Source organism: Nicotiana attenuata, unplaced genomic scaffold (assembly GCF_001879085.1).
Source record: "Nicotiana attenuata strain UT unplaced genomic scaffold, NIATTr2, whole genome shotgun sequence".
NCBI lineage: Eukaryota > Viridiplantae > Streptophyta > Magnoliopsida > Solanales > Solanaceae > Nicotiana > Nicotiana attenuata.
In genome coordinates this window covers 121,266-182,520 of record NW_017672380.1, presented here as the reverse complement: position 1 = coordinate 182,520, position 61,255 = coordinate 121,266, and the positions used below count along the sequence as shown (strand labels likewise).

Below are 61,255 nucleotides of genomic sequence, written 5' to 3'. Positions count from 1 at the left end.
AGAATCAAGACTAGGAGTCTCGGCCCCAACATCTCTCACAAACGCCAAATACGATAGACAACCCTTCCCAACCATCCGCTGGGCCTTTAGGAAAGAGATCACCCTGCTGGGAACATAGTCAGTCATACCACGCCACTCAATCCTCGGAACACCCGGTATAGCCAATGTAACTGTCTTAGCATGACAGTCCAGAATAGCATGGCACAGAGATAACCAATCCATGCCCAGAATAACGTCGAAATCAACCATGCTAACAGCAACAGATCAACTCGGGTCTCCAAACCCCCAATAGTCACTAGGCAAGACCGATACACATGGTCCACAATAATAGTATCACCCACCGGGGTAGATACATGCACAGGTAAAGCAAGACACCCACGGGTCGTACCCAGGTGATGAGCAAAATATGAAGACACATAGGAATAGGTAGAACCGGGATCAAATAAGACAGAGGCATCCCTGTGGCAGACTGAGATAATACCTGTGATAACAGCATCTGATGCAATAGCGTCTCTCCTATCTAGGAGAGCATAGAATCGTGCCTGGCCACCGCCCGATCGGCCTCCCTCTCTGGGGCGGCCCCCAGCTGCCTGACTCTCATCCCTAGCTAGCAGGGCGGGTGCTGAAGAAGATGGGCCAGAAGACGAGGGCTGACCCCTCTGCTGAGACTGACTACCACGGCGCCGAGGACACTGCCTCCACATGTGCCCAACCTCCCCGCACTCATAACAGCTCCCGGGTGCTGGAGAATGGGACTGAAGGGAATCCCGCGCATCAGTGACTGGCTGACGCACTCGGTCTGGAGGAACCCTGAACAGATGGAGCTCGTGATGAACCCTGAGCTGGAAGAGCGCTGAGAGATGGCTGGCTCTGCTGATAACCCTGATGACCTCGGCCGGAAGATGACCCACGATACTCAGAGCGAGCTGACTGAGGAGGCCTAAATGAACGACTCTGCTCTGCTGGAACTGACCCCTAGACGGAGCACCACTGAAGCTACCAGAACCTCGAGGCCTCTTGGCCTCCCTCTCCTCTCTGTCCTGACGGCGAGCCATCTCAATATCACGAGCAATATCAACTGCATCCTCAAAGGAAATACCCAAAACTCTCTCTCGAGTCATCAGAACACGCAGGTGATAGTTAAGTCCATCTACAAACCTCTTGATCCTCTCTCTGTCGGTCGGAACTATCCACGAGGCATGACGGGCCAACGTAGAAAATCTCGCCTCATACTTGGTCACAGTCATGTCTCCCTGTCGAAGCCACTCGAACTGTCTACGCAGCTCCTCCCTCTAAGACTGTGGTACCCACTTCTCCAAAAAGATAGTGGAGAACTCCTGCCATGACAAAGGCGCTGCACCTGCCGGCCTACGCCGCTCATATGACTCCCACCATGTGAAGGCAGCCCCAGTGAACTGAAATGCGGTGAATGCTACCCCGCTGGTCTCTAAAATCCCTGTTGTCCGAAGCATACGCTGACACTTGTCCAGAAATCCCTGGGCATCCTCGCCCTGAGCACCACTGAAAAATGGAGGCTGGAGCCTACTGAACCTCTCAAGACGACGCTGCTCATCATCTGGCATAACTGGGACCACAAAGTCCTGAACTGGTGCGATTGGTGCAACTGGTGCTGCTGGTGCAACTGGCGCAACTGGCTGAGCTGGGACTGCTCCCGGTGTCTGTAAACCCTGCATAACCTGCTCCGGTGTGTGAGCGGTGGGGGTTTGACTTCCTCCCCCGGCCTGAGAGGTAGCCGCTGTAGCAGTGGCTGAAACTACCTGGGCTAGGCCAGTGCAAACTGATAGTATCTGAGCCAAGGTCTCCTGGAGACCCGGAATCACAATGGGCACTGCCGGTGCCTGTACAGGTGCTGCTGGAATGTCTGCAGCTGGGGCCTGATCCTGAGCCGGAGCAACTGGTGGAGCAACACGTGCTACCCTCGCGGCTCTGCCCCTACCACGACCACGACCGCGCCCACGGCCTCTGGTGCCCTCAGTGAGTAATAAAATTAAATAACAACTGAGAACATAAAATCCCACAAGGACACAAATAATGCTATCTCAAGCAGCAACATCAGATAAACAGCAGAAACCAGTGAAATATAGGAAGAAAATCTCTTTGAAAACAATTAATAAAACAAGTATGCTCAAGTATGGTCAGCCATTGTTACCTGACCGGTCAGCCATTGTTACCTGACCAAACGCGTATTACAGTGCCATTGTTACCACTGGTCAGTCATTGTTACCTGACTGGTCAGTCATTGTTACCTGACCAAACGCGTATAACAGTGTCATTGTTACCACTGTTCAATATTTAATCACTCTAGATGGGTACCCGCGCTCACTGTGGGTGTGCAGACTCCGGAGGGGCTCCTACAGCCCAAGCGCTACCAACAAGGCCTGAAAGCCTGAACAATATCAATACGAGGCCTAAAAGCCTGCTCACAATACACTCGAGGCCTGAAAGCCTCCTCACAATGCACTCGAGGCCTGAAAGCCTCTTCACACATATCCTCACATATGGCCCTCGGCCTCAATCAGTCCAAAAATAATCATAAGCCCCTCGGGCAATAGTAAAGAAACAATAATGCTCAGCTCAACAGTAGTTCAAAAATCAGTTAGAACTCAAGATTTGAGTAAAAATATAGCTGAGTTCATGAAACGGTGTAAATCACATGGACTGAGTTCAAATAATATCTCAAACAGTGAGGAAAACAGTGATGATAGTTCATAAAGAGTTCAAACAGTCGGCACTAAGCCCCAAATATGGCAATAAGTCCAAATCATAGTGAAAACAACAAGTCATTGCTAATACGCGGTAAAATATCATTCGAACTGGACCAAGTCACAGTCCCCAATAGTAAATGACCCCGCGCTCGTCGTGGAATGCGTGTCTCATCTCAACATAGCACCAAGTTGTGCAAGTCCGGGGTTTTCAAACCCTCAGAACGCCATTTAAAATCATTACTCACCTCTAGCCGGCCAAAAGTCTAGCTCGCTATGCCTTTTCCCCTCGAATCGACCTCCTTGCGCGTCGAATCTGATCAAAACCACAAGGAATATATCACAATAGGCAAATGGGTCATAACCCAATCGAAAAGACTCGAAAAATATCAAAAATCACGAAGTTGGCAAAACCCGAGCCCCGGGCCCACTTCTCGAAAAACTTCGAAATTTGCATCACCGGTCCTCGTCTCGCCACGAGTCCATACATATCAAATTCAACAAAATCGGAGTTCAAATGCCTCTTCAAGTTCCCATTTTACATTCCAAAAACCAAGCCCTAGTTCTTCCAATTTTTACCCAAGTTTCTTAGAATTAAAGGTAGATTCTTCAATAAAATGATGTTTCTAGACCACAGGACTTACCTCCAATTGATTCCCAGTCAAAACCCTCTCAAAATCGCGTCAATAGCTCCCAAGCTCGCTCAACAATGGAGGAAAAATGGTGGAGCTCGCGGATGAAATAAACCCTTTAAACCTTTCTGCCAACAGCGTTTTTCGCTTATGCGGTCCCGCTTCCGCTTATGCGGGACCGCTTCAGCGGCCAAAAATCCACTTATGCGGTCTTCACTTAAAAAACCAGGCTTCGCTTATGCGACCCGAACTTCGCTTCTGCGGTCCTCTCAAAACCGCTTCTGCGGTACAATGTCCGCTTAGGCGGACCCGCTGAAGCGTCCAACATTCCGCTTATGCGGAACTATCCTAACCCACACCTGGCCGCTTCTGCGATCGCTCACCCGCTTCTGCGGAACCGCTTCTGCGGTCCATTTCCGCAGAAGCGGAAATACCAGATACCAGCAATATCAGACCTGAAGCAACCTTCAAAAACTTTCTTTTAACCACAAATTCACCCCGAGGCCTCCGGGACCTCAACCAAAACACCAACACAACCTAAAAACCTCATACGAACTTGTTCCAATCATCAAAACACGTCAAACAACACAAAAATCATCAATTCACCACGGATTCAAGCCTAAGTTTATCAAATTCTTCCGAAACTCACATTCGATCAAAAACCCAACCAAACGACGTCCAAATGACCTAAAATTTTACCCGCACATCCAGAATCACCTAACGAAGCTACTGCAACTCTCGGAATTCCATTCCGACCCCGGATCAAAATCTCACCTACCAACCGGAATTCGCCAAAATTCAACCTTCGCCAGTTCAAGCCTAATTCTACACCGGACCTCCAAATTCAATTCCGATCGCACTCCTAAGTCACAAATCATCTCCCGAAGCTAACCGAATCACCGGAATTCACATCCGAGCCCTCTAACTATATAGTCAACTTCTGGTTGACTTTTCCAAAATAAGTTTTCCTTAAAGAGACTAAATGTCTCATTTCCTACCAAAACCAAACCAATCCAACTCGATTACCCCAAATACCAATAATGAAGCATAGAGGATCATAATATGGGGAAGACGGGGTGGTAACTCACGTGACGACGGGCCGGGTCGTCACATTAATCTAAGAGATATTCACATTAAATAGATCATTAGTTATGTATTTAGAATAATTAAATTCAAAAACAGCACATTACTCATATAACCATGCTCATTGAACAATTAAATTCGTTATCGAAACTTAACTATTCACCCAAAATATATGAGCGATGTAAGATATTAACCCCATAAATTTAAACAGGACCAACTCAGATGGAGAGTAAACTGTTAATTTAAGATAGGTAAATATCACTTTTACAAACTCTAGTTTCATTGAATCAACATGTAACTCAGTTGGAGAGTTAATACAAGTAATCAAATAACTAGAGGCAAAACTACAGTAATCATCTATAATGAATTTATCCGATGCGGAAGAAGACCTATGTCAACATATAAATTCATTATATTACTGTAAAACATGATTGGAAACAATGGGAATTGAACCCTACCATCATGATTTCTTTTAAAAAAAAATTCTTTTATTAAATTTTTTTCCAGAAAATAGAAAAAAAGACAAAAACCCATCTAAACGACCCCGAATGCCCAAAAAACGAGGTACATCATGAGCAGAGCTGATGAGTATTGCTCACTGGGCCATTTTCGATGAACCTACTAAATTTGAGGTCAATCGGAGTTCGACAGAATTTCAGAATTCTAAAATCATGACCTATTTGTAGAATTCTGTTTTTGGCATTTTTAAGGGTTTTTATTATTTTGACTTGTTCAAATCACATAATATACTTATGTATGTTAAAACATGATTTCAGAACTCAAATAATATTTTTAGTATTATTTAATAAAAACGTGTTGAAACAGGATTGTAAAAAACAGTATGTTTTTCACCGTTCAAAAACGCCACTATTCATAATTCCGTATATTAATCCAAAATTTTAGAACTAATATCATACAAAACAGACAAGTTTTTGTTAATATAACACTGTGATTATGGACAAAACGCAACTTATACAGATTAATAGAATTAATTCACTGTTTATGCATATATATATATATATATATATATATATATATATATATATATATATATATATATATATATATATATATATTAACCCATAATTACAGAATTAATAGTATTAAAAAAACTGTCACGTTTTTAAAAACAAATTGCTATTCATCAAAAAACGTAATTAAACAGACTGTCATATAATATAACGCATTGTTTATGCATGTGTATATTAATTCATAATTACAGAATTAAAATACTAATAAATACAATCACATTTTTGACATAGAATAATAACATGTTTTAATAGTACTCTTTTCATGTTGTATTACATTATCTATTTAGATGTAAGACGGCGTCTAATACCAATTGTTAGAACATGCGCAACGGAAGCAAGCATACAAACCAGACATCAAATACATGTAAACTAGATAATGCTATAATCACTAGATTAGAAGCACTAATCTCCTGAAAATGTTGCACGAATCTTATACACAGCAAGAATCCAGGGCTGCAGTTTCTGCTATATGCCTAGTAAAACCTTGGACGAGTTTGCTTTTGGGTGGGCAAGAACAATACAACTCTAAAAAGTGAGTTATTGGGTGAAATTACTCTTCCTTTAATAGACTGATTTTTGGCCGAAATTATGCTCCAAAAACGTGTAGGATTCTGCTTTCACAAGTAGAATCCTACTCAAGCTCTACTAGATGACTTTTCTCCCAAGTCACTTTTTACCCAAGTCTTGTCCAGGTTTTTACTAGGTATAGCAGGGACCATATGAATAATAAGAGGCTACCAATTATAGCATCAATTCGAAATTAGCATGAATTAATTCTTACTATAATTAATTGTAATTTATTCCGCTAAAAAAATCGCAATTGAACTCCTCAATATGAATTTTGAAAATTCAATAACACTTATTTTAACTCCCCATGTTAAGATCTCAAATACCAGTTAATTAAATTAAATCACTAAAAATTTAATTTAATCAACTAATTAAATCCTTTACAATTTCGCTTAAACTATTTCATGTGACGGATACAAAATCCACCGGCCGGGTTTTCACATGAAAAATTATAAGCTTACATAAAGGGTATCATCAAACTCAAAACCGAGTCATAGATTCTATCAACTAATTATTATTTCACAAATGTTATTCGTTATTGTCCAATCTATTAGGCATACACTAATGTGATGACCTTTTAGGTCATCACTTGCTTTAAATTAAAATCTGTGTTTCTAAGGCCTTGAAAATCTCGTTTAGAGTCACCTCAATTTGCGTGCGCGTAGCCGGAAAGCTTAAATATGAAAATCTATGAAAAATGATAAAATTTGGCTATAAAATGAGTTAATTTGACTTCGGTCAATATTTTGGGTAAACGGACCCGGACTCGTGATTTGACGGTCCCGGAGGGTCCGTAGGAAAATATGGGACTTGGGCGTATGCCCGGAATCGAATTCCGAGGTCCCGAGCCCGAGAAATGAATTTTTAAAGGAAATTGATTTCTGAAATTATTTAAGGAAATTTGAAATAAAATTTGATTAGAACATGATGGTATCGGGCCCGTATTTTGGTTCCGGTGCCCGGTACAGGTCTTATATATGATTTAAGATGTTTCTGTGAAATTTGATGAAAAACGGATATCATTTGACGTGATTCGGGCCTTAAGTGCAAATTTGATGTTTAAAGAAGTTTTGAGAAATTTCATTGATCTTGAGGTTTAATTCGATATTCATGATGTTATTTTGGTGATTTGAGTACACGAATAAGTCCGTAGGATGTTTTTGAGGTTGTGTGTATATTTGGTTTGGAGCCCCTTCTTCTCCAAATCAATTGTAAGTCATTTTTCACTAACTTTCTTCAATTCTTAGCATCTTTTAACATGATTTCAACTTAAAATCAAAGATTTTCATGGGGGAAATTAGGTGTTTTGGGTAGAACCTAGGTTTTTCAAAAATTGGGAATTTGGACCTCGATTTGAGGTCCGATTTCAAAACAAATTATATATTTGGGTTCGTGGGGGAATTGGTAATCGGGTTTTGGTTTGAACCTCGGGTTTTGACCATGTGGGCCCGGGGGCGATTTTTGACTTTTTGGGTAAAATTTTGAAAAATTCATTTTCATGCATTCAAATTGATTCATTTAGCGTTTATTGATGTAATTAAGTAACTTGTGACTAGATACGAGCGAATTGGTGGTGGAATCAAGGGGTAAAGCTATAATTGAATCGTGAATTATGTTCGAGGCATCGAGGTAAGTGTTTGGTCTAACCTTAGCTTGAGGGATTAGGAGCTGAGTCTTATTTGCTATGTGGTAATTGTTGAGTACGACGTATATGCATGGTGACGAGTATCTATACGTTGGTGTCTAGCATGCCCGTGAGTCTTTATATTGTGATTATCATGACTTCGTTGTATCTTTCATGCCTTGGTGATGGTTTCTAATTGTTGTATAAAGTTTGTGGAAAGAATTGTGACCTATGAACATTGAGGAGCGTTGGCTCAAGTTGTATAACAAATTGTGAAAGTATAAGTGACAATTGAACTTTTAGAGCATTGGCTCGAGTTGTGAAATGAGTTGTGAAGGTAAAAGTGATAATTGAACCTCTAGAGCATTGGCTCGAGTTGTGAAGTGAAATGTGAAGTAAAAGTGAGATAGAGAAGAGATCATTATGTTGCCCCTTGTTGGGCTATTGTTGAGTTGTGGTTCCCTTGTATTGTGTTCTTAATTGATATTACAGATACTTAGGTTGATGATTCTTTGTGTTAGGTAAGGATTATGGGTATAGCTGAGGTAGTTAGGTGTTGTAACCAGTTTGGGTATAGCTGAGTAGTTAGGTGATGTAACCAGTTTGGGTATAACTAAGGTAGTTAGGTGTTGTAACAAGTTTGGGTATAGCTGAGGTAGTTAGGTGTTGTAACAAGTTTGGTTATAGCTGTTTTTCCCTTGCCGGGATAGGGTAGACCTTTTGATCCCTTGTCGGGACTCTCGTTATAATTGTAAATATTATATATGGATCAGGTTGCACGCCGCAACAATATTATATATGGATCGGGTTGCACGCCGCAACAATATTATGTATGGATCGGGTTGCACGCCGCAACAATATTATATATGGATCGGGCTGCACGCCGCAACAATATTATGTATGGATCGGGTTGCACGCCGCAATAATATTATATATGGATCGGGTTGCACGCCGTAACAATATTATATATGGATCGGGTTGCAAACTGCAACAATATTATATATGGATCGGGTTGCACGCCGCAACAATATTATATATGGATCGGGTTGCACGCCGCAATAATATTATATGGGAGCGGGTTGTACGCCTACTACGAGATATAATGAAATGGGAGCGGGTGGTACGCCTACCACGAGATATAATGAAATGGGAGCGGGTGGTACGCCTACCACGAGGTATAATAAAATGGGAGCGGGTGGTACGCCTACCACAAGATACAGAAAATGGGATCGAGTTGCACGCTTGCAACAAAATGTGAAAAGAAGGTGAACTCTGCCTTCGTTTTCCTTATTCTTGTTAGTGGTTGGGTTTTGATTCCTTTATAGTTCTCTTGATATTCTGTTTCTACCTGTCATTCCCCGAAGCATGTTTCCCCTCCCATCCTTACTTGTTTATTTCTGCTTTACTTTCCGCTGTATATTATATAATTGCACAAGTTTATTTGGTGGTTTGGTCCTAGCCTCGTCACTACTTCGCCGAGGTTAGGCTAGGCACTTACCAGCACATGGGGTCGGTTGTGCTGATACTACACTCTACACTCTTTTGTGTAGACCCCAGTGGTGTAGACTTCGGACCGCGGTGAGATTGCTGATTCTAGCTCATCAGGCGACCCGAGGTAGTCCTGCAAGCGTCCGCAGGCCTTGGCGTCTTCTTCTACCTACTATTCCTGTTTCTTTCATGCATTTCCAGAGACAGTGTTGTATTTATTTCTTTCAGACCTTTATTTTTAGTATTCTTAGACCGTCTGTGAAACTGTGACACCAGTTCTGGGTAGTCGAGACTCAAACAATTGTATTAGATATTCATGTTCACATAGCTTATTGTTTTTCTTCCGTTTACGTTAATTCCGCTGTTTAAATGTTATTTCTTCCTAACTGTTAAAGGATATAAAATGGGTAAAAGGGTAAATTGTTCAAATAATTAGCTTGCCTAGCTCACATTAGTAGGCGCCATCACGACTCCCGAGGGTGGGAAATCCGGGTCGTGACGACTAACTCTGAATAGAGTCCTACCTTTTGATAAATCAAAATAATAAACAAATTACATTGATCATAATAATTATGTCAAGATTAGGAGTATAAGCTCATTTAATGAATTAGAGAAAATGTTTAATATATATATTCAATACAAAAACATCTTTCTCTACTTGGTCTGTTCAATATACACTAAGTATACTAGCACAAGAAGTCAGAGTAAAACCACTCCCATAATCAAGACAAATTATACTATAATCTTGTGCTACATTCATCAAGATATTTTGTCCAATAATATCTTTGATTGTGAACATAGTTTATTATTAATGAGAACCGATAATTTAATCTCCTATGCATGAGTTAAGACTTCATACACTAAATTGTCTACTACATAACTAAAAGGACACACATGTAACAAATGATCTATTTAAAATAGCACTTTATTGAATTGAATAAATCAAATAAACAATTGTTCCATAAAGAATAAAACAAAATACTATGTCTATACCGCATGATTAATAATATATCCCAACATCAACAACATTATAAACTTTTCCTATGTATATAAAGGGACAAAAAACTCACATTCTAATCAATTCAAGATTGAATATGCGTAGTGAAAAATCACCAGAACCAAAAATAGAATTATCAATATTTGAAAGATCGAATGTTCAATGTACTACAAATAAATTGAGGATTTACCTATTGTAATTTAGACACAATGGCAAAATAATACGGTGTACCATGTACTCCAATATTTCTTTAGATCTTAACCTTTTTTTTCTTCTTTTAAAAGTGCAAAAATTACAATTAAAACTTGTAGATAAATTTTAGGTTAAATTTAAGGTGACTCTATAAGTAGTAGATTATATAATTTCTAAGAAAGAACTTAAAACCTCAGTAGCAAACAAGAAATTTACACCCTAGATATTTGACTTTCGTTTTATAAATGCCATGGAAGAAGCCCCATAAAGGATTCAAGATACACTGAATTAATGGCCTAAATAAGTAAAAGAAGTTGCATCAATCATTGTTAAATAATTTCAAATCACCATTCAAACATCAAAAGAAATAGCATAAGCAAACCAATATGTAGCATAATTATTATAGTCAAACATGGAAACAAAGTTCAGTAAAGAAAAGGACGTGTTGTCAATTGAAGCACATTTATAGAAATTATGTGTATCACGAACATGTAAATAAGCCATACCTATTAGTCTTGGAAAAATTGCTTTATGTCATAGCTAGTTCCTACCTCCAAATTATAATTTCTTCAAAAAGTGTCTTTTTTCCACACGAAAGATAGACTAATCAAAACCTTACTTTGTCCTTATGGCTAGCAGCCTAGCATTAGTTTGACCATTTTATAAACTAAATAGGATTCACAATATTAATCCGTTATTTTAAAATGGAGAAGATATAGATTTTAAAGCCACATGAAAATACCAAGTGAATTATTTCGCTCGTTGGGAAAAATTGGCTGACTAGTTTGAGATTGAGGGAGGATAAGAGTAATTAAATAGAGCCTAAGTAAATAGATAGTTTATGTTAAAATTAATCGAAGAACCAACCTTAGCAATACTTTTAATATTTGCAATCTCCTTTGCACTAAAATTAATTGAAATTTTTTTATATATAATCAATTTCCTTTTTCCGTTCACATGACAGTTAAATTGATTTGAAGTTTTGAAATGAAGTGAAGGCTATTGGATTCCAAGTTTGTTGACTTTGTATACTTCAGAAGAGACTGAAGAATCCAATGTCGCATGAGTTTTGAGTACACTGTCAATAATTAGCTATGTGTTAGATTCTTAATTAGCTAGACCACATTCTGTCTTCAATCAAAACGAAGAAAAAAGGTGCATTTTCTCACAGTACGTAGATGTAAATATTTTGCCTCTTATCTTCCATTATATTATATCTGTGGCCCCAATCAAACCTCTTCTTTTATCCTTGGCTATATACTCTTGTCTTTCGTTTATGGCATCTTATAATGGTCTACAATTTTCATCATGCGGTAATAATGAATTATTTTGCATATTTAACTGTCTATATGTGCAGTGGTGAAGCTAGAGATTTCACTATAGAGATTCAAACTCTTTTAAAAATAGGTTATATCAAGTTTCTGTTTCATGTCAAGCGGATACAACCCCTATATTTGTCATGCATTTTATTATTTTGACCTGGAATACGTATGTATAATAAGTCAACTTTTTCGCAAGGGATATCATTTGAACCCCTTGCTTCAATGTGGCTCTGCCATTTTACGTGTATATATATGCTTGCAAAATAGTGTATTTGCTTTAACCGCATCCAGAGGTAGATAAAGCTTATCTTCAACAGATTTAACTCGGTATTTTTAACACGGGACATATATTAAATTCTAAGCACATAATATTAGAATACGTTAAGTTCAATATACTAAGAGCTCGTTTGGACATAAGAATTTTTTCACTTTTTTCGAAAAAAAATTCACCTTTTTTTCGAATTTAATGTTTGGCCATAAAATTTTCAAATTTCACTTGAAGATGAATTTAGGATTTTTCGAAAATTTGACAAACTCCAAAATGCTATTTTTCAAAATTTTCACTCATATCACTCACAAAAATTCAAAAAAACCCAAAATTATATTCATGTCCAAACGCAACTCTAATTTTCAAATATCATTTTCACTTTTAAAAAAGATTCATTTTTTCTCGAATTTTACAACTCTTATGTCCAAACGCCCACTAAGATTTTTTGTTGTGGTATACTCAGAGGAGCAAAACTTTCTTTAATCAAATAGTTATACTTTTCATTATAAGGGGAATTTAAGTTAATTCTAATTTGTTGGATATCGAAATAGTGCAAAAGAAAATATAGCGAACTTTGGTCTCAACTTTATCTAAAGTCATTTAAGACAGCTACTATGGACAAGCGATGGCATAAAGCTAATAATAGCGGCTCAAAAGTGGCTTACTTTTAATCAAACTAAATAAATGTGAAAAAAAAAAATTGGTACTACTTTAATCAATTGTGATAAACAATTATCTTTTTGCATCGTCTCTAGGCTAGTATATATACGATCCAATCCGATTAATACCAAGTATTTGTTGTAAAATTATAAAATTGGATATGGTGCTTTTATTAATTTCTTTTTAGTAATGTGATAAAACCTAGAAACCTGATACGTGTCCTTATGCAATACCCTTCGCCTTTTCATCGTTAGGACCACAGGCCAAGAAAATGGAAAAAAAAAAAATAGAGACAGCCAATCAATACTGTGACAAGTCAATTTCTTACGTTTTCTGATGTGAGAGTTCTTAGATTTAATATTTCGACATTTTCCCGTTGTTGTTAGAATAAAATATAAAAGCGTCTAGAATTATCATCCGATTTTGTTTTGATCATATCTTGCTCTTAAGTACTCCTATTATATATAATACGGTAATGATGAGCTTTGGCCATGTCATAAGTCTTCATTGTTAACGAGATGATATGTCAACAAATAATATCTCGTCCTTTATCTTAAGTTAAAGAAAATACCAAGTGATTGCAAGAAAATTACAACCAATGTAAAAAAAAAAAAAATTACATTATCAGTGAATTTTAAGTAATATATGATAGGAGATTATTTATTATTTTATCAGATTATTAATTAATTATTATTATAAAAGTTTAATTGAAATTAACCTTTATAATAATCGAATTAATTGTATAATTACTTTTTCTGATTGTTAATGCATAAAATTCAAACCAATTAGAGAAATAAAGAAATGAGGAATCTATGGCAAGGTTGTAAGATTGGGACACGTAGGCGGTGTGCATAAAGGGATTGTACGTACAATTTTCACAAGAAGTCGGGCGCCTACTATGGTGACGGTATATATTTTTAGTCGTGGAAAGGTAATATACATTCATGTGAATAGGGAAACCCGGCCCTAATTAATAATTATAGAAATCATGTGTCTCCTCCTCTTTCCACCTTTATCTGCCCTGACATAGCCTGTATCTCTATTTAGATTTAGGTCAAATATTATTTTATGGATCCACTTATAGATTTCCTCTCTTCCTTTCCCATGCAAGCTGTTCATTTTGACTCAACCCCCCCCCCACCCCCGCCCCACCCCACACCCACCCACCACACCCCACCCACCACCCAAAAAAAAAAAAACTTTAATCCCTCTCCCTAGCTAGCTCCTCCTTGCTTGTGTCCCCTTCTCACTTCATGGGTGAATTTAAAATTTTGTACGATCAATCTATAAAATTACGACTATTTTATCCTTGATAATATGATTGTAGTTGGTAGAGGCGGACCTATGTTGTATAGAGAAGAGTTACCGGTATTTGGAAAGTTCCGCAAAATTTTCATGTATACATGTGTATATTTCTAAAAAATATTGATATATTAGTAGTGACACCCTATATATAAAGAAGATTTTGGTTGAATACAAAAGTACACTTCGACCTTTAAATCCAGGGTCCGCTTCTGGTAGTTAAACAGTACTAAAGTTTTTTTTTTTTATATTTATCTGTTTTAAATACACCAATATTCCCTGTGGATAATAAATTGCATCCTCCACAGCTCACATGCACGCGCCCGCACATATGTGCTTGTGTGTGTAGATATGTAGATATTGATTCCAACTATTTCTCTAAGAACTTAATTTTGACACCTGGAACAAATTTTTTTTAGAGGAATTAAAGTTGTGTAGAGGCTGTTTATGCCAGAAGAGAAATCGATATACATGAATGCGTTCTCGTAGTCAAGGTTATGTTACAGAATTAACCAAGTAGATATGAAAGAACAGATGTTTATTCTTTATATATACTGAGAAGACATAACCTAATACTACTTTATTAACTATCACATTGAAATTAATCAACACAAACTGGGGCTAATGTCTTCAGGTTTTGGTGTCGTACGTGGACGCATAATTTCTAAATTATGAATTTTTAAGTTTAATTAGTAAAGACTGCTGATTATGAAGAATAGTACAATTAGTATTTATTAAATAAGGAATACATATTCTTTCAAATACTTGATCACGCCCAACTATGCCTTATAAAAAGGACAATGCGGTCGTTGCAAATATAATCCGGTTTACAAGTCCGGAGTCGAATCCCACAGAGAACTAAGGTTTAGCTACAGCTGTTCACTATCACCAAGAAGACAAGCTTGAACAATTCCTAACATATAGATATTAAGATTCTTTTATTTAACTAATTAACTAACAAATTAAAATAGTAAATTAACAACTAACGATACTGAGGGTTAGAGAAAAGATTAAGGAGGTCTAGAGTTATGATTTCCCCTATTGTCGGAATCCTTTCCGCTATGTCTTCTATAATTTCGCCTAAGTATTCTCTACCGATCATGAGCACTCTTATTACCGTAAATCTCTCCCGAGTAATTACCACAATTTACTAGACGCACTCTCCCGAGCTACGCTAGCTGGCTTTTAATACAGCTCACTTCAGATCGCACCCAAGGCTTCGTTATCCCTAATCCCGCCTTTAAACCCTCGGTTATTGATCCCTCATATACTCTGGGAGTGGTGTTGTTCAACAATTACCTAAATATGCACTCTCTCCCGAGTTATGCATACTAAATAGGCACAGCTAATTGAGAGCTCTTCAATCAACCAGAATATAAACGTAGTTGAACAAATAGAGAAAAGCTATGGCTCAATTATATAAAAACATAACAAGAATTTATCCTACAAAAGGTTCTATCAAAACTCTAGATAACAAATTAGCTATTCATAATAGTATGTAAAACTACAATACTAAAAGTCATAACCAACAATGAAAAATAGGAAGAGGAAGGAAAAACTCGTAGAAGAATTCTCCGCCTTGCTCCCAATGTGTTCTTGCCTCCAAGGGTGTTGTCTAACCCTAAAGTAGTGTCTCCTGCCTCCTTAGGTCTAATTTGTGTCCAAAATATGTCCCCCTCTTGTTCTTGGCCGGCCTCCTTTGTTTAATATAGGGTTTAGGACTTAAAATCCCATGTTTTGCACTTTAGTCCCTGAAATTTTCGCTTCCTGCGCGGTTTTGCCGCGGTCGCGGTGGAACCGCGGCCAAACATGCCCTCTGATTCTTCAGTTGTCCGCGACCATCTTCTGCCGCGGTTCTGCCGCGGTCGCGGCAAAACCGCGGTTTTTCACCCTGTTCCATTTGGAATTGGGAAAAACGTAAAACATGAAAGTTGTAGCCCTTTGAGTTAGCTTTCCAACCATATATTGTGGAGCCTAAATGGAGTTTTGAGCAAAAAGTTATGTCTATTTTACTAGACAGTACGCAATATGCCTCCTCAAGTCTTCGTTCGTACTTAATTATCAAATTTGACCCCCGAACACGATCCCGGCTTACTTCCTTGATCTTTTACTCAGACTTCAAAGCTTCAAATCACTTAAATTCATTCCATAACATCTATATAGCTCGGAATCACACCTACAAGGCATAAAACACACAATTAGTGCAAAACACTAGCGATTAAAGCGCAAACTCAATTAAAGTGCAGTAAATTAGAGTGTAATAAGCGACTAAAATATGCAATTATAGCCTATCATCAATACTCAAATTGGTTACCACTTGTCCAGATTATATTATAAAGTAGGTTTAGAATATTTATTTTAAGGGACGATTACATCTAATTAAGTCTTACTTGCTACCTAAGAAAAGACAGGCTCAATGTGGGGTTTAAATTATTATTTACGACTTGTCCTGCAAATTGGAACAGAATTAACCTCCAGCAATTTCAACAAGTCAAGAAATATTCTCAAGAGATCAGGATCTTGAAAGAAGATTAATTATAAATATGTTGAAATCGAAATACCAAAATGGAACTACTTGTCAGAATTTAGAGTAGGTAATTTGGTGGTTAATTTAACTAATTCTTACATACAAATACTCGAATAAGTTACTACATGTCCAAACCTTAGTGTTTGCTTGTTCATTATTGCCAAAAATATATATGTTGTTTACGTTCTAAATTAATATTGACCAGCAAACGTATGCAATTAGGTGGATTCTATCAACAAATAGAAATGTGTTGTTTTTTCCTGTTGCGAGCTGTTCAATTTCTCCAACAAACCCTTCAATAACTAATCCTGAATCTTCTGTTCTTCTTCTTCTTCTTCTTCATTATGAAATTTGATCATTATTTTAAAATTGGGATAGGCTTTGTTAGCTAGCAATTTCTGGATACGAGACCAAAAGCGCTTGTGGATAGCACTTTTTTGTTACTATTTTAAGAAGTCTCAGCTTATTATATTTTAAGTATTATATGTGAATGGTGTACCAAGAGAGTGACAGTATCAGCCATGCACATAATATTTTACTCAATAACCATGCAATATACGTAGAGCATATAAGTGTCTCCCCTTTCTTCAATCTTTATCTGCCTCACGTTACATCCCTCTATAATTATTTAGACTAAACATTGCTATCTTTTATTACTAAACGAATTAGACCAAAACATTATTTTATGGATCACTAAGATTTGATCTCTTCCTTTCCCGTGCGATCGAGCTGTTTATTTTGACTCATCAACCCCTACTCCCTCTCCCACCTCCTCCTCTCGCTTGCTTGTTTCTACACTATGCATGAGTTATTGGTTAGGGTTGGAGTCCTCAGAATATAGAACTTTTTGTAAGAAGTGGTTTACTCCCATATTGTAGACCTATATATGTGCCCACATTAATTTGGATTAGTCGGGCCAATGAATTTCAGATAGAAATGGTTATTAAATAAAAAATAAAACATGGAAACTTCGAAGTGATTACCAAGTCATCGTACACTGGTCTGATATGATTCCACCTTAAGAGCTTTGACATGTCTAAGAGTAATTTTGTTCGAAAGAATTTGAATATTTTAAAGGATATACTTCTATGTAATTTCCTTATGAACTGAAAATATGTAGGAATATATCTTTGTAGTTCAGATCAATCATGTATATGATTAACCAAGTGGATACGGAAGAATGGAGTTTATTCTTGACACTGACGAAAACTTAACCTAATAACCTACTAATGCTTTATTAATCACGTTACAATAGGCACAATCTTAGGCTAATGTCGCAGATTTTGGTGTCATGAAGGCATTTCCCGATTATAAAACTAAGTCTAGAATGCTGATTTAGCAAATAAGTACAATTAGTAATACTTAATTAAGGAAGCCATAATCTCTCACATAATCAAATCTGTAACTACTTGTCCAGATTATAGAGTAGGTTGAATAATTAATTTAACGAACACTTACCTATTTTGATATTAATACTTGAATCGATAACTACCTGTCCAAAAGTTAGTGTTTGTTCGTTCACGGTGGCCAGAAATATATCTTATCTACGCTCTAAAATTGACCAGCAAACATATCCATTTTAGGCCGATTTTACGATCAAATAGAAATGTGTTGTTGTTTTTTTCTCTTTCTGTGGGAACTATTCAATTTCTCCAACAAAACATTGAATATAATGTTAACTATAAGCTTCTCTTGTTGAAACTTTTTTTGTGCATACATTGCTTAAGAAATTGGTAGTAGTTTTTCCAGCTATTTTCAGATACGCGACAAAAACATCGCTTGTGGTTGTGGATAGCACTTTTTGTCCCTAATTTTAGAAATATAGGCTTATTATTTAAGCAATATATGTGTATGGTGTACCAGTTAGAGTGCCAGCATTATTTTAAGAAGACCCATATACATAATAATTTACTCACTAACCACATAATCCATGCAGAGCACATAATTGGCGAATAATACTATATTCGAATATTCGGAACTTTGAATTAATTAAAAAAAATTTAAAGGACAACTGGCATTCATGAAAACTCCAGATCTTTCCTTGAAATAGGGCCCTCTAAGTGCTTTTACCTGTTCTTACCATTTTATTTATTGGTACGTGGAGTTCTTCAGTGAATGGTTGAGATTTCTGAGAATCGGACGAATTACATTTCAAGAGACTATCAGAAAAATAATATATAAAACAATAAGTAGGATTTTCACCCAAAGAGCCAATAGTTTGATGACACTCAATGATTGGTAGTCCATAATATTCATTTTCAGGGCGAGTTTTCAGTGCAAGAAACATGACCCACAAATAATGTTTGGTCTCAGATGCGTAGAGCACGAAGGACAAAAATGGGGACATATTTAATATTGTCACAAGTATAAGGTCTAGTTGGCCACGGTTAAAGTGCAAATAATTTTTTTTAATCATAGTATAAATGGCAAGTATAAGGGATTTGACTGTAAGTCCGCAACAGAAACGTTCAATTTCTGAAGTAGATCAATTTTGGAGGAAAATCTGAGCCTAGAGGTGCAGGCCAATAAGTTAGCGGCCTTTACTTCACTAAAACAGAAAACTTAAAAAGTTGGCGTTGGAGTTTATTTGGATTATTTCTTCGTAAAAGATAAGGCAAAAGACAAGAATGTAGCAGTCGTTCGCAAAAAAACATCTGCATAAGCTTATAATAGATGCAATGCTGTAAGCTGAAACGTTAATAATAGATGCATGGTTTCAAGTTTAAGTTGCTTTGAGCTGAAAGGTGACACACTTTTCTTATTAGTCCGTTCCAAAAAGAATAGATTTCCTAAAACGTTCGGGGCAATGCTTTGAGTGAAAATCACAATGATGTCCTGACCATTGTTTTCCCAGTTAAATCCTTCCCTATTTCCTTTTTCACTGTATAAAAATTGCATAGAGAAAATCCTGTTGCTATGCCACAACGAATTGCATGTAGAAGAGATATAGGAAACTATTAAGAGTGATGATATATTAGAAAACTAGAAAGCCTGTGGCTTAGAATCAAGTGCAAAAACAGTGACTCCATATTGCATGGATAGGTGACAATGCACTCTGTTTCAATCACCACGTTGTTTGAATAACATTTTCCGGAAAATCCTTCTTGTATGAATAAAAACAATAAACGAGCAACATTCCTTGTGTTGCAACAGCTTCTGATGAAAGAATTAGTGACAATGCACTTCGGCAGTGTTACCTATTCAGTGTACAGTAATAAGTGAATCATTCTTTATGAAGATTCACTGCTTGAAGGATTTTATGTTGAAGTGCCACTTGAGGCCCAAAGAATGCAAGTATGCTAATAAACAAAGCCAATATACTGACAATGATTAATACTTAGGTATAATTTGTCACAAGAATGCCTAGTGCAGTCAATCAATTTGATGGATTGGAAGAGATTAGTCAGACCAGCTCGCTTGTCTGCTATGAATGACAAGAATGCTGAATTCCATCAAATAACTGGTGAGTTGGAGGAGATCAATCCAAGTATCTCGTTATGTAAGCTATGATTTGTCACGAGAAAACCACCAGAAGGAAATATAGTTCTCCGTGCAATTTGATCTGCTGCAAAATCAATTGAACTTCCTTCCCAGTCAGTCACCTGAAAAGATTTTGCACACATTGAATAACTAGGAAAAACAGCAAGCCGGACCCATTTATTTTACAAAATAAAGAATTCTGCAAAACAGGATTCATGTTAATTGATGTATAGTCCCACACTTCCCCTCAAGTTGAAGGACAAAGGATATAGTTAAAGCCTTAACAAGGAGAAGAATCAAGCAAAGGATCAAAGGGCACAAAATTCTCCCTTGCTTTACATCCTATTGTGCCAAATAAACAAGGTTGCGAGCAGGCTACATCTGAAAGTTGTACACGCTATGGGGAAGTATCAATACTAGTGCATGGAGGGTCATGTAAGGATCGATATGATAGAAGAGCTATGGTATTTTCATGCTTTTGTTGCCTCTGATTAACAAAAGAGAGTTTGTATCAGGTAGCACATAGTCATTATCATATCTAAGAAGAAGAATCCTAATAATATCACACAGATATATGAAGACCGTTCCTTTTGTGCGATCTGCTAGCAGCTCACAGATATCTTGTCATTCATGCCTCTTTTTAACTTAATAAATGTCTTTTGTGTCTATCAGAGATGGATTAATCATCTAAGAAGGATTAAGAATATATGCCACTCAATTATTCTTCAAACTCTGTTTCTTTTAAGACAAATAGCAGGAATTATGCTTTATGGTATGATAAATTTCACCTCCCAACCATTTCTCAAATTTTCACATATATCCATTAGATCTTGATCATGAACCTGCATTAGACAGTAGCCAAAAGAAAAAGAAGATGACACCTACATCTTGAGATATGCAAAAGGTAGATGTCATCCTAGTATATTTATGTAGGTTTACTAAATATTACACCAGCTGTTCTGTTTTTCTCCCAAGAACTGGTTATAAATGGAAATTAGCAGCTGACAACTTAAGATGAATGCATATGCAGAAAGGAGTACTAACAGAGAGATGCATCGACCACAGAAAGAATAGCAATAGAGAGATGCATACCTTTCCCCCAGCTTCATGAACACATATGATTCCAACAGCATGGTCCCAAGCAGGGGCATAGCCAGAGATTTTCTACAGTGGAGTCATATGTTCATATCAGAATGTTGAACACCCAAAAGAAAGCATATGCTAATTCAATGATCTAAAGGCATCAATATAATGGTTGAGTAAATCCATTAAACTTTGGATGGTTGTTCCCCATTGTATCGTACTGTATTGTTATCCCAAAACAATGTATGTTTTGATTGTTTCATTAAAATTGGTCGTATTGCATTGTTAAATCCATTGTTCCGGAACAATGAAAAGTCCCCTTTTTTTAAACAACCGATTTGGTGTGGTGGAATTATTTCCTATTTTCTTTCCAATTATGCCCTAACTTATTACTCCACAATTATATTTTATCCTTTAGCTTTTTTTGCTATTTTAACTCCAAATCTCCAACCTATAACCTACTTTATTTTTTTCCAGAACTCCTGCCGCCAGCGTTAAAGGTGTTTTGCTGCCTTATGTTTTATTTTTTCTCCTAATTTTCTTTTAACTCAATTCTAATTAGCTGTGCTCCTTTGTTTTGCCTTCTTCTGTCTCACTCCTTTGTTTTGCTTTCTTAAGGTGTTTTACCTTCTTCTGTTTTGTTTTTTAAAATTATTTTTATGCATAATTTTGGATAAATTTAATATGTAAACAATTGCGGGTATTTTAGTAAACTTATCAGTTACAGTACAGTACGATACAGTCAAACCAAACAGAAAAATATTATTTAACAATACAATATCCAAACATTGTATTCATAAAACGATACAATACAATACGATACAATACATTATAAAACGATGGGGAACAATGATCCAAATAGAGTGTTAAAGTAACCAATAAAGGAAGAGAGAAACAACTTTATGAGAAAAATTTCAAATGTCCATGAAGTTATTTTCATATAATTTTGTTCTCCGCGGTAAATGCATTTTTATCCATCTGTATTTCTGATAAAAAAATATATACGAAAATGAATTGCTTGTTATACAGTTGTAATGGGAACCTCAAAAGGGTCGTTTCTCCAAATAACTTTAGACAAGGGACTATAACCCAAACAAGTATGCCTTTCTCGTAATCTCAAGAAAGCACGGAATATCCTATTTTCCTTGTGTGGCATATATTCTTAATCCTTCTTAGATGATTAATCCATCTCAGATAGACACAAAAGACATTTATTAAGTTAAAAAGAGGCATGAATGACAATAGTTAGTTCGCTAACTAACTCTCTTGTTACAACACCAACCCAAGCTAGCTAGGGTCAGCCATATGAATCCTCACTTTCCATGTCGTTCCATATGACCAGTCTGAATTCAATATTCAGAAAATTAGTCTCTAGTACCAGAAGTATTTTTTTTCCTACTAGTATACAAATCACTAAAAGACTACTAACATTGGACCTAAAGTAAACATACAATTTAATTTTATTGTTTATAGAAAATTTAACCAGGGTGAAATGTGTGCTAGCCCAGAATGCACATCATAAAACATATTGATTAACTACAGAGCCTTTGAGGTTGCTGTTATTTGACCCCACTCAACTATAAGTGTCTCCACTTATGGGTCCCAAGCCTACATTTTTAGTGACATGAGGCATAAACTCACTTGACTGCAGTTACCTACATACAATCTGTGAGATTAAGAAATCACCTTCATAACTTTTCTGGTTGTTGCACGAAGAAGAAAAACTGATGCTCTACCAGAAGCCACCATCATATATTTGCACAAACTGCAGAGCAGAAAGAAATTGCATTAAGGAATGTGCAAAAAACATCAAAGAAATGTGAGAAAGTAACTACTTTTTATCCCTAAAAAGAGTCGGAAGAAAATGTGATAAATTTACAATTCAACTATTCATCCTACAAGGGAGTCTAATTTAGAGTATCACTAGAAGAACATACAGAATACGACCGTTGTGATTCTGTCCTGAGGTAATGTAAAATAGGGTCCCCCAATCTCTAATGGATGTGATTCATGAGCCTCTATCGAAAATAAATTAAATGATGGTAACTCAGTAGCCATCCAAAATTCCAAATACACCTAATACCAAAATATTGCTAAGAAACAAGTTTCCTTCAGAGAAAGAGGGTGGTGGTGTTAGCTGGTGCTCTGACAAGACTAATCAAACAGATTAATGACAGGTATAATCGTCAAATATTGATCATTTCGGATGGATGTCAACAGCACAATTAGTGTGTCGTCACAGAGGTCAAGTAACAGCAAATTATAAGCTTCTGCAAAAATTAACAAGAATCAGATGCTATTCGATATAACTAACTTAAAGACAACTTATGTAACCAATGTCCTGCTCAAATTATTTCAGGTATGGACTTTGAAGAATAGCAGACAATATCACACTGTTCAGTAAGAAATTGTCAAACGCCTGTAGACTGCCACCTGCAGACTCTACGTAAACATGAGCTTATGACATGAGGGACCATTGTACACAAAGAAACAAGTATCTAAAGGCGCCAACCAGCACTAATAGCTACAGTTTTAGCAATTTTGGTGGAGAGAGAAAGCTTAACATTACTGGCACAAATAAGATATCCTGAAACAGAGAATTCTTTTTTGGGACAAGTTCCTGAAAAAGAGAAACACTAAGATTAGAGGATAAAAATAGGCCCAGAGGTGGTGGAAAATATTCGTCTAGATGTTTCCCTTCCCAACTGTGGTTCAGACAGTTTGATGATCATGAACAAACATCAAGTCCTTGTACAAAGGCACCACTGTTAAGATATTCACTGCATTTGTATGCATAAGATTCGTAGTAATAGAGGTCTTATATTATGGTTAGATCATATCAGCTTAAATCCTATCAGAAATCACAAGTATGCTACCAACATGTGAAGGATATGCCAGTCAGGTGTAAAAGCAGTTTTATCACATGTTGCCCTATTTAAGTGTGCTTGTGACCTGTTTTCCAACAAAAATGCTATAAAAGGATCATTCAACTAATATTAATTTTCTTCAGCTCCACATTTATCTAACACAGTTTTCTTACAAGGCTTAGTATCACAATTTTTATTTAATTGTCAGCTCCTAATTCAAAATGCATCCACGAAATCGGAGGCCCATCCTGTTTGAAAACATTACATAAATGTCAACTGTAGGCAAGTGAGAATTTCTCATGACACATCTAAGCAACAATTCTTGCTAACATAATGTTTTAACAATAATCTTTGACACGAAGACATCACCTTCCACAGCATGCAGGCACAAGAAGGATGTCCCCTTTCCCTATTTCATCAGAGTTTGTTTTCGCATTAAATGAGGATGATAGAGGCAAAGATTCCCATTTTTGACTTTCTGGAGTACAAAAACGTGCCTCCTTAAGTACTTGGCACCCATCGACATAGCATCTTGTCCAACTTTGAGGCAACTTGATGGTTAACATGTCTGACAACCTTTGTTTCCATGTTCCACAACCCAAATGAGAAACCATGATCATCCCTGATCTGGAGAAATTGCTTCCAGTTTCTTGGACCCCGGTGGCACGATTAACAAAATAGTCTTCATCCCAGTTAGGGCACCCCATAACTCCCAAGACAATCTGTCCTTCAACCACAAGAGCCAAAGCCACCTGACAACAAATCTTAGCCAAATAAGTTGAAGAAGCAGTAAGAGGTATAAATCTCAATTCAAGCAACTGACAAATCCTAGAAGAACATGCAATAATTGAAAGCTATGTAATCGTGTATATAATGTAGGACTCTTTAGTTACAAAGACTTCTTGTTTGGAGAAACATTAATTACCTTAACCTGAAACATCGCGCTATCAGAGAAAGCAGAATGAAACCAAAGAGGATGAGGGGATACCAAAAGGAAAAGTCTGATGTGAATGAGACTTAAGATTAACAGTACCACACTTTCTAGTGTTATTCCAAAATAAAGATTTTCCCCGTGTAACATCATTTCCCAGTCCTTTTTGGATTGATCTGAATTCTTGCCAGTTTGATGGGTAGACGAGAACTTACTGAAAGTGATGGAACTAATAGCACCCACCCTATAGAGTATTTGATTGAAAATTAGCAGGCTCCTTGTAATAGATGAACTACAAGCGCAATACATCAAAACCTTATAGTGAATAGGATAGTACTAGTAAATAATCTGCATCTTTCCGGATTTTTCCCTCTCAAGTGAAAAGTCACCTATTATGTGTCTACAACAAACAAGGAAATATCATGATGAACCGCTATTAATAAGAACATAAGATACTTCTTTATTTTTTTCTTCACCAAAATTTCCACGAGATTAGATGCCAAATCGATTAACCTATTCTTCTCTTTTTCTGCACATATCATATTTTGCAGGGTTACAAGATTAAGGGCATGTTGTATCACTAATGTGAAATTGCCAACCAAAGACCAACTTGAAAATCTGTACACCTCATAACTTTGAGGATCACTGTAACAACTGCTATCTGAATTAACATTTGCGCTTCATAATACATAGGTTCCACACGATTAAAATCAATTTTCCCATCCATGTTACCGTTGCATTTTCTACTGATGCTTCCATATTATCACCAGCAATATCATCTATTTCACATGGAAAGGTGATAGCTCAAATTCTCATCATTATATTATCATCCTCAAGAAAGCTTGACCAAATCAAGGTTTCTGCTGCAACAAATCTGAACTTAACTGACTATAGAGCAAAACCAGTTGGAGTGATTATACAAGTATAAAGAGCAGATTTCCTGACCCACTGACAGCTGAAGGCTAGTATTGGTGCTCCACGAGGGATTGAGGAAGATGCATAAAGCTTTTAATATTTAAACAATACTGCTAATTGCCTAATTCCTTGAAAGTTCATTGGATCTAAGTGGCTTACTCAGAAAATCGTGTCTCTCAACCTCAGCAAGACAAGAAATAATGGCCAATGAACACAATGGGCAGAAGGAAGAGACTGATTTGGAGATAATCCCACACGACTATTACCCGCTACCTTTAGCCATTGCCATGGAAAACAACCTCACATGCTAAGCTGTTCTCTTCATTGAAATTCCTCTCCTCCTTGTTTTTATGTTGGTTGGGAAGTAAAAAGAACATATTAAAGACGCTAAAGAAAGAATAGTAAGAGAAAAATAGAGATTAAGGACATACCACATAGAGAGCTTCAACACCTTTAACAAACCCTCGTGTCCCATCAATAGGATCTAGTACCTGTACCAGGTCCATGAAATTTTACAAAATAGTCCACAACCTCATGATAGTAAAATGCAATCACAAATTCAGGTTCTGTTACATTTCATTAGTACGGAAGCTAAGATGTCAAATTTCTTCTTGAGCATAAAAAAATCATCCAGAGTATAGACACCATCAGACTAGAAAAAGCACTTTCCACAACAAATTCATTGAACTATAAGCCCTTAATATCTTAGTGTACGAATATTAGCAAAGAACTCTTGGCATTTGTGCATGGAAATACAGGACATTATCTGGTATCTGAGAATTAAAAGGAGGCAGTATATATCACGAAATAGGGACTATCAAAGGCCATGTAAATCTTCTGCTTCCTTCCTCTGGACAGCATGATAGTTGTTTATTGGGACAGTGTGATACTTGTTTTTCCTTGTCATAGAAGCAAAAGTATATCTATTTGCCTTTCAATGACTTCTCAAATATTAAAAAGACACCACCAACTAAATGTACACGTCAGAAAAACAAAATGTAAAGATGTATCCAAAGTGGAATTAGAAAATCTGTTGTTCCCTTTCCCAGGAATTCCCCCCTTAATGTAAAGGTTTCAGAGAGATGAAGATTTTATCCGTGAAAGTTAGTGAATACTGCTCTAAAGTCGATCTCAACTTACCCAGTATGTGGCTGGCTTTGGCCCAAAAGTACAGGCATCCTTTCCCCCTCTGTCAATTGCTTTCAAGACACTATCTTCTGTTACTTCGTCTCTGAGAGTTGCTTTATTCACAACCACATCAACCACTGATCCGACTAGATTAGTTGACCGCAAGAATGATGAATCCTCTTCAGCCACCAAAGGAATGGAAGGGAAGAGTCTGTTCATCTCTATCAGAATAGGATGTGATAGAGTAAGAGAAACAATTCAGCTCTGTTCCAAGAGAATAAAGAAAGAGTCAGAAGGGAAAGAAGGCAGTGTCCATCATGTCTGATCATTCTTAAACAATTTGATAGCTGATTAGCTACATTTTCATGTAACAAGAAAAATGCATGCCATGGGTATTTATTGCTTTGACTCAAAGTAAAGTGTTCATGTCTTCCTCAATAGATTATTGGGGGTTGCTTTGGATGTTATAGCAGAACGTTAGACAATTAGAGGGAGGTTCCATTACAGTATCAATCTAGCATACAACCTTATTTACTCTATGAAGCAGAAAGCAACTTGAAGAACATGTAATAGGTGGACAAACATTCTTAATAGAGGAAAAGCATGTGGTAAGACAAATTAAATCTCCAACATGCTTGGTGTCTTTTCCGCTTCCCAGTTTTATAAAGTATTGTTGGAAACTGCAACACTTTCAATTCAATAATCAAGGAAAAACTGAAGAAGGTTTCAAGAAAGCAAATTGAATTACCCAAGCTAACCAAAGCCTGCACGCCGAAATCTGCAATAGTGACTGGGGTTTGGTCATTTTTCTCAAGAATCCTATCATCATTGGAGAACAATGAGCTCTTCACCTACAACCATGAAAATTAAAAAGCAGAACTTTTAATTGATAAAATGATAACATCACTTGACAGACTACTAATCCCCCGATTTTTTCGTTAAGCTATTTTTGGAGCTCAAAAGCATACAATAAAATTTCACCAGAACTAAATGACTGATGTTATCTCGTTAGAGAAAAGCTAACAACTTTTGTCTCCAAGATCTATAATCTTTTACATTGAGTACACCGTAAATATGTCACGTACCAAAATTGCAAGTACTAGATCAAAACTAAAATATTGTAGAATAGCAGAGAGGAAGTTCATAATTTCAGGTGTAATAAGCATTAACAGTCTTTCTACATAGGTGTTCAACTGCAATTACAATAACATTAGCACGAAATATTCTCGCATTTGAAAGAGAAACTAGTGTTTTGCTGAAAACAAACTAAAATTGACTAGCAGCAGCATTTCAATCCAATTAACCAAATGCACCTCAAGATAATTAGTTAACTCAATCAGTTAATCAACCAATCAAACAACTAAAAGCCTTAGTCCCAAGCTAGTTAAAGTCAACTGATGAATGTTCTATAACCAACTTTCGATACTAAACTATCAAAATATGTGACTCTGGCTAAATAAAAAGAAATTTTACATCAATGCAAAGACGGCAAGCTCGCTCGACAACATCAACGGCAGCTTCAAGCTCTCTATAGTATTTTGCTTTCTGCTCAGGGAATGGGAGGCTCAAACTCGACCTGCAAAAGGCAGAAACTGTACCCATTTAGGATCGGTTAAGACGAGTGAAGCAGCAGAGCGCAGCGCGAGAGAGGAATCAGCTATGAGGGACCTCACGGCGGCGAAGCATGGGCGAAGTGGCGAACGTCGGAGACGAGCATTAGGCAAACGGACGGCGGAGCACCGGAGGAGATCCATCGAGGTACAATAACTACTGCTAAAGGTACATGGTTTGTTGTGCTATGGATGGGTCAGCGGGAAGGGTAGGCTTCCAACGGTTGAAATTGGCAGAGGCTCTTCTGTTGAGTTCTTCCCACGTGCTCACTCCAATTTATATTCTCATTTTATTTATATTTATTTTGGCTTTAAAAAGTGTTAATTTGCACTGAATTAATGGAACTATGACTGAATTACAACATGCGAGGACAATTCAGCAACACATCTTTTGATTTCATAGAAGAAAGAGAAGAGAGAAGAAAATGAGCTCTTAGCTCTCTTAATTTCGGTTGAACACAGTAATAACGGACTTAGTCATTTTATTGACTGAGTTGGTTATTACTTCAAATACCACCAAATAACACCCCTAAGTTTCACCATTTTCACATTAGTCCTAATCACTAACTAACAGTTAATTTGGCAATTTCACACTCCCCTCAAGCTGGAGGGTGAGAAAACATTGAACAATCCTAGCTTGGATATTAGAACTCTATGTTGCTCAGCTCCTAACCCTTTAGTCATCACATCTGCGAGCTGTTCCTTAGTGGAAATATATTGAGGTCTAATCAACCCCTCTTTGATCTTTTCTCTCACAAAGTGGCAGTCAATTTCTATGTGTTTCGTTCTCTCATGGTAGACTGGGTTGGCTGCAATTTGCATAGCTGTTTTGCTATCACAGTGCAGCATCACTGGCTCCCTTATAGTCAATCCCAGCTCCTTCAGCAAGCCTACTAGCCAAACTAACTCTGAAGTTACTGCTGCCATACTTCTATATTCTGCTTCAGCAGAACTCCTGCTCACAGTTGGGTGCTTTTTTGATTTCCATGAAATCAGTGATTCTCCTAGTTTTATTACATAACCAGTCACTGATCTTCTTGTATTTGGGCAAGCTGCCCAATCTGCATCACAATAAGCTGTGATTTCTTCTACTGCTCCTTTCTTTAACAGCAATCCCATTCCTGGTGATCCCTTTATGTATCTAACCACTCTCAATGCAGCATCCAAATGTGATTGTTTTGGATTCTGCATGAACTGGCTCAAAACTTGAACAGCAAAACAAATATCTGGTCTTGTAATAGTGAGGTAAATCAGCTTTCCTATTAGTTTCTGATAGCTTACAATATCCTGCAGCTCTTCATCCCCCTTAACTTCTGCATGCTTGTCATACTCAACAGTTGTCAACTTGATATTCTGTTCTATTGGAGAACTAGCTGGTTTTGCACCACTCAACCCCACTTCTGAGATTAGTTGAAGTGCATACTTCCTTTGGTTAAGCACAATTCCCTTATCTGATCTCATGAGCTCAATTCCCGGGAAGGATCTTAGCTCACCTAAATCTTTCAGCTTGAGATGCTTGTGTAGGATTGCCTTTGCCTCTTCCACCAGTGTATTGTTGCTCCCAGTAATCAGTAAGTCATCCACATACACAAGGATGATTACCAAATCTGCATCTGTCTTCCTTGTAAATAGGGATTGAGCATAGGCACTTTGCAAGTATCCTTCACCTATCAGTGCATCAGTTAATTTGATATTCCACTACCTTGATGCCTGTTTGAGGCCATAAAGGGACTTGAGTAGCCTGCAAACCTTGGACTCCCCCTGCTTATGAAATCCCTGAGGTAATGCCATGTACACTTTCTCATACAAATCACCTTGTAAGAAGGCATTATTAACATCCATTTGGGACAAAGACCAGCCTTTAGAAACTGCTAGATTGATCACAGTTCTGACTGTCACCATCTTGGAAACAGGTGAAAAGGTTTCATGATAGTCCAAACCTTCTTGTTGTGTATATCCTTTTGCCACCAGCTTGGCTTTGAACCTCTCCACCTCACCATTAGCTTTGTGCTTGATTTTATAAACCCACTTTGAGCCAACAGTCTGCTTTCCTGGAGGGAGATCTACCACTTCCCATGTTTTGTTTTCTTCTAGTGCCTGAATTTCCTGTTGCATTGCCTTTATCCACCTATCATCTTGTGATGCCTCCTGGAAACTTCTTGGTTCCACTTGGGCTGAGAATGAGTTGAGATAACATTGGCAGTGTTCTGAAAGGTGATCGTAGCTTACATAATCTGTAAGTGAATAGAGACAGTCTCCTCTTGGTTTGCAAGTAGTCACATAATCCTTGAGCCACACTGCTGGTCTTTGTGTTCTTGTAGATTTCCTAGTCTCTGTAGGTTGTTGCACAATTGATGGCACTTGCTCAAGTACCTCCTCTGTATGTTCTGGTTGCTGTACCTCTTCATGTTCTTGTTGTTGTGAGGTACTTTGCCCATCCCTCTCATCTGAACTCTGTACCTCCATGTCATTAGTTGTCTCATTCAGTGACATATTTGGTAAAGTATCTATCTCAGCTTCAATTGCTATTCCCAGATCATCATCAACCATAGGTGTTAAGGCAGGCTGATCTTGTGTGGCTGTTGTTGGATCAGTATCAGGGATGAATAAGCTCTCAGGTTGCCAAGGTAAGTTCTTAAAAGGGAATATGTCTTCTCTGAAACTTACATCCCTGCTTATCAAGAACTTATTTGACTCCAAGTCATATAGCTTATACCCTTTCTGCACTTCAGAGTATCCAATGAACACTGATTTCAAAGCTCTTGCTGCAAATTTGTCCCCTCTTGGCAGTGTACTAGCATAACATAAGCATCCAAATACTCTAAGCTGATTTATCTTTGGTGTTTTCCCATAAAGTCTTTCATAAGGTGATTTTCCACTCAGCACTGTTGTGGGCAACTTATTGATTAAGTAGACTGCAGTTTTCACACAGTCCCCCCAAAATCTAGCAGGTATGTTGCTTTGAAATTTCAATGATCTTGCCACCTCCAATATGTGTCTATGTTTCCTCTCTACCACTCCATTTTGTTGTGGAGTGTAGGGGCAACTACTCTGATGAACTATTCCCAGGGATGCAAGTAATTCATTGCAGTTTTCATTGAAAAATTCTCTACCATTGTCAGATCTCAACACTTTTATGGAAGAATTAAACTGATTTTTCACAAGAGAAAAGAAATCTTTTAGTACCATTATTACTTCACATTTAGAATGCAGCAAACAAATCCAAGTGTATCTTATGGGTGTTTAACGGGTGGGCCGGGCCGGGCTGGGTAGGGAATTTTTGTACCCGTACGGGTTATGGTCCGGGCCGGTTACGGGTTGGGGCTTAACGGGTTTAACGGGTTCGGATTCATTCGGGTAAAAATTGAACCGTAAGGGTTACGGGTTGAGGGGGCCGGGCCGGGCCGGGTTTAGTGTATTTTTTTTTGTATTTTGTATAACTATTGTAAGTTATATTAATACTTTGTATTAATATAAAGAATACAAGGAGGATGGGAATAAATTGCAAGTGCTACATTTATTTCAAAATTACGAAATTGAAGTTTGCATTTAACAAGTAAATTAAACTAACAAAAAAAAATAGTAATTTTAAGCATAAATACGTCTAATAATTTTAAAATAAAAAAATTAACAAAAAAATAGTAATTTTAAGCATAAATACTTGAAGTTTGCATAATAATACTTCAAATTAATCTAACAAACTAAAACATTAAGCATAAATACGTCTAATAATTTTAAAATAACACGAATTGTCTCAAATCAACTTAAATAGGAATTTCCGGAGGACGCTCAAGACAATTCTTTATATGCCTCCTTAAACTGCCTGTACCACACTTTGGACGACGATTTAAGACTAGACCACAGTTCTTGCACTTTACTTTCTGAACTTCTTCATTTTCTTCTACCACCTCAAAGTGTTCCCAAACATAGAATTGAGAATTGAGAGATGAGTGAAGAAATGAGGAGGGGGGGTATTTATAGTTTTTCAAAGGGGGGTTAATTTTAAAAAAAAACAAAATGGGCTATTTGTGCAATTCAGCCGTTGGGCAACTGCCATTTTCTGAAATGGACCGTTGCCAACGGTCAGATCTGGGCCCAGTTTTTAAAAAAACAAAAAAAAAATAATTTTTTTTTATTACCGTTAAATCGGTCTGGGCCGGTTAACCGGTTTCATAACACTGTTCATCGACCGGGTTATACCGGTCCGGGTAACCGGTATTTTGAAGGTGAACGGTGCAACCCGCGAATCATCCTTAACCCAGCCCAACCCAGCCCACTTGTACCGGTTCGGGCCGGTTCCGGTTTTAACCGGTCTGGGCCGGTCCGGAACCGGGCTGACCCAGCCCGTTTAACACCCTTAGTGTATCTGCTATAGTCATCTACTATGGTTACAAAGTATTGCTTCTTGTCATAAGTTGCAATTTTGTATGGTCCCCAGACATCTACATGTATAAGCTGAAAAATATGATCAGATTTGTGACTACTAATAGGAAAACTTAGTCTACTTTTCTTAGCCAATGGGCAAATCTCACAGAACATCTGCACATCTTTATTCACTTTATTCGTTAGATCTGGCAAGCACTGCAATGCACCTATAGAAGCATGTCCCATTCTTTGATGCCACAATTCTGCACTTATCTCTTCCTTCTTGACTGATCCAGCTACTATGTCATCTTCTTCACTTCTGATTATGTACAAGCCTTCATCTTCTCTACCAATCCCCAATACCCTGCCATTGTAAAGCCCCTAAAATACATAAAAACCAGGGTAGAAGCAGGCCGAACAACACAAATCTCTGGTCAACTTAGATACTGATATGAGATTGAATTTGAAGTCAGGTACATGTAGGACATTTCTAATCTTCTGCCCTCCTAGTATTGTTGCATCACCTGTGTGTACTATTTCTGATCTACCTCCTGTGGGTATTTGAACTCCTCTATTATTTCCTTTGTTGATTCTCCTTATATTTCTAAAACTTCCTTACAAAAGGTGATATGGTGTGATGCCCCTGGATCTACTATCCAATCATATGATCTTGCATTAGATAGCAGTGACTTTATACCTGTCATATTTGCTGAACTTGAAGTGTTGTTGGAGTTTCCTTCTGTGGATGATTTTGTCAACAGGTTCACCAGGTGCTTGTACTGATCTTCAGTCATGTAATTTCCTTGTGGCTGTTCATTCACTGTTACTTCTTTCTCACCATTGACATTGTTAGCATATGTTTTTGTAGGAAACTGACTCTTCTTTTTACTTTTGAAATATGCAGGGTATCCAATTATTTTGTAGCAATTCTCCTTCAAATGCCCTTTGTATCCACAGTGCTCGCAGATTATACCTACTTTCTTCCCTTTCATGAATTGATTTCCTTTTCCTGCTAACATTATCATTGGCTCCCTATTTGACTCGACTACTCCTAATTCCCTTGGACTTTCTTCTTGCACCACAAGAGCATAGGCTTGATTCACAGTAAGAATTGGCCTTTTTAGTAACACTCACATGACTATAACTCTCGTTTAATCCCATTAAAAATTGTAAAAGCCTTTGTCTCACCAGGTGATCTACATATGGACGTGATTCCTCACAATCACATGAGGGGTGATTGTGAAAACTGTTAGTTAGTGAATAGGACTAATGTGAAAATAGTGAAACTTAGGGGTGTTATTTGGTGGTATTTGAAGTAATAACCAACTCAGTCAATAAAATGACTAAGTCGGTTATTACTGTGCTCAACCGAAATTAAGAAAGCTAAGAGCTCATTTTCTTCTCTCTTCTCTTTCTTCTATGAAATCAAAAGATATGTTGCTGAATTGTCCTTGCATGTTGTAATTCAGTCATAGTTCGATTAATTCAGTGCAAATTAACATGGTATTAGAGCCAGGCCCATCCCAATTTAATGTTACCGTTGTTGGGCCCCCATTTATATTGTCCACGCTCCAGTTGCAGGCCTGGGCGTGATGGGGGTGTTGAGTTGTGTCCCACATCGGTGGGTTATGGATATCTTGGTCTCCTTATATGATCTTGGTCAATCTTCACCTCACAAGCTAGCTTTTGGGGTTGAGTTAGCCCCAAGGTCCATTCTTAACAAAAAGCACTTAACTTATTAAACAATTTTAGTGTTTATTAAACATGAAAATAAAGGAATTTGCAAAAACACCCTTGTATTTCAAGCAAAGATTTTTCAGTTACTCCGACACAACACAGTTAAGGAGAAACCGAGAAAGCAAATGAGCTCAATTAGGTTCACAAAAGATGGTTTTAATGGAAACCCAGAAATAGAGGAAAGTATACGATGAAAATTGACAGACCCTGAACCGGCAGAGCTACCTGAATGCTACCTAAAGACTATCAAAGCTTCATGGTTTTATTTATTTTTGGAGCAAATGAGCTCACACTGAGTGTTGAGACAAACGGAGATTGCTAAGTTTGACTTCAATTCACTCTATTAAATCTTCATGTTTTCGAAGAGAATTATTCATCACCTTTACAAGTCTTCTGATTATCTTCGCCAGGTAAAACTTTTCTATATCTTTTCTTTCTTTTGCTACTTTTTTATAGAAAAATATTCTTTTCCTCCTTTTTCTTTTCAAACATTTTTTCATTTTTCCCTTCCAATTTACAGGAAATTTGGCATTTTCAATATTGGAAACCATTCAGATTGAACAATTGTACTTTTACTACCTGTGCAAGTATAAATTCGCTGGTTCTTGATGATTTTTCAGATGAAGAAAATGTATATTATCCATCTATTATTCATTCTCATATAGCGAAAGACAATGGCTATTTTGATCATACTTATTATCTAAGCCTACTAGGTAGTTGCTTGAGTGAAGGGTCAATTGTAGATGCCAAGAAACTACATGGGAAGTTGTTGAAATTGGGATTTGGCTCAGATTATAGGATCGGTGCTAGGTTTCTTGATATTTATGTTGCTGGTGGAGATTTATCTAGTGCATTGCAAATATTTGATAATTTGCCAAGTGGGATTAGAAATGTGTCTTGTTGGAACATATTATTGTCTGGTTTTACACGGACGAAAAGAAATGATGCAGTTCTAAATCTGTTCTCTCGAATGTTAAGAGAATATGTTAATCCAGATGAGTGCACATTTTCTCAAGTTCTACAAGCCTGCAGTTATAACAAGGCTGCTTTTCGTTTTCGGGGTGTTGAACAGATTCATGCATTGGTTATGCATTGTGGTCTTGGATTGAAGCTGATTGTTTGTAACCGTTTGATTGATTTGTATTCTAAGAACGGATTAGTAGATTCTGCTAAGCAAGTCTTTGAGGATATGGTGGTAAGAGATAGTTCTTCTTGGGTTGCCATGTTGTCTGGCTTTTGTAAGAACGAGCGAGGAGAAGATGGTATTCTCCTATATAAGGATATGCGTAAATTTGGAGTTATTCCTACTCCATATGTTTTCTCGAGTGTTATAAGTGCATCCACAAAAATAAAAGCTTTTGATTTGGGAGAACAGCTCCATGCTAGTATCTATAAATGGGGATTTTTAACTAATGTTTTTGTTGGTAATGCTCTTGTGACATTGTATTCTCGGTGTGGATACTTAACATTAGCAGAACAAGTATTTATTGAAATGCCGCAGAAGGATGGAGTTACCTATAATTCGCTAATCTCTGGTCTCTCTTTGAAAGGATTCAGTGATAAGGCTCTACAGTTATTCGAGAAAATGCAGTTAGGTTCGTTAAAACCCGATTGTGTTACAATTGCAAGCCTCTTGGGTGCTTGTGCATCGTTAGGAGCTCTTCAGAAGGGAAGACAATTGCATTCCTACGCAACAAAGGCAGGTCTATGCTCAGATAGCATAATTGAAGGTTCTTTACTTGACCTTTATGTTAAGTGCTCTGACATTGAAACAGCCCATAAATTTTTCCTTGGAAGCCAGATGGAAAACATTGTTCTGTGGAATGTGATGCTCGTGGGTTATGGACAGATGGGTGATTTGGATGAATCATTCCAAATCTTTTCGCAAATGCTGGTTAAAGGGCTACAACCTAATCAATACACATACCCCAGTATATTGAGAACTTGTACATCTGTTGGTGCTCTGTATCTTGGAGAGCAAATACATAGCCAAGTATTAAAAACTGGCTTTTGGCAGAATGTATATGTGTGTAGTGTGCTTATAGATATGTATGCCAAGCATGAAAAACTGGATGCAGCAGAGAAAATCTTTTGGCGTCTGAATGAGGAAGATGTTGTATCTTGGACATCCATGATCGCTGGATATGCTCAGCATGACTTGTTTGTTGAAGCTCTAACACTTTTTAGAAAAATGCAACACCATGGTATTCGATCAGATAACATAGGATTTGCAAGTGCAACTAGTGCATGTGCCGGCATTCAAGCACTCGATCAAGGGCGACAAATCCATGCCCAGTCAGTGGTGTCAGGCTACTCATTAGATCATTCAATAGGCAATGCATTGATTTTTCTCTATGCTAGATGCGGCAGAATACAAGATGCGTATGCAGCATTTGACAAAATTGATACCAGAGATATTATTTCGTGGAACGGCTTGGTATCAGGATTTGCCCAAAGTGGATTTTGTGAAGAAGCACTGGAAGTGTTTTCTAGATTGAATGGAGATGGAGTGGAAGCTAACATGTTCACATATGGATCTGCTGTTAGTGCAGCTGCTAATACCACCAATATTAAACAGGGGAAGCAGATTCATGCTAGAATAATAAAGACTGGTTATAATGCTGAAATAGAAGCTTCCAATGTCCTGATCACATTGTATGCAAAGTGTGGAAGCCTTGTGGATGCCAGGAAAGAGTTCCTTGAAATGCAAAATAAGAACGATGTGTCATGGAATGCCATGATAACTGGTTATTCTCAACATGGATGTGGTAATGAAGCTATAGAACTGTTTGAGGAGATGAGACATCTTGGTGTGAAGCCGAACCATGTCACCTATTTGGGTGTTTTATCAGCCTGTAGCCATGTGGGTTTGGTGGACAAGGGGCTTTGTTATTTCAATTCGATGAGTAAAGATTATGGTTTAATGCCAAAACTAGAACATTATGCGTCTGTTGTAGACATTTTAGGACGAGCTGGCCATTTGCAGCGAGCAATGAAGTTTGTGGTGACTATGCCAATCGAACCTGATGCAATGGTTTGGAGGACCCTCCTAAGTGCTTGCATAGTTCAAAAGAACATGGAAATAGGGGAAGAGGCAGGTAAACATCTCTTAGAATTGGAGCCTCAAGACTCAGCAACTTATGTTTTGCTATCAAACCTGTATGCAGTTCTTGGACGATGGGATTCTCGGAACCAGACAAGGCTGCTGATGAAAGACAGAGGTGTTAAGAAAGAGCCAGGTCGTAGCTGGATTGAAGTTAAAAACACCATCCATGCATTTTTTGTTGGAGATAGACTCCATCCACTAGCAAATCATATATATGACTTTGTGGAGGAACTAAATAAACGTGTAGTCATGATTGGTTATGTGCAAGACAATAATAGCCTTTGGAATGATTTTGAGTTGGGACAAAAAGATCCAACTGCTTATATTCACAGTGAAAAGTTAGCTATTGCATTTGGACTTCTAAGCTTGCCTGAAATGTTTCCGGTACGGGTGATGAAGAATCTTCGTGTATGCAATGACTGCCATAATTGGATAAAGTGTGTGTCTAAGGTTGCTAATCGGGCCATTGTTGTACGAGATGCATACAGGTTTCATCATTTTGCAGATGGAGACTGTTCCTGCAATGATTTTTGGTAATTGGAACTATTGAGGGGTGCAGTGTGGTGAAGAGGGGTTTAGGTTCTAGAAGTTGGAGATATCATAGTAAACTACCAGTGCTTTGAGATTGATGCTCTGGATACCTTACCAATACCTCTCTGGATACCTTACTAATAGAGGTATTAATACTTTACCTTGATAATATTTTCGTTATAACCTTGGTTTAAAAGTCAATTTATCTTCTGTTATTCAGGTCAACTATAGTCCGTAATATTCGTGTCTCTTTTCACTTATCAAAAGTTCCCTATGATCTATTTCTGTGCCCGTTTTCTTCAGATCTGGTATTGCTACTGATCTTAATTACAATGATTAAACGCACCCTTTTCTCCTTTAGGAAGCAGAATTAAATTTAGGTGTTACTCTATTCTGTGAAAATTTAAAAGGAACGATGTGCTATCTTCTCGATAAACTCATTAGTACTCCACAATCGTTTGTTATTAACTATGAAGCATACATACTGCTATGTCGATGTTTGCATATACCAGACAATTAGAAGTTGAAACTTCTGGAGTATGTAAACTTGCTTCTTTTCCAATCAGTCAAAAGATGACTGGTTAGCTCTGACCATCTGTAAACACATCCCCTACTGATCAACAAAGGTTGTATGCACTTCTTCTCTTGTGCTTGTAAGAGGTTGCTTCTGAGTGTTACCTTTGTCATATATTGTTTACTTCAATTATACTGGAATGTAAGGAATAGCACCAGTGCATTTCTGACTTCTTCCTAAAATAATTCTGTTTTCTCCGGGAGGTCTTTGGACCCTTATTAGTCCAGTTAAAGTTTACCTTGCTAATGATATTTGCATGCATTGCTCATTTCATAGTCTGCATCTTTTGTTTCCCAGATGAACCTGGCAAGCAAGTTTGAAGTGCTATCAAGATAAAAACACTAGCAAGTCTCACATAGCTTTCAATCTTCCAGGACAGTCTAGTGGTAAGAGCACAGTATGATGTGTGGGTTAGGCGCACGTCAAGGATTTGAATCCACCCCAGGCTTTAGTATTTAAGTGGAGAATGGTAGAGAGGTGAGTCTATTATCCACCAAGTTCCGAACTCTGCGCCACGCCCTCCGGGGTATTTGTCGGTTATGAAAAAAATGTCTCAATTAGCTTTCAAGGTAGCCAAATAATCGGGGTTTTCATCTCTTCCAATTTGTGGCAACCTTGCTCTCTTCTGGCTCCTCTTTCTTTTAGTTTCACTCTGGATTGAATCTCTTTGGAGAATATATATATTGACATATTTATTTAATATGTATTGATGTGTCTACATGATTGGTGCTGTTCAACTGCAGTGCACCAGTTCCAAACAACTGGACCAAAAAGCTGTTTCATGCATCCTCGCGCTCGCGGAGTGATTTATTCCTGGTGATAGTTGCTGGTAATGTTCTTCACTCTTAGTTTATGCCCTTTTCTTTCATGTTGTAATTGTCTATTTGTAGCCGAGTAATCTTGCCATGCAATTATCCTGATTTACTTCTGTCAATGTCATAGTAATCAAATTTGCACAGCATCCAGAGAATAATGAAAAACAGAAGGATCAAAAGAGTAAGCTGAGCTTCAAATTCAAAATCATGAGCCTCAGGGTGAAAGGACCAATGGAGTATCTGAGTTGGTTAGTAGATTATGTGCCGTTGTTTGGTGCCTTCACGAACAATGTAAAATTTTCTTTTAACGATGGTAGTGTTCGGGCCGGTTTCCACCAAGTTACTCGTCATAGATGGATGGTTGAGCTACCATTAGAGAACTAACCTTGTAAGTTTTTGTCCCAACATGTCCATGTTTCACAACCTGTTCTGATGCAACTCGAGATCTGTAGCTTTGGCTGGAAAAAGATTACCACTCTTGTTGATGCGGGTAGTTGGTTGTTAGGACAGATGTTATGTTTATGGTATTGATAATACAAATTAGTGGAACATTCCTAATGTAGAATTTCAACGTTCAATTACAGTTACTTGGCATAGCTACAAAGCTGTATATAAATGTGATTTTTTCAAGAAAGGGGAGAGTTTTCAGTTTTGTCAGACACATGATTTTCAAATCTATCCAAATTAACGTACAATTGACACAACTCACGACTTATAATTGTGAACTGCTCGAAAATACAAACATGAGATTCAGGAAGTGTTATCAATAAGGTTTTTGATCGGGATCTTAAGTAAGGAAGACAAAGTTGCAGATACTTTCCCTCGGGGTAATGGCTAAGATAATCTCTGTGCGCCAAGTGGGTGATGGAGCTCAAATAGTTGTACAGTTGGACGATGTACACCATCGTCCAACTGTAGTGCCTTGTTGGTAAGGTCAGCTGTCATTTCCTCTAATCTCCTGGAGAGTTTCTAAACAAATAGTGTTACCAAGAACAAATCATATGTGATATATAAAAATAACACGGGAGTAACTTCTTCACTGAATGGAAAAGAAAAACATCCTCACTTCATCATAGTACCTTATGAAGGAGAAAAAGATATACCTGTAAAATTATATTTTGACTGCAGTACAGATGAAAGAGAAATCTTCAGAAAATTTTTATTTTGTACCTCACACAACTGACACTAATTGTGTGAGGCCTCTTTTTTGTCTCACAACTGTGTGGTCCCAGAATTTTGTGGACCCAGATGTGTAAGATGTGGGTCCACAAATATGTGAGATAGAAAGAGGCCTCACACAACTAGTGTAAGTTGTCTGAGGCACAAAATAAAATCACTCAAATCTTCACTTCATCATTGTACTTTGTGAAGAAAAAAAAAGAATATATATTTATAGGATTATACAGTACATATGAATCATTCTCCACAGCATTTTACTAATTGGAGGATGTTATCTGTATGTAAGCCATTTAAGACTGAAAGAATGAGAAACAAAAGAGAGAGATACTGATGACCGCCAGGTGGAAGAAAACGGAGAGAAATTGATGTCTGCTGTGATTAGTCAAAAGAATACAAGTGACATGAAACAATTGATGAATTGGCAGAAATCGTCCTTAATATCTCAGTATTTCTACAATCTGTCAATTAATGCCAAATGCCAGTCATAGAACTGATGAATTTGAAGAGATCATTCCGATAATCTTGCTGTGTAAGCTCCCATTAGTCACAAGAACACCGCCTGAAGGAAAGATTATTCTCCGTTCAGTTTCATCTGCAGCAATATCAAGTGAACCTCCTGCCCAGTCAGTCACCTGACAAGTAAGACACACAATGAATAACCAGGAAAGTGAGCAATCTAGTCTCGCTTATTGTTTTCTGAATGAATGATCTAAAAATTAAATCCTATTGCTCAAAGTTGAAGGACATAGTATAAAGTGAAAGTCATAACCAGGAGCACAATCGAAGAAAAACGTAAAGCTTCTTAAAAATTTGCCCTCTGCTTTGGATCCTGTTATGCGAAGTGAATAGTGTGATATATGAAAATTCAAACACAGGTAGAATGAAAGTTGATGCCAGTGAATACTGCATCGAGTAGACAAAAAAAAAGTCTTCTGCTTAATGCATTTGTTTGATGTCAGGGAATATAAATGCCTGGATGTGAATAACTTGCCAGTAAGCAGATAAGTGGAAAACAGTAGGCAGTATAATGCAGAATACAGGATTATCTGCCCTTTGTTGATAATAATGATGATATGAGTTGAGCCTAAAGAATGATGTGAGGATTCATATTGCCGATCCCAACTTGTTTGTGACTGAGCCATAGTTGTTGCTATTGTAGTCTCCCAGATCTTTCAAATCAAATATGGGCTGATTATGTATGTTTTTTCCCTTGAAAGTACAAGAATGAAATCACTGGGTGTAGAGTCTCCGAATTATGAGGCGTGACCAAAAATAAAGCTATAAAACGAGCCTTTCTTCTCTTTGTGTTTCTTCATAAGTAAATGGCAGGCCTACTTGTCCATTCCCAGCAAGGAAAGGGCTAAGACAAGGGGATCCACTATCCCCATTCTTGTTTGTCTTAGCTATGGATTACCTAAGCAGGCTACTCAGATCTTTGAAGAACCAGCCTGATTTTAACTATCATCCAAGATGTGAGAAGCTGCAAATCATTCAGCTAGGCTTTGCTGATGATTTGTTGTTATTCTGAAGAGGTGATGAAGTATCTATCCAGATGTTGTACAATTGTTTCATGGAGTTTTCAAAGGTGTCAGGTCTGAAGGCAAATAAGAACAAGAGCTCTATATATTTTGGGGGTGTGAGCGTAACTATACAGCAAAATGTCATGGAGAAGCTGGGGTTTCCTAAAAGATACCTGGGAGTCCCATTAAGCACAAAAAGAATGTCAGTCATACAATTCCAACCACTGCTAGATAAGATGCTTGGCAGAATAACATCATGGACTACAAAATTCCTTTCATATGCTGGCAGGGTTCAGTTGATTAAGAGTGTACTGCTATCAATCCAAATATATTGGTCCCAAATACTTGTTTTCCCAAAGAAGGTGATCCATCTCATAGAAGCTATATGCAGGAAGTTCTTATGGACTGGGGGGATTGATGTAACAAAAGAAGCTCTAGTGGCATGGGAAAAATTGTGTCAACCAAAGGCTAATGGGGGCTGGAATTTGCTGGATATTGAATTATGGAACAAAGCAGCCATATGTAAACTACTATGGAACTTAGCTCAAAAGAAGGACAAGCTATGGGTGCAGTGGATTCACACTTACTATGGGAAAGGCAAAGCTATAAAATATATTGAAGCTAATCAAGCTTCATGGCTAGTGAAGAAGATTCTGAGGGCTAAGCAGTACATGATAGAGGCTGGGATCAATTTGGATGAAATACTCGAGAAGAAACACATAACCATCAGCAATATATACAAGATGTTAAGGAAGGATCACCAGAAGGTTCATTGGAGGAAGCTGATATGTAATAATGGAGGAATGCCAAAGTGGACTTTTATATTGTACATGACTATACTGGGCAAACTGAATACCAGAGATAGACTAGCAAGATGGGGAGTAACAAATGAACTACTATGTCCTATGTGTAAAGTGGAAGAGGAAAGCGTGGAGCACCTGTTCTTCAAGTGTTCATATACAGCAGAAATTTGGAGTAAGATACTGCAGTGGATGGGTATTACAAGGCAAACGATGGAATGGAGTCAAGAAATAGAATGGGCATGCAACAATGCAAGGAGCAGATCAGCAAATTCTGAAATCTATAGAATAGCACTAGCAAGTTGTGTCTATCACGTGTGGCAGGAGAGAAACCACAGAATCTTTCAACTTAAACAAAAGCAAGCGGGGCTACTGATCAAGCAAACTATACAAATGATATGTGGAAGGGGCTATACATTGCCAAGACTAAGAAGAAGGCTCGAAGAGTTGAATTTTTATCCATAAGGGAAGATGAAGTACTGACAATGTAACTAGAATAGTGAATTGATAGTCAGTAAGAAGGATAGGTGTTTTTTGATGAAACTGAGTCTGGGAGGATGTCCAGACTTGGTGTTTGTTTTGTTAGCTGTAATTTTCGTGCTTTGGTAATAAAATATGATAATTACCAAAAAAAAAATAAAGTTTGTGTCTTCTACTGAAGGAATTTTTAAGTTCCGTGAATCACTGGTTAGGACCCTCACTTGATTCTTCAGATTATCTTGCCAGGAAAACTAAACAAAGCGTGAATTAGTTGTGCACGAGAGTCAACCTCCCGAATCTGACCAGTTCTAAAGTTTTCACAATTAAAAAGTGATGAGAAGCCTTCAAAATACTGTACCCAGCCGAAAAAATATAAGCTATATCTTCAGATCTCCATAACCCGGATGTTCTTTACGTTACTTAATTTTTTAACTTTTTTTATAAAAAAGAAAAGGAAAAAGAAGAGAGGGTGTTGTTACATGCAATATAATTAATGACTGTTTTATTAAAAGATATATCAGCAGTGTCGACTTCTCTAGAACTAGCTGTAACAACTAACAAGTAGAGATAAGAAGGTTTGTTAAAAAGAATGTCAACAGAGAAATGCATACCTTCCCTCCAGCTTCATGGACACATATGATTCCAACAGCATGGTCCCAGACCTACATTCGACGGATATGATCATCAGATTGCTCTACTAATTTTACACAAAGTGACCCGAGAATATAATTTTCACCTTGATAATAGATGTCGCCTTCCTCCCTTGAATGTAAACCGATGCTCTACCAGAAGCGACCATCAGATATTTGCACAAACTGTAAATTAAGAAACAAAAGTAAAATAAAATAAATGCACAAAAACCATCATGAAAATTGAAGATGTAATTTGATTTGCAGTCTCAAAAGAGGAAGAAAGAAACGATGCAAAAGTAATTACAACTCAGCTGTTCAGTTTAAAAGGGAACTGAATTTTGTAATCACTTGAAGAATGGTTCTGAGTGCATTCTGTTTTCGGTTATTAAAATAGAGCATTCAATCTCTACTGAATGTGAATAATGAGCATCTTCTCCAAATAAGTTGATGGTTGTTACCGAGAACCAAAACCAAGTTCCAACTTGGACACCAAAAGTTTACTATAGAGCTAATTTTCTTTACCTCTACCTTCCCCAGCCCAACCCTTATATAGATCCAATTTGTAAAGGAAATCATTGTATCCCTTTCTCTTTTAAATCATTGTATCCCTTTCTTTTTTAACTTCTCAACTCCTCTGTATTAAAATTCATCAACCAAAAAGGAGCCTTTTAGGTGTAAAAACTTCCACAAATGCCAACAGCGGGCAAGAAAGATTTCACAACACAAATCTAAGCATCCATTCATCATCTAGTACAGATCTTTTAAGAATATGAAATGTCTTTGAGAAGAAGAATTCACCTTCCACAGCATGCAGACAGAAGAAGTATATTCCCGTCTCCTATGTTCTCAGAGTCTCTTTTCGCATCAAATAAAACCGATAGGGGTAAAGATTTCCATGATTGACTTTCAGGAATAGTAAACCGTGCCCCCTCCACCATTTGACAGCTGTCAACAGAGCATCTGGTCCAAGTGTGAGGTGACTCAGTGTTTAGTATGTCTGAGAACCTCTTTGTCCATGTTCCACAACCCACATGAGAAACCATGATGATCCCTGATCTGGAACTACTATTTTCTTGGACCCCAACAATAGAATTCTCAGAACAGTCTTCGCACCAATTGGGGCAGCCCATAACCCCCAAGACAATCTGTCCTTCAACTACAAGTGCCAAACCCACCTGAAAAGGCATAATATATTTGGCCAAATAAGCATGAGAAGTGGAAAAAAACACGACTCTAACCCAGGCAGCAAAAGCATTCTATAGAACCAAGAAATAACACCTGAACCTATTATGATAATGTATACGACATCATCATTTTCGTTACCCAACACTCTTCTTTGCAGAAACATTAATTAATTCATGATACATGAAACACTCTGCACTATAAAACAAAATAGAAAGAACAAAAGATTAGGACAGAGAAGTTTAACTTTGGCACCACTGAGGGCTTTAGTTTAACAGCATTTGTGTCTCCAGTATAACTCCAAACCCAAGGTTTTCCCCTTTCAATACAACAAGAACAAGAAGAAGAAACCCAGTGAAATCCCACCGGTGAGGTCCCGGAGGGTTACCCCTACCGTGAAGGTAGAGAGGTTGTTTACCCTTTCAGTACACATATAATTCACCTAAGCATAATGTAATTTTCTGACAAAGGGGATTCAATTGATCACTCTTCGGCCAATGTGTCCCCGCCACTGCGCGCCACATTCCCAGTTCAAGGGAAGCAACTGGCACAACAGGCAGAGGAAAGGCATGAGTTGGGAGTAACCCTCAAACTTTTTACCCTATACCTTGGCCAGTTCCGTGAAAAACAAACTTAAAATGTGTTAAATAGTTCTTTCTTTTCCAGTTCCTGTCATTCTTTTTCTTTTTTTTTCTTTTGGTCGGGAAATTCGCAGCTGATTTGGTAAACGAGGAATAAGAATAAGGTGATCTCATTCTTGTTTCTTCCTATAATTATTTGGGAAAAGAAAAAAGAAAAGAAACAAAAACATAAAAAAAATTATATTAAACAGAAAGGAAAAGGAATTAAGAGCATACCACATAGAGAGCATCGCTACCTTTAACAAACCCTCGTGTACCATCAATAGGATCCAGTATCTGTATGAGGATGAAAATTAGTGAATGCAGTCCAAATCACTGTGCAAGTATCTGTTAAGGGCATGGATGATAAAGGTAGATTTTCTTTCAAGCACATAAAAGATCACACAGAATAAAGACAGACAAGAAAATATTTCCTGATGTCATATTGATAGAAATCGGGAGGCCCTTGAAAATATAAGCCTTGATCTGGTAAAGGTTAATGTACAAAGGAAGAGGTATTTTCAACGAGAAGTAGGTTATCCAAGGGCCATATACTGGAAACTGTTTCTATATATTTTGCCACCCATCCAACCCCCAACCCAAATTCTTCAAGACATCTTGAGATGTTTCTTAGGTGATATTAAAAACACACTCTGATTTAGCCAAAATTCTAGAAAGAGAATCAAAAGTTGAAATTCTCCAGACCAATCATCAACTAAACGAATGCGTCTCTGAGACAAAATGTGAAAGAGCATACCCAAAATGAATTAAAAAAAAGTCTAGTTTCTTTCAGGAACTTTCCTTTAGTTTGAAGCCTTTAAAGGACTTTGATCTGTTATCTCATGAAACTTAGTTAATACACTTCGGAAGCAGCATCAACTCACCCAGTAAGTGGCTGGTTTAGGCCCAAATACACAAGCATCCTTTCCCCCTCTGTCAATTGCTTTCAAAATATTATCATCTGTTACTTCATCTCCTGAAGTTGCTTTATCCTTTACAACATCGACCACTGAGCCAACTAGATTATTTGAACGCAAGAATGCAGAGTCCTCTTCAGCGACCAGGGGGATAGAGGGAAAAAGTCTGTTCATCTCTATCAGAATAAGGGTATAATCCAGTAAAGAAACAATTCGACTTAGCTCTAAAAAACTCAATCAAACAATTTGTTGCTGTTCCAAGAAAACAGAGAAGGAAAATATAAGCGAATCAAAGGGAAACATAAAGAGAATATTAATAATTTCATCATTGTCAAAAACTATCTTCATAATTTCATCATTCTTCAAAAATTCTATTCATAATATAAACATTATTACTGCCATGACTATCCAATTGTTTTCTTGAGTGATGGAGAAGTATCAGACCAGATTGATTCATTATCAAAGAGGAAAAAGTATGACATGAAGAGAAACGAGGTGCAAAGATTTGACAATCATACTCTATCTTTTCCACCTTCAAATGATCTACAGTTGTTGAGAGCCATATCCACTAAAACTTGATTCTACAAATTAATTAGTTTATTTCTCGACATAAAGCTTTGTAGATTAATAAAAATAATAAAATCTACAAACTGAAGATTGTCCATGAGACCAAAAAAATAAGTTTATGATTATTCTCCACCATTTTTTGTTGGTAGTGGAGGGATTTCGAATCTTTCAGTAAGATGCAGTTTTGGAGCAAATACCTCACTCAGCTTATAATTTAAGTGGTGATGTAGATTAATCAAGCCAAGAATACTGAAGTTTAATTAGAAGAGTAAAGAGATCAACCCTCTCAAAAAGAAAGGCAATCAACGTGTCCAAGCAAAATCTCAGATTTCGGAAGATAAAAAAGAATGAGAACATATCAATAAAACTGGTGCGAAGTTTTGTAGTTTGCTGACCTATCCAATACTGATACTTGATGGTACAAAAGATACATCAAGTTTAGATGATCTACCTTCATCACTTGCTTACCAAAATTTTCACAGAAGATGTAACATTTTTTGTTAAGTCAACAAAATTCATTACTAAACATGTTATGTTTGATATTATTATACTAGTATTTTAAAGCATAGTAGTTCTCCTCTAACATACTAGCTCAGTAACACTGCAGACTAGTAGTGAAGAATCTTCAGAGTGGTTTTGCCGAATTAGAACTTTAGACTTCTAACTGCTGGCTACTTTCTCTTCAGTCAGTAAGTATGTTATAATCAGGTAATAAACTGTCTGTATATAACAGTCTATCACTGTATTTCTATCTCTTCTTTTCCGAGTTAGTCAATACAAGAAGTCTGTACTCCTATCTCCAGCTGATTGGCATAAACAAAAATACCATTTTATAAAAAAGGATTATATAATCTTAGCGAAGTGTCAATATTTACGGTTATTTCTTGCCTGAATATTTATCTTTCTTTCTTCTTCTAAGATAAGATTGTTTTATGACCAAAGGTACATGTAAGAATATGGTTGACTAAGAAAAGAAAGCATCGATATCATCCTAAAAATAGATTAAGCGCCTTTGCAACTGGAGATGGCGACAGAATGTAATGTAAGCTATCGAAGCTCTATTAATAGGAAAAATATAGTATACCACCTTATTCTATCAAGAAAAAGAAATGTGAAAACATCCAGGCATAAGGAAGATTATTCTTAGTCAAGGTAAATTCCTAGTGCTAAGAAAAATCAGACTTTGACTGGCCAGGCTTTTAATTGTTTTATTTAAAGTTTCCTTCTTTTTCTCTCCCATTTTTACTGGACAGCTGAAACTGCACTCAGATTTAATTAATTTATCAAAAAATAATGAACAAGAATTTCTTTTCAGTAAATAGAAAAGAATATATAAGTTACCCAAGCTAACTAAAGCCTGCACTCCAAAATCCGCAATAGTGACTGGGGTCTGGTCAATTTTCTCAAGAATCCTACCATCACTCGAGAACAACGACTTCTTCACCTAGCAATCACAAAGAAAACAGCAGTTTTAGTGGATAAAATGGTTGCAGTACTTGACATATGGACTACTCAAAATAAACAAAAAGATGGCTATAGGATAAATGTTTATATTTCATTTCAATCATTTCATGTATCAGAAGTATAGAAGTAAAGCAGTTTTTCACCTGAACTAATTGACTACCGTCACCTTGTTTGAGATAAGGTGCAGTCAACTTGTTTCAAAAATCTCCAATTTTATGTACCTCAGAACAAGTTATCACTTTCGCAATGTGCATTAGCCATGAAACTACCTAAAATGATTGAGAAACCTGCATTTTAAATTGCGGAAGCAGTAAGCGAAATGTTTCTAACCTCACATTCTAACCAATTTCAAGTACTTTAGTCTGAAGCCTCATATCGTTCAATTAAACTCAAAGAAGTTGCTCTATAAGGCCATGAAAAGGAAAAGTAGCTTTGAACTCAAAATAATACAATAGTTGCCAAATGCAGCCAACAGATAAAACTCCTCGGGCCCAACTTATATTTGAAACTCCTAAGATGTTTGGCACAATTCCATTTCTATACAACTTTCACAACTTTTTAGAATTATTTTCACTTCAATATTTTCTTCCACTATCATCAATATAGTAGTAAATAAGTCAAATTAAAAAATTTAAACATCGCGTTGAACACCCTTTCACTAACAGTAATCTAACATATAAGTCAAATTAACATGTTAAATGCTGTGTCTACTGAAATGCAGTCATATAAACGGAAGTGAAGGAGTAATTAGCTAATTATTTACAGTAAGTGGAGAAATTACATCAACGCAAAGACAACAAGCTCGCTCGACAACATCAACAGCAGCTTCCAGCTCTCTATAATACTTGGCTTTCTGCTCCGGGAACGGAAGGCTCAAACTCGACCTGGAAAGGAGAGAAAGCAGACACACATACATAGCGATTCAGACACAAATTCCAGAATATCAATCAATTCAACTATACTAATTGATGCCGACCATATGAATTAGAGAAATGGAGAAAAAAAAATAAGCAGAGAGGAGTCAGCTGTGAGAGACCTAACGGCGACGAAACGCCGGCGAAGCGGCGTATGGAAGGGATGCTGAGGATGAGCTGCAGGGAAGCGGGAGGCGGAGTAACGGAGAAGATCCATAAAAGACTATAAAATCAGGTACTCGTTACTCCTGGAAAGTACAACTGTTACTGCCAAATGTACATGGGCTAAATGTGTTTTTGTCGCTTGAAGGAGTAGGCTTCGAATGGTGGAAAGTGGTGGACCGGAGGTTTTCTCTTAACGTATGATTCCAACTGCTCGAAACCGACGGTTGGTTGCACAGTTTTATAAAGTTCTCTGTTAGGTTTTTTATTTTATTGCTGTAATATTATATGCTATAAAAAATGAATAACTTAGGAATTAAAGCGCTTTGGATGTTATTCATGATATATGTTGAGTTTTATCTAATTTTTACTTCATCTAGAGATATATTCAACTGAGTCATTAAAAACTCTAAGTGAAAAGCAGAAGTTAGTATTTGACATAGGGGTGTACATAGGTCGGGTTGGTTCGGATTTTACAATTACCAAAGCAAACCAATTGTGTCGGATTATTAAATCTAAAGACCAAACCAAACCAATAAAACTCGAGTTTTTCACTCTCAGGTTTTCGGATTTTTCGGGTTTTTTCGGGGTTTTTTTTCCGGTAAAATCTTCGTAGAACAAAACATATAAATTGTGCTCAAAATATTTCTTTAATCCTAGTAAGATACAACTATATAAAGTATTTTTCGAGAAAATAATACAAAATATGAGATGTGTCATGGCATTATACTAAAATAGTCAACAATAAAGACAATAAAATTATGTAATATAAATATTACTAATTAAAAAGCCATAATAAAAATAAACATAATCTAAAAGTACTAAGTCGTGCTAAAATAAGTAGACTAATAAGGGAGTACTAATTACATGACTAAACGCTAACGAAAAAATAAAAATAGGTTATGCATTTTTATCTAAATTATTGCAAAACAAAAAATAGATATTCAATACATTGTCGTTCGTGGTATTGAATTGAATGTCTTTTGTTAGCATTAGTGTCACGACCCCAGTTCGCCCTCCCTGAACTATCGTGACGGCACCTAGTCTCTACGATTAGGTAAGCCTAACGAATTGCGGAAAAAGAAACAACAGAATAAAACAAATAAAAACTTGCGGAATAAACATAGTGAAGGTTTAAAGATGCCGCTCGGCATATACAATACAACTCTCAAACTGAAACTACATTTCCCAAAACCGGGAACCTCATGAAATCACAAGCTGTGGAATAACTACAGTGTTCTAACTCCAGAGTGTTTAAACAAGAGTAAATACAGAAGGGCTAATACTATGAGAGAGAATGGAAAGGGACCCCTCGGTCTGCGGACGCGGCAGACATACCTCGAAGTCTCTGATGGATCACCCCGCCTCAAGGGTAGTAGGGTTGAGTCGAAGTACCTGGATCTGCACATGAAAAACATGCGCAAAAAGGGCATGAGTACACCACAGCGGTACTCAGTAAGTGCCAAGCCTAACCTCGATCGGGTAGTGACGAGGAAAGTCAGGGCCCTACTGATTATAGCTGGGGGAAAAATGAGATAAAATAGTATAGAATACGAAAATATAATTAAATGCTAACAGTGTGAAATGACACAAGACAATAAGAATAACAACAACTATTACAGAGGCAGAAGTAATCACGGAAAGAATACGGCTCAGCATAGAGATAACAACAGGGGATCTCCCAGGATACCGTCCTGTAGTCCCAAACATAAATATCCAGTGGATCTCCCGGGATACCGTCCCGTAGTCCAACTCATAGTGCACGGGGATCTACCGGAATCCCGATCCGTAGTCCCAAATGTAAATACCCAGTACTGGGGGAATCTACCGGGTGCAGTCCCGTAGTTCCAATATAGAAGTGCAGGGGGAGCTCCCAGAATACCAATCTGTAGTCCCAAAGTAAATAGGCAGGGGGATCTTCCGGGATACCGTCCCGTAGTCCCAAAGTAAACACACAGCAACAACTCGAAGAATACTCAATTCAATTCCAATTTCATACCAAGGTAAAACAAGTATTTCTAACCTAGCATGCTGCACATAACCCAAATAAGGTAGTTTGAACAAGTAAAGCAATTAAGTCAATTAAACATGCTTCCTTAAGCTAACAGCAGGCTTAAATTACAAGCAGTATAAACAGGAAAAGGAATCACAATTATAGTCACTTAATGAAAACGGATTTTCAACAATTAGCACAAGTACGCACTCGTCACCTCACGTACAAGGCATTTCAAATATCAACAATACCAAATCCTAAGGGGAGTTTCCCCCACACAAGATTAGGCAAGCCACTTACCTCGAATCGGCTCAAAATCAACTCGAAACCACGCTCTTGCCACGAGTACTCGACTCCAAATGGCCCAAATCTATTCAAATCAATTGCATAATATAAATAAAACTTCAAGTAACTGATCCCACTAATTAATTCTAAGCTAATGCGCGAAATTAGGAAAAATGACCAAAACATCCCTCGAGCACATGTCGCGAAATTGGGTAAAATTTACAAATTCGGGATCCTCACACTCTCACGAGTTCAGCCATACCAAGAGTACCAAAATCGGACCTCAAATTACCACTCAAAACTTTCCAATTAACCAAGCCCTAACCCCCAATTTACCCCTGATTTCTCCCTTAAATTTCATGCTAACAACGATAAAAATCACCATAATAACGAGTTTAGGAACCAAGGACCTTACCTCAATGAATCCCTCTGAAAATCTCCCTTGAAATTGCTCCCAAAAGCTTTACTCCGAGTGAAATATTGAGAAAAATGACCAAAAATCGCGAAGGAATTCTTTTAAACTTTCTGACCCTGGTTTTTCGCACTTGCGGTCTATTTCCGCTTTTGCGCTACCGCTTCTGCGGTCAAGGGAACCGCTTCTGCAGTTTTCACTAAAGCCTCCTTCTCCGCACCTGCGACCCAGGTTCCGCATCTGCGGTCCCGCAGGTGTGGTACACCTCCCGCTTCTACGGTTTCTGCTGCCTTCACTGTGGCCGCATCTGCGGCTCCATGCCCGCTTCTGCAAGTTCGCACCTGCGGTCCCCTAGCCGCAGGTGCGATTATGACAGCAATAGAACAACTTCAGCTGTCAACCCCAACTCAAAATCTCCCGTTAACCATCCGAAATCACCCGGAGGCCCCCGGGACCTCAACCAACAGCACGAACAAGTCATATACCACTATCCAAACTTATACCAATCTTCAAAACACCTCAAACAACATCGAAATACCAAATCATCATCGAATTCAAGCCTAAGAATTCCAAAAACTTCCAAATTACGCTTTCGATCAAAAAGTCTATCCAACCTCGTCCGAATGACCTGAAATTTTGCGAGCACGTCACATTCAACACTTGGAGCTACTCCAACTTCCGGAATTCCATTCCGACCCCGATATCAAAATCTCACTATCGAACCGGAAACTTCAAAAATTCAACTTTCGGCATTTCAAGCATAAATAAACTACAGACCTCCAAAATATAATCTGAACACGCTCCTAAACCCGAAATCACCCAACGGAGCTAACGGAACCCACAGAATTCCATTCCGAGGCCGTCTTCGCCCTGTTCCGACTACGGTCCAAATTCTAAAACTTAAATTCTCATTTAGGGACTAAGTGTCCCAAAACACTCCGAAACTCAAAACAAAACCTCCCGGCAACTCAGAATAGCAGAAATAAATACGGGAAAAACAGTTAATAGGAAATCGGGGCGTTAATTCTTAAAACGACCGGCTGGGTCGTTACATCCTCCTACACTTAAACATTAGTTCGTCCCCGAACGAGCATATAGACATACCTGAAATAGTGAAAAGATAAGGGTAACGGCCGAGTCGCCTCCTCGACCGGCTGACCCCGCCACTGAACCTTCACTGATGCAATGTTCTTTGACCTCAGCTTCCAAACCTGCATGTCCAATATTGCCACCGGTTCCTCAACATAAGATAGATCCTTGTCCAACTGGACTGAACTGAAATCCAACACGTGCGATGGATCACCGTGATACCTCCGGGGCATCGAAACATGAAATATCGGATGAACTCCTGCCAAGCTGGGAGGTAAGGCAAGCTCATAAGCAACCTCCCCAACATGCCTCAATATCTCAAAAGGGCCAATAAACCTCGGACTCAACTTCCCTTTCTTCCCAAATCTTATAACGCCCTTCATAGGCGAAACCCGAAGCAGAACCCGCTCTCCAACCATATAGGAAACATCACGAACCTTCCGGTCTGCGTAACTCTTCTGTCTGGACTGGGCTGTACGAAGTCTATCCTGAATCACCTTAACCTTCTCCAACGCATCCTGAACCAAGTCTGTGCCCAATAATCTAGCCTCACCCGGCTCGAACCAACCCACCAGAGATCTACACCGCCTACCATATAAAGCCTCATACGGTGCCATCTGAATGCTGGACTGATAACTGTTGTTGTAGGCAAATTCCGCCAATGGCAAGAACTGATCCGAAGACCCTCCAAACTCAATCACACACGCACGGAGCATATCTTCAAGAATTTGAGTAGTACAATCGGACTGTCCGTCCGTTTGAGGGTGAAATGATGTGCTCAACTCCACCCGAGTACCCAACTCATGTTATACGGCCCTCCAGAACCGTGATGTGAACTGAGTACCTCTATCTGAAATGATGGAAACTGGAATACCATGCAGACAGACAATCTCCCGGATATAAATCTCCGCCAACCGCTCCGAAGAACGGGTAGTACTCACAAGAATGAAATGTGCGGACTTGGTCAGCCGATCCACAATCACCCAAATGGCATCGAACTTCCTCAAAGTCCGCGGGAGCCCAACTATGAAGTCCATGGTGATCCGCTCCCACTTCCACTCCGGAATCTCTATCTGCTGAAGCAATCCACCCGGTCTCTGGTGCTCATACTTCACCTGTTGATAATTAAGGCACCGAGCTACAAACCCCAATATATTTTTCTTCACCCGCCTCCACCAATGGTGCTGTCTCAAATCCTGGTACATCTTTGCGGCACCCGGATTGATGGAATATCGCAAACTGTGGGCCTCCTCTAGAATCAACTCTCGAAGCCCATCAACATTGGGCACACAAATTCGACCCTGCATCCTCAATACCCCATCATCACCAATGGTCACCTCTCTGGCATCGCCCTGCAGAACCCGATCCCTGAGGGCACACAAACGAGGGTCATCAAACTGCCGCTCTCTAGTACGATCGAACAAAGAAGACCGAGAAACCACGCAAGCAAGGACCCGACTAGGCTCTGAAAGATCCAATCTCACAAACTGACTGGCTAAGGCCTGCACATCCATCTCCATGGGCCTCTCTACTGCTGGTAAATAAGCCAAACTCTCGCCCAGCGACTCAAAGCATCGACCACCACATTGGCCTTGCCCGGGTGATACAAAATAGTGATATCATAGTCCTTCAACAGCTCTAACCACCTCCTCTGACGCAAATTAAGGTCCTTCTACTTGAACAGATGCTGCAAACTCCGGTGATCAGTATAAATCTCACAAGGCACACTGTACAAATAATGACTCCAGATCTTCAAGGCGTGAACAATAGCAGCTAACTCGAGATCATGGACAGGATAATTCTTCTCATGTTTCAACTGTCTGGACGCGTAGGCAATCACCCTACCGTCCTGCATCAATATCGCTCCAAGGCCAACCCTCGAGGCATCACAATATACAGTATAAGACCCTGAACCGGTAGGCAATATCAAAACTGGGGCGGTAGTCAAAGCTGTCTTGAGCTTCTGAAAGCTCTCCTCATACTCTTCCGTCCACTGGAACGGAGCACCCTTCTGGGTCAGCCTGTTCATAGGCGCTGCAATAGATGAAAATCCCTGAACAATCGACGATAATAACCCGCCAAACCAAGAAAATTGCGGATCTCTGTAGCTGAGGATGGTCTGGGCCAACTCTGCACAGCCTCCACTTTCTTCGGATCCACCTTTATTCCCTCACTAGATACCACGTGACCCAAGAATGCCATGGAATCCAACCAACACTCACATTTCGAGAACTTAGCATATAACTTCTTCTCTCTCAAAGTCTGAAGCACTGTCCTCAGGTGATGCTCATGATCTTCCCGACTCCGGGAATATACCAGAATGTCATCAATAAAGACAATGACGAACGAATCAAGATATGTCCAGAATACACTTGCATCAAATGCATGAAGGCTGCTGGGGCATTGGTCAACCCAAATGACATAACAAGGAACTCGTAGTGACCATATCGAGTCCTGAAGGCAGTCGTCGGGATATCTGGCTCCCGAATCTTCAACTGATGATAGCCTGAATGCAAGTCAATCTTAGAAAACACATGAGCACCATGTAACTGATCAAACAGGTCATCAATACGAGGCAAAGGATAACGGTTCTTCACTGTAACTTTGTTCAACTGGCGATAATCAATGCACATACACATAGAACCATCTTTTTTCTTCACAAATAAGACAGGAGCACCCCAAGGTGATACATTAGGCCGAGTAAAACCCTTATCAAGCCATTCCTGTAACTGATCCTTCAACTCCTTCAACTCAGGAGGAGCCATACGATACGGAGGAATAGAAATGGGCTGAGTGCCCGACAACAGATCAATGCCAAAATCAATATCTCTATCGAGCGGCATGCCTAGAAGGTCAGCTGGAAACACATCAGAGAAATCCCGTACTACTGGGACTGAATCAACTGTAGGGGTATCAATACTGACATCTCTCACATAAGCTAGATACGCGTCACACCCCTTCTCAACCATACGCTGAGCCTTAAGGAATGAAATAACTCTACTGGAAGTATGATCTAAGGTACCCATCCACTCTACTCGCGGTACACCTGGCATAGCCAGCGTCATGTTTTCGCGTGACAATCAAGAATAGCATAATGGGGCGACAACCAGTCCATGCCCAGAATAACATCAAAGTCTACCATGCTGAGCAATAACAAATCGGCTCTGGTCTAAAAACCACTAAGAGCAATCAAACACGACCGATAAACGCGATCCACAACAAGAGAATCTCCAACAGGAGTAGAAACATAAATAGGAGAACTCAAAGAATACTGAGATACGCCCAAATACGGGGCAAAATAAAAGGACACATAAGAGTAAGTGGAGCCTGGATCGAATAGAACCGATGCATCTCTATGACAAACCAGGATAGTACCTGTGATGACAGAATCGGAGGCGACAACCTCAGTGCGGGCAGGAAGGACATAGTATCTGGCCTAGCCTCCCCCTCGAGGGCGACCTCTACCCCCCCGACCTCCACCTCTAGCTGACTGAGCAGGTGGGGTAGCAACCGGTGCTGTGATCATAGCCTGAGAACTCTGCGGGGCACGTTGTGGCTGAGAAGTCTTTGGAGGTGCACCCCTCCTAAGTCTAGGGCAATCCCTCACCATATGGCGTGTATCACCACACTCAAAACAAGCTCTGGAGGACGTGGCGGCTGTGACTGGCTCGGGCCAGGTCTGCTGGACTGACCACTGGAAGCACCCCGCGCAGGAGGCGCACTAGATACTGGAGGTGCATAATAAGGCTCCTGAGGTTTGGGAGGAGCTGGAATACCACTGGCTGCTGGAAGAGCTGAATGAACGGGGCGACTCATATAACCCCTGCCATGAAGAGGTGTTGGGATCCTGACTTCACTTAATATTTTTATTATATAGTAGATACATTTATCCTTCAACTTCTGTTTCTCATAAATGTATAAATGCCTCTCACGATTACATTTATATATTATTACTATAGTTGAACAATTAAATGCACTCCTCTCGGTTATACAAATTAATCGTTAAAATGGTAATATTAAAGAACCAGAAATATATACTTGAACTAAAGTATGCTCTTTTTTAGTAAGTCCCTTTCGGTTACCCTACTTGTTATAACTGATTACTACAATATTCGCCTCTTTCGATTACAAATAAGTGTAGAATCAATTTTAACATATATGAGCTAGATGTCACTAAATATAGTTTAACATCTATCAATACCAAAATTAAGTATTACTTCTTCTGCCTCTTTCGATTACAGAATTAGTAAGAAGTTAATATGTAGTACGAAATAGATAGATGTTAACAAATTAAATAACACCCAACTATAAAGCAGATAAAATTTAAATAAAAAGCTTCAGCTCAAGCATGTGAAATTAAAGAATAATATCTACTATTATATAAAAATATTAAGATCTGTCATTTTCCCAACACAAGAAAAGTTACTCCATATTAGAGCCAATACCGACAACGAAAATAATCTTGCCCATTAAATAAGAAAATAAAAAGAAATATTCATGAGAATAATTTCTCCTATTTAATTAAAAATAGGAACTAGAGCAATTTCCAATACTACAATTTATCCAGAACAAGAAATGAAGCCAGAGTAATGGCTAAAAGATGAAAAAGAAGCGAAACTAAAGAACAAAGAGAAAGGAAAAGCTTTCTGCATAATATTACACTTCTAAGATTTCTTTTTTGCTCTCCTCCCCTTTCATTTCACGAATGATGCCTCTTTTTATAGGTAAGTCATGACAAAGTTTTCAATTCACTTCTGGATATGAACTTGTCATGGCTGGTTGTGGCCTTGTTATGCTTGGTTATGATCTTCTGTTGTAAGTTAGTTATGGATCGGTTATAGTTTGTTGTATCCGGTTGTGAGTCGATTATCCTTTGTCATGGTAGATCACGTTTATACCATATTTCTTTGGATAATTCAGTATTTGAACTTTTCTTATCTGATATCTTCTTCGTTGATGAACTATGAATTTTCTTATTAAATTATGATATTTCCTACAAAGAAAATTAAAATATTAGTATCTAAAAATCAAATAACAGCTTAATTTATACATGAAATTTTATTTTATCAACCCCAACTCAAAATCTCCCGTTAACCATCCGAAATCACCCGGAGGCCCCCGGTGTGAACACCTAATTTTTGACCACACCGCAAATCCTATACTACTTTAGTGTAAATATTTCTTTTAGGTCTAATCTTAATATTTTAAATTTTTTATCTTACTGTTAATAGGTTTTATTTAAGAAAATTAAAAACTACAAAAAATATTCACATTCTTAGAATATAAGATTTATTTCTATGTTTAAATAGAAGAAATTCTTCTAATTTTAAATGTAAGTTATAGTAGTATTTTTCTTAGTATAATTTAAATTTTAGTGTAAATATTGAGTTTTCTTATTTATATAGTTTCTTTAAGTCTAAAAGTAAGTTGGTTGATATACATATATATATATATATATATATTTGTNATATATATATATATATATATATATATATATATATATATATATATATATATATATATATATATGTTTATTTTTTTTATTTAAATAAAAAAAAAGGTTAAGAAAAGTAAAAAAAAATGAATAAATAAAAAAAAAGGAAGAAGAAAAAGCTACAAAACTAACGTAAGCAAACTAATAAAAAAAAAAGAAGGGATAAATCTTGAAAGATACAAAATATTATCCTAACTAATTACCCATGATCTCCTCATCACAATCCCTGATTTTCCTAACTCCCTAACTTCCCCCAACCCCCCACTCTTCACGTCTGACTCCACACTAGCACACAAACCCAATTCCTCAAACTCCACTTCAAGACCCACGTTTCCCATTCCAAAAAAACCACCAAGATCTCTTTATAAATATAACTATAAGTTAAGTTGAGGGGGAGCATAGATACACACAAAGAGAAAGGACGTGATAGTGAGGAAGAAAAGTGATTTGAAGATTAAAAAAAAAAAGAAACACACACAGATAGAGGAGAGAACGGGCACACACAGAGGGAATTTGTACTTTGGTTTCTGCTTTTGATTTCAAATTCAAAGATAGAATTGGTTTAAGGTATTTGGTCCGAATTTCCGTTCGATTTTCGTGGTTCCGATTTGGTTCGCGACTCCTGCCCCTTAGTTGTTGTTACGTCAAATTTTCGTTGCCGGATCCTTCTGTATTTGATTCCAAGAAAAGTTAATCAAAGGTTTTGCACACTCAGGTCTATTTCCCTTTTTTTTTACTGTTTTGCTTCATAGCGTGCTTCTATTAATATGTTGTTTCTCTATTTTGCGGAATGATTGTATTAATATTTTATTGCTCTGATGAGGATGTGTTAGTATCTGTTAATATACGCGCGCGCTATTAGCTCTTACTGAGTTTGGCCGGTTTAATGGCTAGAAGAGTTTTTAAATTCCATGTCACACTGCTTAGTTAAGAGATAGATATTTAAGGCTTTACTATTAATATTTTGCTGCCAATTGATGTTAAGGTATAAAATATAAATTTAGTCATATATGTAATGAAAATAATTGAATAGGATATAATTGTGTTTGCTTCCGTAAGTTCCATAGATTACTTTGTAAAATTTAGAGTTAATTTTTGAGCTAATATATTTGAGCTTCAGTGATGTCATATTTTCCTTTAATTGTCATTAGTTAGAGTTGAAGTTTACTCAAATTACTTGATTGTATTGAAACCGATTCCTTGTCTGTGAATTTTTTCATTGAATACATTAGTGAGTCGAAGTTTGGCATTGGAACTATAGGTTCCTTAGGAAAAATCATTATGGTTAGGATGTGGGATACAGATCTTGAAACTAAAGAGAAATTGAGCTTTAAATATTGCACCACTTTAGTTTATCGTTATACTTTGTATTAGAACACGTTAGGATGTTTTACATGCGTTCTTAATTAATTAAATTATTATGATTATGTACACGTTCGCGTGACATAATTACGATTTCTTATAAACATTCGTAGAAGACCTTAGATACACAAAAACCAATCAGCCGTATTTCAAAGATAAAGAGGATTACACAAAAAAGGTAACCAAGACCCTAAGGCTGCTAGAAGCTAAAAATACAGAAAGATACAAGAAAAAAGGCTGAAAAAGGCTAGCGCCGTATAACTAAAAAAAAAAATCCATCACTGTCAAATGCAGCCGAAATTTGATTTCTGAAAATTCGTTCGAGTCAAGAGGTTTTCCAGTTCGAGTCTCGACGCCGGCATTTCCTTGTATTTCCAAATAGAGAATCGTTAAAGGTTGTTGAAGGTCCATCTCCTCTTTCTCTTTAATGTTATTGTTTTAATTATTTGTGAATATTTGGCTTTATACATTTATGGACCATATCATGTTTGCTTTACCTTTTCTTGTTATTTGGGTTTTATTATTCTTGTCTGCTATAATTCCATAATTTGATATCTAATTGTCTTCTGGTAACATTACTGGATTATTACTGGATTGAGCATGTAGTTAGTTAGGCTTGAATAAT

The 61,255-nt window shown here is 37.8% G+C and overlaps 3 protein-coding genes across 6 annotated transcripts; 1 reads left to right on the top strand and 2 right to left on the bottom strand.

Annotated features, from left to right (window-relative positions):
• Positions 1-19,529: 19,529 nt before the first annotated feature.
• LOC109212992 (putative PAP-specific phosphatase, mitochondrial) lies at positions 19,530-28,735 on the bottom strand. 2 transcript variants are annotated; one of them, XM_019376739.1, is made up of 9 exons: positions 28,489-28,734; positions 28,294-28,396; positions 27,569-27,671; positions 26,833-27,041; positions 26,124-26,183; positions 24,216-24,598; positions 22,666-22,744; positions 20,989-21,060; positions 19,530-20,018 (listed from the first exon to the last, which is right to left on the bottom strand). In XM_019376739.1, exons 1-9 carry the CDS (start codon positions 28,572-28,574, stop codon positions 19,869-19,871), a joined length of 1,245 nt encoding a protein of 414 aa, XP_019232284.1. In that variant the 5' UTR covers positions 28,575-28,734; the 3' UTR covers positions 19,530-19,868. The 2 variants fall into 2 exon arrangements, with proteins under 2 accessions (XP_019232284.1, XP_019232285.1); XM_019376740.1 differs by having other exon boundaries at positions 19,552-20,018; positions 28,494-28,735.
• A 5,904-nt stretch (positions 28,736-34,639) lies between these two features.
• On the top strand, positions 34,640-40,215 carry LOC109212990 (pentatricopeptide repeat-containing protein At4g13650). Of its 3 annotated transcripts, none has more exons than XM_019376736.1 (5): positions 34,640-34,942; positions 35,053-38,315; positions 39,118-39,220; positions 39,487-39,572; positions 39,686-40,215. In XM_019376736.1, exons 1-2 carry the CDS (start codon positions 34,886-34,888, stop codon positions 38,173-38,175), a joined length of 3,180 nt encoding a protein of 1,059 aa, XP_019232281.1. In that variant the 5' UTR covers positions 34,640-34,885; the 3' UTR covers positions 38,176-38,315; positions 39,118-39,220; positions 39,487-39,572; positions 39,686-40,215. The 3 variants fall into 3 exon arrangements, with proteins under 3 accessions (XP_019232281.1, XP_019232280.1, XP_019232282.1); XM_019376735.1 differs by having other exon boundaries at positions 39,041-39,220; XM_019376737.1 differs by lacking the exon at positions 39,118-39,220.
• A 712-nt stretch (positions 40,216-40,927) lies between these two features.
• Positions 40,928-50,238, bottom strand: LOC109212991 (putative PAP-specific phosphatase, mitochondrial). The gene is made up of 9 exons (XM_019376738.1): positions 49,956-50,238; positions 49,701-49,803; positions 48,797-48,899; positions 46,856-47,064; positions 46,209-46,268; positions 44,968-45,344; positions 44,274-44,352; positions 44,149-44,199; positions 40,928-41,369 (listed from the first exon to the last, which is right to left on the bottom strand). The coding sequence occupies exons 1-9, from the start codon at positions 50,048-50,050 to the stop codon at positions 41,220-41,222; spliced, it is 1,227 nt and encodes a 408-aa protein (XP_019232283.1). The 5' UTR covers positions 50,051-50,238; the 3' UTR covers positions 40,928-41,219.
• Between the last annotated feature and the right edge of the window lie 11,017 nt (positions 50,239-61,255).

Excerpts from the sequence above, each read along its gene's own strand:
- LOC109212992 (XM_019376739.1), bottom strand. The coding sequence starts at position 28,574 with ATGGATCTCCTCCGGTGCTCCGCCGTCCGTTTGCCTAATGCTCGTCTC. Across the intron at positions 26,184-26,832 it reads CAAAGCCAGCCACATACTGG|GTACTAGATCCTATTGATGG; the intron begins GTAAGTTGAGAT and ends GACCTGGTACAG. Across the intron at positions 22,745-24,215 it reads GTGCCTGCATGCTGTGGAAG|TTTGTGCAAATATATGATGG; the intron begins GTGATGTCTTCG and ends TCTGCTCTGCAG.
- LOC109212990 (XM_019376737.1), top strand. The coding sequence starts at position 34,886 with ATGTTTTCGAAGAGAATTATTCATCACCTTTACAAGTCTTCTGATTAT. Across the intron at positions 34,943-35,052 it reads CTTCTGATTATCTTCGCCAG|GAAATTTGGCATTTTCAATA; the intron begins GTAAAACTTTTC and ends TCCAATTTACAG.
- LOC109212991 (XM_019376738.1), bottom strand. The coding sequence starts at position 50,050 with ATGGATCTTCTCCGTTACTCCGCCTCCCGCTTCCCTGCAGCTCATCCT. Across the intron at positions 47,065-48,796 it reads GCAGGCTTTAGTTAGCTTGG|AGATGAACAGACTTTTTCCC; the intron begins GTAACTTATATA and ends TTATTCTGATAG. Across the intron at positions 44,353-44,967 it reads CTGTCTGCATGCTGTGGAAG|TTTGTGCAAATATCTGATGG; the intron begins GTGAATTCTTCT and ends CTTAATTTACAG.